The 71,477-nt window shown below is 44.5% G+C and overlaps 2 protein-coding genes across 7 annotated transcripts; one reads left to right on the forward strand and one right to left on the reverse strand.

The window, feature by feature from the left end:
• Positions 1-891: 891 nt before the first annotated feature.
• Positions 892-31,556, forward strand: Fam170b (family with sequence similarity 170 member B). 5 transcript variants are annotated; one of them, XM_070020794.1, is made up of 4 exons: positions 892-969; positions 4,211-4,307; positions 6,898-7,773; positions 7,981-8,220. In XM_070020794.1, exon 3 carries the CDS (start codon positions 6,903-6,905, stop codon positions 7,770-7,772), a length of 870 nt encoding a protein of 289 aa, XP_069876895.1. In that variant the 5' UTR covers positions 892-969; positions 4,211-4,307; positions 6,898-6,902; the 3' UTR covers position 7,773; positions 7,981-8,220. The 5 variants fall into 5 exon arrangements, with proteins under 5 accessions (XP_069876895.1, XP_069876894.1, XP_069876893.1 ...); XM_070020793.1 differs by having other exon boundaries at positions 919-999; XM_070020792.1 differs by lacking the exon at positions 7,981-8,220 and adding an exon at positions 31,477-31,556 and having other exon boundaries at positions 945-1,029.
• Positions 20,305-57,467, reverse strand: Tmem273 (transmembrane protein 273). 2 transcript variants are annotated; one of them, XM_070020799.1, is made up of 6 exons: positions 57,366-57,467; positions 32,360-32,413; positions 31,406-31,546; positions 28,832-28,862; positions 21,783-21,842; positions 20,305-20,747 (listed from the first exon to the last, which is right to left on the reverse strand). In XM_070020799.1, the coding sequence occupies exons 1-5, from the start codon at positions 57,409-57,411 to the stop codon at positions 21,818-21,820; spliced, it is 297 nt and encodes a 98-aa protein (XP_069876900.1). In that variant the 5' UTR covers positions 57,412-57,467; the 3' UTR covers positions 20,305-20,747; positions 21,783-21,817. The 2 variants fall into 2 exon arrangements, with proteins under 2 accessions (XP_069876900.1, XP_069876898.1); XM_070020797.1 differs by having other exon boundaries at positions 20,305-21,842.
• Positions 57,468-71,477: the final 14,010 nt, after the last annotated feature.

A 71,477-nucleotide genomic window follows, 5' to 3' on the forward strand; every position in this document is an offset into this window, starting at 1 on the left:
TTGCAGGGGAAACCAACTTCCACTGAAATACTATGGCTGGGTAACAAATATTCCCCAAACTTTAGTACATAAAGATACTTTTTAGCCGGGTGCCACTGGCTCATGCCTGTAATCCTACCTACTCAGGAGGCTGAGATCTGAGGATTGTGTTCAAATCCTAGCAGAAAAGTCTCCAGGAGACTTTTATCTCCAATAAACTACTCAAAAACCGGAAGTGGAGCTGTAACTCAAAGTGGGAGAGTGCTAGCCTTGAGCACAAAGAGGCTCAGGGACAGCATGCAGGACCAAAGTTCAAGCCCCAGGATCAGAAAAAATAAAATAACCTTTTAGTATGCTTGTAGTTTCTTTGGGTGGGGGATCAGATAGAACACAAGATGTGGCTTGTCTCTGTAAGGTCCAGTGTCCCAGCTGGAAGATTCTAAGGCAGGGAAGCAGAATGACCTGCTCAAACATTGCTGGTTCAGAAATGATCAAAGGGTGAACAAATGCAGCAGTGGAACTCATTAGACACTATGTGGAAAATGAACTGTACAACTTGTGGGTAGGGAGGGGGGGAAACACTGGGAGAGAGTGAGGGAAAGATCCTCAAAGAAATGTACTCATGACTTGACTTATGTAACTGTGACCCCTCTGTATATCACCTCTATAATGAGAATTAAAAAATAAAAATGCTACTTGTCACAAACCTTTAGAACCACTCATAGAGAGCCAAAATAAAGAATGTTGGTGTCAAAAACAAAACAAAAATCTGGTGTTTGACTGAGCTCACCAGAGCTTTTTATCTAGAATCCCTCTTTTCTGTCTCTCCTGTGGTCTCACCTCCTCTCAACATGACCTCAGAGGAGAATGGGAAGAGAAACAGGAGGAAGACGCATCATCTTTTATGATGTAGCATTCCTAGTCACAAAGCCATCCTTCTCTGTATTCTATTCTTGAGGCAGTTCCAAAATTCCAGCTTCACAATGAGAGGTCAGTCCCACAACACTGGGAGAAGGGAAGGTAGGATGGATTCGGTGTGGCCATTTTTAGGTAATTCAATCTCCCACAGCACTCCCTACCCCCTGATCTTTCTCTTCTTCTGAGACCAATGCTCTTCTCACTTAGGTCTGATGATTCTATGTACCTGTGTGTGTGTGTGCGCACGCGTGTGCGCAGGCTGGTCTGTGGGTTTGAGCTCAAGGCCTGGGCACTGTCGCTGAGCCTTTTCCACTCAAGGCTACTGCTCCACTTGAACTATAGCTCCACTTCTGGCTTTCTGGTGGTTAATTGGAGATGAGTCTCGTGAACTCTCCTACCTAGATGACTTTGAACTGTGATCCTCAAATCAGCCTCCTGAGTAGTCAGGAGTACAGGCATGAACCAACATTGACCGGATTCTATGTGCCTTTTCATACAGTTAGTATAGAACTTGATTTGGGGTCTTATGGAGAAGGCCAGTCCATTTAATAATTATTTTTTACACAAGTATGATTGTAATAGCTGTATTTTGTATTTTCAGAAAACATGAATTTGTCTATCAGTATGTGTTGCTCTCTTCCATTATGGAATGATATTCCATAGCTGTCATTTATGTTAACATTTCTTGCTTTCCTTCCTTCTTTCTTCCTTCCTTCCTCTCATTTTTTCTTTTTTCTTTCTTCCTTCCTTCCTTTCTTTCCTTTCTTCCTTTCTTTTCTTTCCTTCTTTTCCTTGCTTGCTCACTCACTCATTCTCTCTTTGTATCAATACTGGGGCTTGAACGCAGGGCCTTGGGATCTACCTTGGCTTTTTTGCTCAAGGTGCATTGTCACTTAAGCCATACTTCTACTTGTAGCTTTTGTCTGGTTAATTGGAGACAAGTCTCACATTTCTTCCTGACTTGACTTCAAACCACAGTCCTCTGATCTCAGCCTCCTGATAGAGCTAGTATTAAAGGCATGAGCCACTATCACCTAGTAGATGTCTCTCTTTGGGTGGTACTTTGTAATATGTCCTATTTTTCCTGTCATGACAAATGCTGCAGTACTGGGCATGCCTATAATCACAGCTACTAGAAAGCAGAGATTATTAGCAGGTTTGTGGTTCAAGTCCAACCCAGGCAACAAGTTAGCAAGACATCACCTCAACAAATAAGTTAAGCATGGTGGTTCACAGCTGTAGATCTAGGTAGGATTGAGGTTAGAGGTCATGCCTGTAAAAGACTCTACCTGAAAAATAACTAGAGCAAAATAAGACCCCAAAGGCAACAGGTTTAATTCAAGTGGTAAAGTACTTGCCTAGCAACCAGAAGGCCCTGAGTTCAAACTCCAGTACTGAAAAAAAAAGTACGATAAATATTTCTTTACATAAAATTTTATGTACATTTATAGTATAAATAAGAGTTTCCCAGGAAAGAGCTGGAAGAAAACTGCTTAGTGGAAAACCACCAAACTCCTGTTGAGAAAGGTAAGTTACATTGTTAACAATAGATACAAACCTGATTTATGTTACTGTAACCCCTCTGTATATCACCTTTATAAATAACAATTTAAAATTCAATAAAAAAATAAGAGTACAAAGCGTGATGCCAGTGGCTTATCTGTATATCTAGCTACTCTAGGCTGAGATTTGAAGGTTGAAGTTCAAAGCTAGCCAAGGCAGACAAATATGAGAGTGTTATCTCCAATGAACAAATAAAAAGCCAGAAGTGAGTGTGTGGCTCAAGTGGTAGAACTCCAACTTTGAGTGAAAGAGTCAAGCAAGAGCATGAGACACCCCCAGTACCAGGGGAAAAATAGTTACTGAAAAATTAATTTCCTAATGTTCTCAATAGCTTTGGGTGTTGTTATTGTTAAAATTTTAAACTCTTGCCTAACTTATAAATGGAAATAGGCAGTGTATATAATGTATTTTTAGGTTGTAATTCCTTTATAATTCCAGGGGATAACAGCCATCTGGGTTTCTTCTGCTCCTTCCCTTTGTTTTTCTGATTAGTTCTATAAAAACTGGATCACAGTCAGGTGCCAGTGGCTCACATCTATCATCCTAGTTGTTCAGGAGGCTGAGATCTGAAGACTGAGGTTCAAAGCCAGTCTGGGCAGGAAAGTCAATAGACTGCTGTCTCCAGTTAACCACGAAAAAAAACCCCAAAAGTGGAGCCATGGCTCAAGAGGTCAAGCACTAGCCCTGAGCACAAAAGCTTAGCGGCAGTGCTCAGGTTCTAAGTTCAAGTCCCACAACCAGCATAAAAAGAAAAATAATCTGAAACAAACAAACAAAAATAACTGGATCACACAACAAATAATTTGAAACAATCAAATTGAAAAAGCCCCTAAATGGTTGATATCACTGAGGGGAAAACTACCCTCTAATTTAAAACATTAACGTATTTTCTTTCAATACTCTTTTAATTATAAAAGAACCTCTGAGATACATGAAAATAGTATTCTCATTTCACATGAGGTGAGACCAATCTTAATTTTCTGGTAATAGTAAATTAAAATGTTCATTATCTATTGAGTCTTTGTACCTCTCAGTCATTATTAGTGTTAGTGATTCTGAAAACCTGTAACACCTGAATCAGAGCCTTTGTCTCCATGGTCTCCAATAAATGAGTTCAGGGACACAGAGGGAAAAATAAAACATCAAAGATTATTGAAGAAAAAGATAAGCAGAGCTTCTGCTAGGCAGGAGGGTCCCACGGGAGGGCACTGCTCAGGGTGTGTAAAGCAGGGATTCATAAGGTGTCTCTAGGAGAGAGCTATGTGACTCTCACAATCATTGGACAGCCTGTGGGCCTTACCAATCTCTAGAGCCAATCAGAGGCTCCATGCACCCTGCATAAGCTCTCCATGTGTCCTTTACCCCCTCTGATTGGATGTCCGTACCGGCTCACCCCTCTGAGTGCACAACCCACTGTTGACATGCAGGTCTTCTGGTGCGATGGGCCAGGATGTGATGTCCAGCGGGGAACTGCTCGAGGCCACGGGGATGTAATGTCTAAGGGCCTGCATACATGGCCACTCGAAGCCATAATGAAGGATGCAGAATCTTTGGGATTGGAGGAGGCGGGGTGCTGATCGTCTAGCATCCTCTTCTCTCTCTCATTAGCACTTAAATGTTTTAACATATCATATCATGTCTATTAGTAGACTAATTTTTCTATTCCATTAGCTTCACTATTGTCCTGGTACCCCCTTGTTTTTTTAAAGGGGGGTCTCTGTAATTACACATGTTCACTCTCTTCTTGCAGGTAAGGGCACGACTTTGAATTGCTCACTGGAGCCCCCTGGTGTTTTCCTGTGTGCAGTTACGAGGCTTTGGGGGAAGAAGTAGGTGCCTACCAAGAGGTGGGTGATGTCAGTGCTGCCTTTGAATTAATGGGTATTTTTCAATCGCTTTAGAACTATTAGAATTTGGAATTCAAAAGAGTAGAAGGGGCCAGGTGTTGGTGGCTCATGACTATCATCCTAGCTACTCAGAAGACTGACATCTGAGCATCAAGGTTCAAAGCCAGCCCAGGCAGATAAGACTCATCTGCAATAACACAAATGTTACCATGAATCACAGGAGAAAAAAAATCCTCTGTCACTGATGACGTCATAAAATAAAGCCAGTATCCTAGTGATGCTGAAGAGTCCAGGGCCACTCGGGCAAGGCCACCTGGAGGGCTTCAGCACAGCCACATCAACTTTCATAGAAATGCTGGAGCATGGCAACTCTGGGCTCTGGTTTCAAATCATGGTGTTTCATGATTTGAATCACAGGAGAGAACAGTCATCAATTGATGGGAGCACACTCAGTGTGACCACCCCAGACTCCATGGATAACAGCGTAGGAGTATGCTGGCCATGTGGGTCAAAGGACAGGGATAGAGGTGAGCCAGTGATGCTCCCCAGGGAGGAATTCCACATGCTGTTACTAAGAACTGCCCATCAAAGTGGATGGTGGCTTGAGGCAGTGAGGAGCAGTGGCCATTGCCTAGGCTGCTGTGTATGATATTTCAGCATGTGCATGGATGGACATGTAAAACATTCACTGTGGTGTATTTAATGCACATTTGAAAAAAACAACAACAGCATGGCAGTCCAGTGACAGGAAAACTGCTTTATAAACAAATAGATGAGCTAGGCACCGGTAGCTCATCTCTATAATGCTAGCTGCTTGGAAGGCTAGGATCTGAGGATTGCAATACAAAGCCATCCCAGGCAGAAAAGTCCAAGAGACTGTTACCTGCAATTAATCAGCAAAAATCTAGAGAAATGAAGGTGTGACTCAAGTGACAGAATGCCAGCCTTGAGTAGAGAAAGGTAAGCAAAACATGAGGCCTCTAGTTCAAGCCCCTAACAAAGTAACTTACTAACTTACCAAATTAATTGATGAGTTAACCTAGGACATCAGGTTGAAGCACCCCAGATGTGCTCATGAGCACCACCAGATGTTTTCATGAGCAGCCATCTCACCTTCATACCGGCCATTTAATGTCTTCACACCTCGGTTTCCTCATCTGTTCAATGAGAATCATAATGAAATTTCTCAAGGTTTCTTTGAATATAAAAGGAGTCAAATGAAACACAGCAACTTACACGCTGACAGGGACACAATGGGAGTTCGAGGGGACACGTCACAAATGGTGGAAGTGTGATGGGTTGGGTTGGCCATACTGTTTCCAGGTCCTGCTTTACAGACAGACTGCAGTGAGATATTATTTACATCCACAGACGCCACCAATCTTACCTATATATTCTGAATATTTGTGACAGGTGTATACACCTGTGTAAGCATTGCCACAATTGAGATACAAAACTTATATGCATCAGCCACTTTTCGGCTATCACCCAGTTCTTGGTCACCACTCTATCTTTCTTTTCAGAATGTTGTCTCAGTGGAATCATTACATTTTCTGGCTCCTGGTCTTGAACTCAGGACCATTGCTCTTGCTTGGCGTGATCACTCACAGGCTGGTGTACTCATACTTTCAGCTGAGTTCTTTTTGTGCTGGTACTGGAGCTTGAACTCAGGGCTGGCCACTGCCTCTGTAAGCTTTACTTCCAGATTTTTAGTGGTTAATTGGAGATGAGTCTCACAGACTTTACTGCCTGATCTGGTTTCAAGCTACAGTTGTCAGATCTCAACCTCCTGAATAACTACGATTATAATAGACATGAGCCACCAGTACCCACCCAGCCTGGCCTTTGTTGGTTGATCAAAGATGACAACTTACAGATTGTTTGCCCTGGGCTACTTTGAAATGTAATCTTCTAGATCAAATGTCATCCTCCAGAATAGCTAGGATTATAAGAATAAGCCACTGGCACCAGGCCTATTATGCAAACTTTTTTTTTTTGCCAGTCCTTGGTACTTTGTTACTTTGCCAGGGCCTAGGTATTGTCCCTGAGCTTCTTTTGCTTAATCCTAGTGCTCTACCACTTGAGCCACAGCTCTACTTCTCATTTTGTTTGTTTGTTTTTCTTGAGTGGTTAATTGGAAATAATAGTCTATGGACATTCCTACCCAGGCTGGCTTTGAATCATGATCCTCAGATCTCAGCCTCCTGAGTAGCTAGGATTATAGGCACGAGCCACCAACACCTGGCTTGTGTGACTTTTTAAATCTGGCTTTTATTTAGCAAATGCTTTACAGATCTGCCTCCATCATCCATTTTATCCATGAAGGCAATTGCGTTATATGGTTGGACCACTGTCTAGTCAGTCACCAACTGACATCCTTTGTTTATGGTGACAAGTCACACACTACTGGACCTCCACTGGGACCCGATGAGAGGGTATGATCATCCTCATGTTAGGAAGGACCGGGCAAAGCAGGCTGTACACCCTCCTGAGAGTACTCCTTTTCCGATTTGCCCCCCACCCCCAGTCCCCCAAGGTAAGCTGTACACAGATCCCTTGGGAGAGGTCACTGATGGGCTGTCCTCCTCAGGGACCATGAAGAGAGATGAGTCATCTCCACGCCCGGGGCCGGCCCTCCCACAGGAGGACATCTTCTTCACCGCCCGGCCTCGGGGGCTCCTGGGCTGGAGCAGCTCCCTATCGTCGTCAGAGTCCTCGGCCGAGTATCAATCCTACTCCCAGTACCAGTCCTGCTGCTCCTGCCTGCACGACCCGAAGGACGCGCCCCCCCAGAGCGTGTGCGCGCTCTACACCCATGTGCAGACGGTGCGCGGCGTGGCCGTGGCCTGGGAGACCGAGGAGGGCTTCGAACCCGTCAGCAGGACGCCCCGCATCCACGAGGCCCAGTTCATCAAGCGCCAGCGACGCAAAGGCTCCTCCTTCGAGATGGCCTCCAACACCGACCTGCACTGGGAGCTGGAGGCCTGCAAGAACGCCTCGTACCAGGAGCCCGACGAGGACGAGGACACGGACACCACGGAGCTGCTGAGCCCCCTGGAGAGCTGTCTGCAGGAGCTGCGGGCGCCCCCGGACTGGCTGATCACCACCAACTACGGGCTGCGCTGCGTGGCCTGCTGCCGGGTTTTCCCCACGCTGGAGGCCCTGCTGGAGCACGCGCAGCACGGCATCCACGAGGGCTTCAGCTGCCAGATCTTCTTTGAAGAGATGCTGGAGAGGAAGAGGGCCCGGAATCTAGAAGAGCTGGGAGAGGAGGAGGTGGAGGAGGAGGAGGAGGAAAACAGCCCTTCGGAAGGTAGCCGGTGTTCCAGTCCTCATGTCAAGATCCAGATGCCTGAACTACAGCCAGAGACACCACAGCCGGAACAACCGCCACCGCAGCAGCAGCAGCAAGCCCCGCAACAACAGTCACCATCCAAGTCGAAGCAGAAACCCCAGCAGGCCTGAGGTGAGCTGCCCACCCTGCCCTTGCCTTCCAGCACCTTGGGTTGCTGCTCCTTTGTCAAAGCTACCAGGGGCAGAGGGAGAGGAGGGGGTGGGGGGGGGAAGCAGGGGAATAAAGCCATCCATGGGTGTGGAGCAGCCATGCTGGGAGAGGAAGATGTCTTCCTCCCTACCTGGAGGGATAGGTGGGGCAAAGCATTTTTTTCACCAGCGTCCAAAGAAGAGGGCTTCAAGTGTTCCCGATAGTGGACACAGGATCGGAAACTCACAAGCACGTGGCCGCAGGGATTTCTATTTTTTGGCTGGAGGATCAGCAGGTCCACCTGTACTGAACAGGCAGATTGTGATTCCCAGGAGAGCTAACGGCAAAGGATGCTTCGGCCCTATTTTTGTTAGGAATCTGTCATAGGCCCTAATTCTATGTCTAATGTTACTGGGATTAAACTTGAAATAGCTCAAAAAGTGGAAGGCAGTGTTTTTAATTCACCCAACCATGCTGTCCTGTGTTACTCAAGGCATGTGACAGGTGACAAGCTAGCACAGCATAAACCTCATCGTGTGTGGAGTTTTGTTTGTTTGGGTGTTAGTGCCAATCCTGGGGCTTGAACTCAGGGGTTAGGCATTGTCCTGGAGCTTTTTTGCTCAAGATTAATGCTCTACCACTTGAGTGACACCTCCAGTTTGGGTTTTTTTTTTTTTTTTGCTGGTTAATTAGAGGGAAGAGTCTCATGATTTTTCTGTCCAGGCTGGCTTTGAACCATGATCCCCATACCTCTGCCTCTTGAGTAGCTAGTATTACAGGCCACTGGCAGCCAGCAGTATCAATTCCATTTTAGTCTGTTTCTGTTTGCTGCTGAGTACCAGGAACCTAATCCTGAACAATTGCCTCTTATAATTTTTATTTAAATGCTATAAGAAAAATGAGCAATGCATGAATTCTAATTTTATTGAAATACTAATGAGGCTGAGGTTAAGATCCTCCCCCACCCCATGCCCCCACTTCTGGCCACGTGGTCCCTAGAGGGCAAGCTCTTTTCTTGGCCAGGGGCCCCCACATTAACACTAGCAGCACTTGGATTGTCGGATATAGAAAATGAGGCTGAGGGTGAGGAGCGGGAGCCTGCCCCTGCTCACATAGGGTTAAAACTTAACAGTTGAGAAACAAGCCTCGTGGGAAAGACATAACATTTGTTTTCTGGGCAACATAAACAAGGACACAAGAAGATGGTAATGTGGCTGAGGATGAGGCTGATCAAAGCCAGCTGGGCTGAGGGAGAGCCACACCCAGGGCCTGGGCAGCCAGAGCAGGCCCCTCCAGCTCTGGGGACTGCTGGGGGCGTGGCCTAGCACTCAGTAGTTCCGCAGAGCCTGGTCTGCAGAGCCTGGTTTGCAGAGCTCAAACACCCCAGTAGTGGGCTGGCTCTTCCCATACTTGGGAGGGAGGTGAGCCCACCCCCCATGGCTGAGAGGGAAGCCCATCTCCCACTCCCACCCAGGTTTGTCCTCTGAGGCTATGACAGCAGACCAAGGAAGTGTCAGCATTGGTCACCCACCGGCCACCAGCCACGCATGGAGAGGGGGCCATCATCACACCATGGTGGTACTGTCTAGGGACCTTGAGTTCTTTTTGTCTCCATCAAGTAAGGAATGGTCAGGCAGGACAAGTGGGAGGAGAGGCAAAGTTTAGAGGAAAATGAGTGAGGTGCCAAGGCAACTGAGGAAGGCCTCTTAGCTACTGGTGGGCTGGTACAAACCCCAACTAAGAATTGCAGCTGGGACACCTTATGATGATGAGGTCCTGTCCACCTGCTTACTGGGCAAGGAGGAGGGGGAGGAGGAGGAGAAGAAAAAGGAAGGGGAGGAGGGGAAGATGGGGGAGGAGGCGGAAAGAGGAAGAGAAGGGGAGAGAAGGGAGAGGAAGAGGGGGGAGGGAGAAGATGAGAAGGAGGGAAGAGGAGGGGGGAGGAATGGGAAGAGGATTGGGAAAAGGAGAGGAGAGAAGGAAGGGAAAGGGAAGAGGAGGGGGAGGGAGAGGAGGAGAAGTACAGACTTCTCAGTCTGAGAGAGAGAGAGAGAGAGAGAGAGAGAGAGAGAAGAGGGAGGCCCAGAAATCAGCATCTCATGTAAGATCTTGGGACTCCTTTGGGGCCAGTTTCAGTTGTTCTGGCATCTGGCTGGGACACTGCTGGCCCCACCCCAAGGAGACGGTGGCCTGTCCCCTGTGTGGGTCTGCCCCAGGGTCATCAAATGTGGTTCTTCAGAGCGTATCTAAGTTTCCCCTGGGTCTCCAGGAAGAGGGAAAGGGTGTGCCTTGTCTCCACCAGGCCACTGGCAATGCTTGCCTGTCTGCCTCATCTTTTTGTTTCTCTCTCGATGGCATCCTCAAGAGAGTGTGGGACCCCCCCCACACACACACCTATCCTCCTCCCCATTCACGTTACTCAGGATGCACAGTTGCAGGACTATGGCTCAGGCATCAGAGCCTCGAACTGGAATCCATGGAGCCAGATTGCCCAGGACCCATCAGAGCCTCCCAGAGGCTCCTCTGTGTCTTTTCCTTCTCGGGAGCCCCACCCCAGCCCTTGTTTCACTTCCCACCATTTCTCTCTCCTAAGCAGGAGAGCAAAGTGGGAAGGCCAGCCTGACAGTACAGCAGATGCCCAATGTAGGATGGTCTGAAGCACACTTTTTGAAGCCGTTCAGGAGGAACAATTTGAATGTTGTGTTTCTGTGTGCATGTGCATGTGCATGTACGTGTGTGTGTGTGTGTGTGTGTGTGTGTGTGTGTGTGTGCTGGGTGCTAGGTGCTCGGGGCCTGGCATTGTCCCTGAGCTTTTTCACTCAAGGCTGGTGCTCTACCACTTGGGCCACAGCTCTACTCCAGCTTTTGGGTGGTTAATTGGGGATAAGAGCCTCCCAGACTTTCTACTCAGGCTGGCTTCAAACCAGATCCTCAGATCTCAACTTCCTGTGTAGCTATGATTTCAGGTGTGAGACACTGGCACTCGGCACTGATTTTGATATTTATTTTTCTCTGCAGTGCTGGGCATTGAACACAGGGCCTTGCACATGCTGAGAACGTGTTCTATTGCTAAGCTACAGCACCAGACTTTAAAAGCCAGACTTTAAAAGTAAGGAGTTCTTCCTTCCATGATGCTAAGGAGGTAGCAAGCTACGGGTCCCAGGCAGCCAAAGTCACAGGAAGGGACCAAACTCCTCAGCACACTGTATCACTGAGCTGTGGCAGCCAGTATGTGAGGTGTATTGAATGTGTTCGACTTTGTGACATTTTCAACTTAAGATGTGTTGATTGGAAGATATCTCATGGAGGCCAAGAATCCATATTTCCATTCTGTAAAGCCTAGAACAGCTTTGCAAAGTTTATTTAAAATAGTGTCAGCCAAAGCCAAGTTAGGGAAATAGCCCAGAAGGCCCTACAGTGGATGAATAGATCAAGAAGATGTGAAATATATGAAATTGACTCATGCATCAGGAAGATTAATGTATATCATTTACAGGGAAATGGATGGACCTGAAAAAATATGCTAAGTGAAGTAAGTCAGGCCCAAGAGACAAAGGACACATGTTTTCTCTCCCATGTGGAAGTTAGATCTAAAATTATAAACAGATATGATAACTTATATAGAATGCATATATGCACGAACAAATTGACTAAAGTAGGGTATACACAAGGGAGAATTGCAATGGTGTAACTCTTTTGAGCAACTGATTTACAGTTCAAAAAAAACAAACACCAGGAAGCTGAAATAATGTGTTGTCACTGGGGTTGGCAGGAAGGCAATCAAGAAAAGGGGGACAGAGGAATAGAGAAAGAGTGGACGAAAACTGTCCAAGTCTTCAATGTACATGTGTGAAAATGGAACCAAGAAACCTGAAGGGATGGGTGGGGTCGAGAGAAATCTGGGAGATTGATGGAAAGGGTGACAGCGATCAAGATGCTTTGTACTCATAAACGGACGTGTTGAATTGAAATGTTTGTGTACAACTACTTAAGTATATAAATAATTTTTTTAAAAAACTATATAAAATAAAAAATAAAAGTGAATGGGTGGTTACAAAAAATAAAAATGAAATGGTGCCAGGCACATGCAAAGCATACTGTAAATGAGAACTAATTAGAGAGATGAAATGCTTCCCTAATTCAATGCATAAAAGCTGAGGCTTAGGCCAGGGGCAGGTGGCTCACGCTTGTAATCCTAGTTACTCAGGAGAATGGGATCTGAGGATCGAGATTCAAAGCCAGCCCTGGCAGAAAATTTCCTGTGGGACTCATCTCCAATTAGCCACCCAAAAAGCTGACAATAGAGCTGTGGCTCAAGTGATAGAGTGCTAGCCTTGAGCATAATTGCTCAAGGATAATGCCCAGGTCCTGAGTTCAAATCCCAGCGCACACACACACACACAGCGCTGAAGCTAGTAGTCACAACGCACAACCCCCCTCTCAATATGGGGGCTGCTCTCACTCATAGCTGATGGAAGACAGACCCAGGCCTCCACATGGGGCCAGGAGGTGATTGTGGGGGTCTGAGGATATGAGAGTCCCTGCCTGCAGGCTGTCACATTGTTGTGCCCTTCCTTCCTCCCTTCCTCCCTTTCTTCCTTCCTCCCTTCCTCCCTTTCTTCCTTCTTTCCTTCCTTCCTTCCTTCCTTCCTTCCCTCCCTCTCTCCCTCCCTCCCTCCCTTCCTTCCTTCCCTCCCCTTCAGTGGTCTGTGTATGTGTGTGTGTGTGTGTGTGTGTGTGTGTGTGTGTGTGTGTGTGTGCGCGCTGGTTACTGGGACTTGAACTCAGGCCCTTGTACTCTTTCTTGCTTTTTGCTCAAGGCTGGCACTCTACCACTTGAGCCAAAGTCTCCACTTCCAGCTTTGTGGTGGTTAATTGAAGGTGAGTCTCACCAACTTTTCTATCTGAGCTGACTTTGAACCTTGATCCTTAGATGTCAGCCTCCCAAGTAGCTAGTATTATAGATGTGAGCCACCCCCTTCCCTGCTCTTTCCTTATGTTCAATGTGGTGTTATGAAGCATTCAGATAACTTTACCATCCCATTTAGAAAGTCACTGAAAATGGAATGATTTTAGTCTGACCAGGGCTATATCTTGTTATCCTGACCAATATTTATCTTTCCTACATGGAGGATTTGACTTTGGAAAACTTCCAAAGGAATCCTCTGTAGAGGATTATTTCCACACTAGAAAGCTTCATTCCCAACCCAATACTGGTGGCTCATTTACATAATCCTAGCTACTCAGGAGGCTGAGACTTGGAGGAGTAAAGTTTGAGGCCAATGCTGACAGAAAAGTCTGCAAAACTCCATCACCAATTAACCAGCAAAATATCAGACTGAGGGCATGGCTCAAGTGGTAGAACACTAGCCACAAAGAGGCAAGTAGTACTGGCACATGAAAAGAAAAAGGAAGAAAGAATGGAAAAGAGAAAGAAAAAAGGAAGGAAGGAAGGAAGGCAGGTAAGTTTCAGTCCTTTGGAAGTTGTGAGAACTCTGATTCTTTGAGGGTGATGCCCTTCCTACCATCTGATGCTCTGCCTGTCACCTTCTCTGTGCAAGTAGAGTAGGGCCTCATAGCCTGAAGTTGATGTTTGGGACCATGAAATGCCCCCTCACAATTTCGGGCATATAGGCTTCCTTGTATTGTTTTCTCTAGAACTGTGCTCCATAAAGGCTGAGCTGTAAATCCACAGCCAGCAGGAAGAAAGGACAGTTTCTGGACTCCATGTCTGGCCATGTGTCCAGAGATTTTTGTACCAATGGAGACATTATCCAACCTTTTTTTTTTCTTCAGTTGTGGAGCCCAATCTCAGCCTGGGTGTTGTTTCTGACCTCTTTTTGCTCAAGGCTAGCACTCTATCCCTTTGAACCACAGTGCCACTTCCAGTTTTTGAGTAATTACTAGGAGATTAGAATCTCACAGGGACTTTTCTGCCTGAGCTGGCCTCAAACCACCATCCTCAGATCTCAGCCTCCTGAGTAGCTAGGATTACAGGTCACTTGCACTCGGCAATCTTCTAACCAATGCGTATGAAAAAGGCATCAAGTTAGCTGCTCCTAAAGGGAAGGAGAGAAAGGGCATGATGGGGTTAGAGACAAACCTGAGATGAAAACTCAGGCAAAGAGGCAAGGGTGGGGCAGGCTTTGTTCCAATGTTGGACAGAGACCAGGTACCCCTTGAATACTGGCCTACAGGCCTTTCCACACCAGCCAGGCCATGTGTCAATGGTGGCTTTTTAGAAGTAAAAATTCCTCCCAGAGAAATTCTCATGTCGGCCAAAAGAATGCACACAAGGATTTCCATTACATGTGGTTTTTAGTAACACAAATGAGAAATGCTACACATTTTAAAAGCAAGTTAAACATTGGCAGTAATTTCGGTTCATAAAAATTGGCAAACTATGTAAAAGACAAGAACCATGTGTGTGCACATGAGAATGGATTCCACATGAATGCTGTAGAGATGGAGTTGGTAAAGAGTTAGTATTGAAGCCTGGAGCTGTAACTAATACTGTCTTTTCTTTTTTTCTCTTTTTTCTTTCCTCCTCCTCCTCCCCTCCCATTCCCCCCTCTCCTCTCCTCTCCTCTTTTCCTCCCATCCCTTCTCCTCCTCTCCTCTCTCCTCTTCTCTTCTCCTCTCCTCTCCTCCCTCCCCATTTCCTGTCTCCTTCCCCTCTCTCCCCTTTCCTCCCCTCTCCTTTCTCCTTTCTTCCCCTCCCTTCCCCTTTCCTCCCTTTCCCCATCTCCCTCCTCCTCTCCTCTCGCTGGAAATGTGTGTGTGGCCGGGATTAAACCCAGGGCCTTGCACACGCCACACAGATGCCACACAGCTCTCCCTCCCCCAGCCCACATTTTAAAATAGCTTAGAACATTTATTTCACTGTGGTCAGTCAATGTAGAGAGCACAATTTCAATTCTTCACCTTTTCCTTTTTTTAAAAAAAAAAACACATGAGGGCTGGGAAGGTGGTTCAGTGGTAGAACGCTTGCCTTGCATGCCTGACTCCCTGGGTTTAATTCCTCAGCACCACATAAGCAAAAAGAAAAAAGCCGGAAGTGGCACTGTGGCTCAAGTGGTAGAGCGCTAGCCTTGAGCTGAAGAGCTGAGGGACAGCCCCCAGGCCCAGAGTTCAGGCCCCACAACCGGACCCCCCCCCCAAAAAAACAAAAAAAAAACATGATTTTTTTGTGGGTTGCTGTGGCTTCATACAAATTCCAAACTCTTAAATGGTCCCAATGGTTTATAGCCTGGCGTGCATTCTCCTGTGCGTGTGGCACGTTGTTGTTAGAGCAGTGTGGTCAGGTGCAGGGAGCTTCGTGGCAGCTGTCTGTTTGACATCTAATATCAGGGACACATATCTTTCTTTGTGCCTTTCTTTGTATCAAGCTTTAAAAAACGGAATCCAATGTCTTTTGATAGACGACTTACCCAGTTTTCCTTGTTTGTTTCAAGAGGATCACCATGTAATCCATACGAGGTGGCAGCTTGTCACCCTCTTCTATGGATACACTCTGCAGACTGCAGGCATGCGCACCACAGCCAGCTGCTTTGCTTTGCTTTCATTACCATTCACTTGGTAACATTTTTTTATCTCCTTATTTTCATATGTTGTTTGATTTTGCTTTGTTTTTGCTGGATTTTGAACTCAGGGTCTTACACTTACTAGCTAAGTCCTTTACCACTAAGCCTTACCTTCAGCCCTAATCCTATCTTCCTCCTCCTCCTCCTCTTCTTCTTCTTCCTCCTCTTCTTCCTCCTCCTCCTCCTCCTCCTCCTCCTCCTCCTCCTCCTCCTCCTCCTCCTCCTCTTCTTCTTCTTCTTCTTCTTCTTCTTCTTCTTCTTCTTCTTCTTCTTCTTCTTCTTCTTCTTCTTCTTCTTCTTCTTCTTCTTCTTTTCCTCCTCTTCTTCTTCTTTTCCTCCTCTTCTTCTCTTCTGCTCCTCTTCCTCTTCCTCCTCCTCTTCCTCCTCTTTTCTTTCCTTTTCTTATTCACCCTCTTCCTCCTCTACTTCTATTTTTCTTCTTCTTCACCTTCTTCCTTACCACCTTCTTCTCTTTCTCATTTCTCCCTTCCTTTCTTTTTATAATGGTACTGGGCCTGGACTCACAGTCTCACACTCTTGCTTAGCTTTTTCATTCAAGGCTGACACTCTACCATTTGAGTCACAACTCCAATTCCTGGTTTTTGCTGCTTAATTAGAAATAAAAAGTCTATCAGATTTATTTGCCCAGCCTGACTCTTAACCACACCCCTCAGCTGTCCCTGAGTAGCTAAGATGACATGTATGAGACACTAGTGCTTGGCTATTTGTGTGTGCACATGCATGCACACACATGCGTGCAAATACACGCACACACACACACACAGGTGTGCTAGGATGGCTCTTTGTGTGTGTGTGCATGCACATGCATGCACACACATGCGTGCGCATGCACGTGCATGCACACACATGCGTGCAGATACACACACACATACACAGGCGTGCTAGTACTGGATCTTGCACTCAGGGCTCCATACTCTTGCTCAGCTTTCTTGGTTGTTCATAGTTCATGTTCTATCACTTGAGCCACACCTCCACTCTCAGTATTGCTGGTTAAATTGGATGACTCTACAGAACTCAGTCTCAAAGCCCTTTTGTTATAACACTGCTCTGTCCTGCACAGACACAAATGAGAAAAACATTGGTCAGCTGAAATTCAGGGCCATGGATACTTTAGACTGGAAATAGGCCAGGAAGTGAGGTTTGAGGGTCAGTCTCTCACTCTATATCCTCAGCCTGGGAGATAGGCCCCTCATTTGTCATCTGATGGTAACATATTTGTGGGGGGAAATCACCTCCTTTGAAGGATGATTAATGAATCTGATGAGGACAAATGACAGAAGGAAAAGTGTCAGTCAGCGGCGGTGCCCTGAGCATAGCCCAAATCCACCTCATGTAGGTCGTCTGCCTCAGGCTATCTCTCCACCTAACTTTGGGCTCTTCTGGGCTCAGCCTCTTCTCATCTAAGCAGGCCTTCCTATAGACTTTGCTTTCTTGCTTTCTTTCTTTTTTGTTATTCATGGGATTTGAACTCAGGGCCTGGGCACTGCCCCCAAGTTTTTTTTTTAATATATATTTTTATTGTAAAGATACTGTACAGAGGGGTTAAAGTTACATGAGCAAGGTAATGAGTACATTTCCTATCAGGCATTGTTACCCCCTCCTTTGTTTTTCCCCTACCATGCCTTCCCTCCCCACCTCCCCATTCCCAAGCTTTTTTTGTTCAAGGCTAGCACTCTACCTCTTTAACCACAACACCACTTCTGGTTTTCCAGTGGTTAATTAGAGATAAGAGGCTGCATTTACTCAAATGATCACAAACAAGACCATACTAAAGCTACCAGCACAACTATGTTTATTGCAGCATTATTTCCCATAGCTAAGATATGGAAACAACCCAGATGCCCCTCAGTAGATGAATGGAATTCTATGCCTCCATCAGAAAGAATGGCATTGCCCCATTTGTTAAGAAATGGAAAGACTTGGAAAAATTATATTAAGTGAAGTAAGCCAGGCCCAAAGAAACGTAGGTCCCATGGTTTCCCTTATTTGCAATAACTAGTATACGTCTGAGATAAGCAGAAATGGTCAGATAAGTTGACGTTAGGTAAAATGAACCCCAAGATAAGAACTCAAATGGTTTTTCTTTCTTGCGATTGTTTCTAACATATTTATAAGATGATTTCTTTGTTACTTTGTATGTCCCTCCCCCATGGTATAACCCCTATTTTCACTGTGTTTGATGTTGGTATAATTTGTGGAGGGGAAGGGAAAAAATAACTTTTTAAAATAGGGATACAGGTGGACCCATTTCAACAATGAGATATACAAGATGTTATGTTGAAAAATGAACTTTACAACTTTGGGGGGGTGTGGAGAGGTGGGAAGGGATGGGAAGGGGAAACAAAGGAGGAGGAGGGAACAATGCTTGATAAGAAATGTACTCATTACCTTGCTCATGTATTGTAACCCCTCTGTACGGCGTTTTCACAATAAAAAATGAAAAAAAATCATTTATATATATATATATATTTAAAAAGTCTCAGACTTTCCTGGGCAGGCAGTCCTCAGATCTCAGATCCTCAGATCTCAGCCTCCTGAATAGCTATGATTACAGGTGTGAGCCTTCTGTAGACTTTCCTTGTGGAGGACAGAGCCTTCTTCTCATATCATGGGTCCCCAAGAATGTGCTGATTGTCCACATAAGCCTTTATAACCCCAATATTTGGATATGAATCCTACAGAAACATGAAGTTTGTTCTTTCAAATACAGCCTGTCTTGGTTTCTTCCTAAGAGTTGAAGTTAGAGACCCAGGACCTGGTTGCAGACTGTGAGAAAAGCAATCTTTGCGTCAAACCAAAGTATCTCCATCTTGTAGCCAGTCACAATTCTGTGCTGATATTTCCAGGGATTATTTGCTTCCTGATTTCAACTGTAGCTATCATCTGTGTTGTTTGTAACCAGTCAGCCACATCAAAGGTATGAATTAAAGAATAGACTCCCTTTCCTGGAGTGGGAACTTTCCACTGATTTTACCAACCATCTCCAACTGTAACCATCAGCCACCTCATCCCCAGCCCCGTTGCTAGTCAGCCACAATGAGACAGACCCCCTTTGAGTGGGAACTTGCTTGGGAACTTGAGTGGGATAGTTGGAGTATTTCTAACTTCCTTGTACTACCCCATTACCCTGGTAACCAATTTAAACAGAACAAGAGCTTAACTCTTTGACAAGGAGGAAGGACAGTACGGGTTGAGATTTAAAAAAAATAGCAGGGCTGGGAAGTTGGCTCAGTGGTAGAGCGTTTGCCTTGCATGCCTGAGGCCCTGGGTTCGATTCCTCAGCACCACATAAGCAAAAAGAAAAAAGCCGGAAGTGGTGCTGTGGCTCAAGTGGTAGAGCGCTAGCCTTGAGCTGAAGAGCTGAGGGACAGCGCCCTGGCCCAGAGTTCAGGCCCCACGACTGGACCCTCCCCCCCAAAAAAATAGCAGGCTACCTCATCAGGGTGCCTGCCTGGCTCTGGGGAGCTTGGCAGTGTACCCTTCTGCGCAAAGATTAATTGCCTTGAAAAAATCCATCTCTCGTCTGTGTCATTTTCTGACACCAGAGCATCGTGTGTCTACAATCTGACCCTTCCCCAAGCCAGTGATTCTTGGGTGGCCCACATCCAAGTCAAAGACTCACAACTTTGGGAGCAGAGTTGAGGCTCCCTCTCCTGTTCCTTCCTCGCGAAGGCCTCCCTAGGCCAGCACAGGTATTTCTTCCTCTAACGCCCATCCCACAACCCTTCCACTATTTGCATTGTGTGTGTATATGTATGTGTGTGTGTGTGTGTGTGTGTGTGTGTGTGTGTGTGTGTGTGTGTGTGTACATGCACACCAGTTCTGGGACTTGATCTCAGGCCTTGGGTGCTATCTCTATCTCTGAGATTTTTTTTTTTTTGCTCAAAGCTAGTGCTCTACCACTTGAGTCACAGCTTTCCACTTCTGGCTTTGTGGTGGCTAGTTTTGAGATAAGAGTCTCATAACCTTTCCTATCTGGCCTGGCTCCAAACCATGATCCTCAGATCCCAGCCTCCTGAGTAGCCAGGATTACAACTGTGAAACACTAGTACCTAGCCTGATTCTTCATTTCTTGACTTTGTCCAGTAATTCTCCTAAATCACCCCCTCCTCCAGGTACTCAGTCCTGGAAACTCCGAGCTCCAGCTGTGCTGTCGGGTCCTGAGGCCTACTGCACCAAACACCCTGTGGCTGGTTGTACTCTTCCTTCCTGGAGGTGGTGAATCACTATCTCTTCTCTTGAAGCATGGCATTCCCCAAACCATGGCAGGCTAGTATCTTGTCAAAGCAGTGCATGTGTTTGGGGGGCTCAGAGGCACACTGGACAAGAGAGCAAGGCCATCCTTGGTGTCCAGTGCATATTTCTTAACCACAGAATGAGATAATCATGTTGGAATAGCCTTGACTCACAATCAAGTTCATCAGGAAACTCCAAATTCTTCTAAGAGCTACTGGCCACTGGACCCTCATCCACAAGGAGCTGTCACTAGTGGGTGGAGAGGATTTCTGGTAGAGAAAGAAGCTTAGGGCTAGAGAGCCACATTCTAAGGACCCCAGTCCATGTGGCTTCCTGATGAGGGAACTCTTCACTGGCATACAGCTTAAATGACATTTCAGCCAATAATGGGCTGCATAAATAACAGCCCTGTAAGATTCAATTGCTTAGTGAGTTGGTCTAAAAACACTATGGTGTTTCCACCATCATGAAAGCACTCAGTGAGCCTTGAATTTCTCAGGACGTAACTCTGTCATATCCTACTGTCTCTACTGCACTTGGAGCTAAAATAAAACCAGAGTCCCGACAGCAAATGATGTGTATGGGGCATAAAACAATGGATGGGGAACCCAGAGCCCTTCACCTTTAGCTCACAAGTGATTTCACCATTCACCAACTAGATGTCTTAATTAAAATGCTGCTAAAAGAAACAAATCAATTAGCAGATCTCTTCCAAGATGGTTTATTCTATCTTACACACAGAAAATTGCTTATGAGTAGCGTATTGCCGCTTTAGGTGATCAGTTAACAAAGGCTGCTAATGAAAAACATTGTTATCAAGTTAGACAAAAGACACCCTGGGAATTGAGGCAAATTATCATAACTCAGCACTTCATTTTGAAACAGAGCTTAGCTGCCATCATATGTGAGGAGGGGAACCCAACCCAAAGAGTCATTCTTCAGGGCCACCTGGATTTGTACAGAATTTCTTCTAGAAAAAGGTTAGAAATCAAGGTGAGGGCCAGGTGCTGGCGATTCATTCTTCTTATCCTCACTACTCAGAAGGCTGAGATATGACGATCAAGGTTAGAGGCCAGCCCAGGAAGACAAATCCAAGAAACTCTGATCTCCAATTAACTAGCAAAAAGAAGTGGAGGTGGTTCATGTGGTAGATCACTTGAGCAAAACAAGCTAAGTGATAGTTTAGGGCCTTGAGTTCAAGCCCACGTACCGGTACACATGTGCGTGCATCCCCGCCCCCCCCCCATAGACACATACACATCGAAGTGAGGGGAACATTTGTGCCTTAGAACCTTTGACTGAATAATAATAGAATGTTGTGTTTCCCTGCCAGTCCTGTCTACCTTGCATATGTCATGCAGATTGCAATTATCACCATAAAGTAATGAGATGAGAACAATAGCTTACATTTGTGTAGCTCTCTATGAGACACATACATTTTTCCCTTAGTTCTTTGCTATTGCTTTTTTTTTTGCCAGTCCTGGGGCTTGAACTCAGGGCCTGGGCACTGTCCCTGAGCTTCTTTTGCTCAAGGTTACCACTCTACAGCACCACTTCTGGCCTTTTGTGTTTATGTGGTGCTGGAGAACCGAACCCAGGCCTTCATGCATGTTAGGCAAGCACTCTACCACTAAGCCACATTCCCAGCCCCTGCTGCCCCTTTTATTTGAAGATCCACACAGCTGCCAGTCTCAGCCACAGCTGCCCAGTACCTTCCTCTTTCTAGTAAGTCAGTCTTCCATTGATGGCCCTTATCACTGACTTACCATTATCTCAACATTTTTCTGGATGTTCACAGAGGATGGCTTTAATGTGGCAGCTAAAATGATGAGGCCGAGTTCTAGAAAATTTGCCTTAACTGTTGAAATGGTGGGGCTGAGGAAACTGGGCCCTGAGCTCTCTGTACAAGGCCTGCAGACAACACCACCATAGGAAGCATGAAGAGCTCCCTTTTTGGGAGGGGGCCTGCGTTGGATAATAGGAATTGACTGGCTTCCATCTTTGCCTGTTAGCTCTAAGCAGTTAGCCTTGCTGAAGAGGAAAAGGCACTGTTGATTCTAGTCCTTTCACAATTTGTTTCTCACACTGAGTCCACCGAAGGTCCATTGTCTACCTCAGGCATCCAGATTCAAAGAATTGCTGAGGTTGTACCTGTGGGCAAATTGTCCAGACAGCCAATGCTCTGCTCACAGCTCAATCACCTGGACATCTCTGGAAAGGAAGAGAAAGATCTGAAAGACTTACCCAGTCTTACTTACAAGACTTACTTACAAGTCACTATGCTCTAAATACTGTATTGTGCTTAGGTGCAACAAACCCGGCAGGTAGAGGGAATCATGGACAAGAGGTAGCAGGATTGGGTGTCTCCTGAGCTACCCAGAAACAGGCCTGTGGCCAGGAGCTTCCAGGGAAAGGAAGTCAGTTTTTCAGATCAATTGGAACTCCGTGATTATTTTCTGGCCAGACAAAATCCCAAGCAGTTTGAGGAATGAGAGGAAAGCAGTGCTTCCCATGTCAGTAGGGCGTATTTGGGGGAAGTGCCCAGTCTGTAGTTGAAGAGTGTGTACAGATCTGAACCAATGCTATGAGGAAAAAGGTAGAGAGATCTGTTAGAGTTGCCTGGACACCCATTCTAGTCACCTGATACAGATCCCACCACCTCTCCTCTTCCTCATTACCTTCACAGCCCAGGCCACCCATTATGTACCAAAACCACACACAATTCCCTAACCTGCCAGGGCCTCTCACTACTTTTCCACTGATCACCCATAAAAGCCCCCCAGTCTCCAAGAAGCATTGGATCCAAGCTTCTGCTTGAGACCCTCAATGGGCTTTCTCTCCTGAATGAAACCTGTGCCACTCCTGCCTACCTACCTCTTCATTACCTCTTTCAGTCTAACAAGAGCTATAGGAAAGTATCTGGAAAATGATGTCCTCTTGTTCTTTCTCTTGTGTGTGTGTGTGTATGCCAGGACTGGGGCTTGAACTCAGGGTACTTGTGCTTGGATTCAGGGCTTTGTACTCTCACTTGGCTTTTTCATTCAAGGCTGGAGCTCTACCACTTGAACCACAGCACTACTCCCAGGTTTTGGAAATACATTTGAGAGAAGAGTTTCACAGACTTTCCTACCTGGGCTGGCTTTGAACCACAGTCCTCAGATCTCAGCCTCCTGAGTAGCTAGGATTACAGAAGTCTGCCACCAGCTGCCAGCTCTGAAACCCATTATTAGTACAAGTAATAGAAACTAATATTTTTAAAATTAATAGACTAATATTTTTTCTCAAGACAAAGGCATAGTGAGAGAAGTGGAAAGAAATGGAGGAAAGACTCAAGTGAGAATTACCAGCACTATCAGGAGTTTGTACATCTCCCTTGAAGGAAAATGAGCTCATAAGCACCCAAGTTGACAGATTGCCCAGTCTAGACACTGAGGCTGAGCAATGAGTTCATCCTGCTGATTGTCCTCATCAAACCCCGAGTTAAAAGGGTCTTCATCTTGAGTGGCTGGACCTTTGTCAGAATCTGCACTTGAGGTTCTGATGCCCCGGGGGATGGGTAGCCAGGAAGTGGCCTCCTCCCATGGCTGGCTGCAGTTCGGAGCTTGGAATTGGCTGTGGCAGGATGGCTTGGTGGATGAGGCTGATCTTTGACACACAGTACTGGCTCTGAACCAGTGGGTCTGCCAGCCACCAGGAAGCTAGGCAAGGTCTTGGGGAAGCATCTTTTACTTTCAGTAAAAGGCAAGCTAGGCAGGGTCTTGGGGAAGCATCTGATGACTGGAGAAAGAGACAAGTTATGACTGCTGGGTACCCTGGGGTGTATCAGGAGAGTGGGTGAGCCAGGCACAGGTGGCTCCTGACTGTAATCCTAGCTACTCAAGAGGCTGAGATCTAGGATCACGGTTCAAAGCCAACCAGGGCAGGAAAGTTGGTGAGACTTTTAACACCAGAAAACCAGGAGCAGAACTTTGGCTAAAAGTGATAGAACACTAACCTTGAACAAAAGAGCTCGGGGATGGTGCCAAAAAAAAAAGAAAGAAAGAAGAAAGAAAGAAAGAAAGAAAGAAAGAAAGAAAGAAAGAAAGAAAGAAAGAAAGAAAGAAAGAAAGAAAGAAAGAAAGGAAGGAAGGAAGGAAGGAAGGAGGAAGGAAGGAGGAAGAAGGAAAGGAGGAAAGAAGGAAGGGAGAGAGAGAGGGGGGAAGGAAAGAAGGAAGGAAGGAAGGAAGAAAGAAAGAAAGAAAGAAAGAAAGAAAGAAAGAAAGAAAGAAAGAAAGAAAGAAAGAAAGTAGAAGGAAGGAAGGAAGGAGGAAAGAATGACTGATTTGTAGCTCTAGAATCCTAGCTACCCGAGTGGCTGAGATCTGACAATCCAGGTTCAATGTCAGCTAAGGCAGACAAAACTGTGAGACATTTATCTCCAATCAGCCAAATAAAACAACAACAACAATACCATTGAAATGGGGAGACTGGATCTAGCCAGCGCTATCTTGGCCACATGGTGGATAGGAAATTGGCTTTAACTGGGTCATCTTGTCTTCATGGTGGAGGAGGGTGAAGTCCTACCTCCCAGGTTATGGGCATGTCTGAATTCCTAGAGGCAGGGGTGGGAACTTGGACTATAGGTTTCTGGACTGTCAGTGCTATGCCTTGAACGTGGAAGATGGTTGAGTTTCCCATGCCCCTGTCCCATGCCCCAACACTATTTAGGACTGGATGAGCTCAGGCACCATTATGCCAGGCCTTGTGTGCCTGTGTCTTCTTCTCCACTCTAGTCACCATGGCATCCCACTTCATTTCTCCATTGGAATTGATACGGTTTGTTGGTATTGTTTTTCTGCTCTTTCTTTCCCCTCCTGCTCTCATGGCTCAGTTTTTTTTGACAGTGTTGAGTGTATTTGAGGGGCTGCAGGTCTTTGAGACAGGAGTCTACTTGCAGCCACCAGCTGTACAATAAAGATTCCCAACTCAACCTCTCAAAATGGGGCTTCTCTGTTCTCGTGACTGAGTTACCTTACATATCTTAAAACACTGCAGGAGCATCTTCGGATCTATTGAGCAGGGGCAGCTGTCCAGTGTAATTCTGGAAGTGTTTGGTGTATATAATTAGGATAGGGAAAATGTATGAACATATTTTGTAGCGTTGAGAGCCAGAGTTTTTACTTGGAAGGAGGAGAGTTCAAATCATGAATAGGGGAAGCTCAGGAAGAACTTGGTGGGATTGACTTTGTGATTAAACACATACTTCTTGCTCCCCATTGGGCTGGTAGTCGGGCTTGAACTCAGGGCCTGGGTGCTGTCTCTTAGCTTTTTCACTCAAGGCTGGCCCTCTACACTTGAACCACACCTCTGTTTCTTACGTCTTTTCTTTTTGGTGGTCACTTGGAGTTAAGAGTCTTATGGACTCTTCTTCTCAGGCTGCTTTCAACCATGATCCTCAGATCTCAGCTTCCTGTATAGCTAGGCATACAGGTGTGAGCCACCTGGCTCACCTGGCTGAAATACCCTCTTGTGCAACTAATGTATGGTATAATTTTAAAACCCTACATCTATCAGATGTAGAAGAAGTGCTAGAATTGGAAACGTAGTAATTTTGTAACCACCAAGAGCCAAAGCTCATTCAAGCACAGATCCTGAACAGATTCAAAGTCAGTACTGAGGAATTGGTAGTGGCCAGATAGTCACATGAATCTCAAAGTACCAGTCCTTCCTAACTACAAAGGGGAATGTTTTTTGTTTTTTTGTTTTTGTTTTCCAATTGTGGGGCCTGAACTCTGGGCCTGGGCGCTGTCCCTCAGCTCTTCAGCTCAAGGCTAGTGCTCTACCACTTGAGCCACAGCACCTCTTCCGGCTTTTTCTGCTTATGTGGTGCTAAGGAATCAAACCAGGGCCTCAGGCATGCAAGGCAAGCGCTCTACCACTGAGCCACCTTCCCAGCCCCAAAGGGGAATGTTTTAATCTTTATATTGCAGAAGCCAGAGTCATTTCCTATCAAGCCATCAAATGAAGCATCACCTGCAGTGTAGCTGGCTGCAGCCATGTGCCTGCTGACTCCTACCAGAAAAGAAGCACAAAATTGTCTCGAAGCTCCCCTCTCTTCCCTCTTCTCCCCTCCCTTCTCTTCCCCTTTCCTTCCCTATGTAGTATTCTTGACCAAAACCAACATAATACAATAACAACAAATTCAGTCTGGACCTCTTTATGTGGAAACAGGAAACAAACAAATCTACAAAATGAGAAATCATATGAGAGAAATTAAATAAGGCTTGGTTCCTTCCAAATTGATGTGAAATGGTAAGAAAAAGGCAGAAATTGTCCACCACTGACTAAAGAGAGATAAAATCAAATCCAGTGATATTTTCTGCACTGAATAAGTAGAGCAATAAAAGCTTACTCTGCAAACAATTGGAGAAATGTGACTACAGAAGGGGAAATTGGTGACATTACAGAATTAGGGTTCATCTCAGGAATGGCCTCTGTGCTGGGACTATGGGAGGCACAATCATGATGGATTCAGGGGTGAAATACCATGATGCTGCACGGATTTTCACATGGGCCAACCAAGAAAAAAATTCTATGAGTACAGAGAAAATGCAAAAGAAGCAAAACATACTTGGAAGCCTGGAAAGGGGAGGATCAGTCAGAACAGTTCTTCAGAATCCTTCTCAACCCATGGCTGGGTACAGTGGTACCTTCCTGTCGTCCCAAGCTATGTAAGAGGCTGAGAATAGGAGGACTGAGGTTCCAAGTCAGGCCTGGGAGAAAAATCCTCAAGGCTCCATCTCCATGAACAGTGGCCAGATATCATAGGCACACAACTATGATCCCAGAGACTATAGGAAGCTTCAAGTGGGCAGATCATAGCTCAAGCATGTGCTGGAGGAAGATGTGAGATTATCTCAAAAACAACCAGCAAAAATCCTCCAGCATGAAGGCTTGGCTTAGGTGGTAGAGCATCAGCTTAGCAAGTGTAAAGTTCTGAGTTCAAACCACTAGGAAAAAAGCAACAGTGCAATGCCCTGTGGCCCTGCACTGTGACCCTGCCTTCTGGCTCCAGTCCATAGCCACACACACAGAGGCTTCATCCATCAGTCTCCAAAGCAGTGCTGAGCAGACAACAGGTATTTTGGATTTTCTGTTCATCTTTGCCTGTGTGTGTGCACAGAAGAGCCACGAACCACTAGGGACAGTAACAACCCTCCCTGCATTTAACACAAACATTTCTGATTTTCATTCAACTCAAGTCCTCTAAGCTTGCTAATGAACACTTCACCATCGGAGCCATGTGACAAACCTTTATATTACTATTATTATTATTATTATTATTATTATTTCAGATAAGTTGTCTCATTAACTTTTCCCTGGCTGACTTTGAACCAGGATCCTCCTATCTCTGCCTCCTGAGTAGCTGGTATTACAATGTGCACCACTATACTGGGCCATCCAACCATTTGGAGAAACTCAGTGTTAGGTTCTAAAACAAGGCAATAGGCCCTTTGGGAACTAAGTCCTAGGTGGTAGAAAGCACACACAAAGCTGGGCCCACGCGGACTCTGGCTTGTTCTTAATGCTTCTTTGGGATCTTAAATCTTCCGGACTCTCACTGACTCCCTCTAGTGTTAGTTTTGGAAAGTGTGCCTACTTCTTTCCAAAGTCTCAATTCCTTCCCTTCCTGCCTGCCTTTCTCCAGTTCTTCTTTCTTTAGCACTTGGCTTTCATTTTTAAAAATTCTGGTCCTAGGGCTTGAACTTAGGGCCTAAGCACTGTCTCTGAGTATTTTTTTCCTCAAGTCTAATGCTCTACCACTTGAGCAACAGCTCCCCTTCTGGCTTTTTTGGTGGTTCATTAGAGATAAGAGTCTCATGCATGTTCCTTCCTTGGCTGGCTTTGAAACTCAATCTAAAAATCTCAGTCCCCTGAGCAGCTAGAATTACAGGCACGAGCCACCAACATCCAGCTTCAAATATTTGTTTTGAATAACTATGGCAGCCACCCCGGTCCACCCCGTCTGCCTGGATTATGAAAAATACCTTCCTTTAGCCTACACGTCAAAAAAAAATCCTTCCAGAGAAGGTCCACTTCTCTGCTGTCTCTACTGAGCTTTGCAGCCAGTCCAAATCTCTTATAGGACCATCTAACCAGGGCTCCTCCTCTGGCACCTAGGAGAAAGAATATTCCATCCACTCCCTGCCTGGAATCACCTGGTTGATGAAGTATCAGGAGAACCTTCAGATTCCTTCACTTAGCCACTTCACTGTTGGATCCTCCCTGAGGAGGAACTACACATCTTTGCAGCCTTTTCTTTCTACAATAAGCCAAACATCCCTATGTATGCCCATGTGAGCTTATCTTCCCGCTTCTGCAACAGACCAAGCCCCACCACCCTACTCTACGCACTGCTTCCGAATGGGCTCTGCACCCCCAGCACCCCCAACACCCAAGGCACACGGGCTTAATCCTGTCCTGGCACTCTGTGGCTCTCTATTCGGCAGCTTAGAATCCCCTGTAGCTTCCTCTTTTCTCAGCCCAGTACCTGGCCCAGAGCTGTGCCTGTTCATTCATTCAACACTTCTATGGGTACTGGGATCTAGGTACTTGTGCCAAGTGCTAGGGATACAGAGATGAAAAGGAAGACCTCCCCTCGAGGAGCTGATATTTAAGGGAGCAGACTATAAAAATGAAGATATATGAATGTCATCTAATGTCATCTAGCAGAAAGAGCCTTTCAGAAAATCTAACCCAAGACGTGTGCTGGAAAGCCTAAGCCCTTGGCTATTGTGCGCACGCAATGTGTGTGAGTGTGTGTGCTGGTCCTGGTGCATGAACTCAGGTCCTGGGCACTGTCCCTGAGCATCTTTTGCTCCAGGCTAGCACTCTACCACTTGCCTCACAGCTCCACTTCTTGATTTGTTTTTTGGTGGTTAGCTGGAGATGAATTGCACAGACTTTCCTGCCTGGGCTGGCTTCAAACTGCAATGCTCAGATCTCAGCCTCCTGAGTAGCTAAGACTACAATGTGAGCCACCAGTGCCCAGCGGTGGCTATCACTCTTTGTGGTCCCCACTCTCATGATACCCTCCCATTAGTACAAAGAAGGAGAGAGGGAGAAAGGGAGGACATGTCTCTCTGCCCTGAGAGAAAGCCAGGATGCAGCAAGACAGGAGATCCATGAGCCCCCTCTGACTTCATCTGTGGCCATCTTACCTGGAGGTTCTCTTCTTGCACATGATGGTGTCTAGACAGAGAAAACACAGCATTAGAAAGGGGACCTGTGACACCGGCTCATTCTCACAGGGCCACTGATGGCTGGGGTCAGGAGGGCCATGCTGAGAGGCTCTGGGCCAGTCACTTGCCGGAAGGTGAACGCAGCTTGGCCTTGGTCACAGTTAATGCATCTCTGTTCAGATCCCATCAGTAGGCCCCCTAAACTGGCACATAGCTGAGACTAAGTGATCCCTAGAGCTTTCTCATCACCCTAAATCTTCCTTCCACTTGTAGCTCTGGGGCTCCCTTCTTTGCTAATGTCCCGAAGAGGCCTGTGGTGGTGATTCAGGGCTGTTTCCTTCCCCTTCATAATAGACATACAAAAGCAAGGAGACATCAGTGTCTGAGATGAATGGAGCCACTCGTGTCCTGGACAAATAGCAAGAAATTAGTATCTTGGGAATCCCCCCATGCCGCATCTAGCCTCTGGACTGAATCCCTCTTTCATACATCATGTGTGTGTGTGTGTGTGTGTGTGTGTGTGTGTGTGTGTGTGTGTGTATGTGTATGCACACGTGCACACATGCATGCACCCATGAGCATGTGCACCAATACTGAGGCTTGAACTCACACTCGGCTCACACTCTTGCTTGGCTTTTTCCACTCAATGCTTACATTCTACCACTTGAGCCACACCTGCCTCTTCTGGCTTTTTGCTGGTTAATTAGCAATAAGGGTCTCATGGACTTTTCTGCCCAAGCTGGCTTCAAGCATCAATCCTCAGATCTCAGCCTCCTGAGCAGCTAGGATTACAGGTGTGACCCAACAACACTGGGTTCTATGTCTTTATAGTCAAAATTTCCAGTCAAAATTCTCCAAGGGTACAAAAACATCTTGGAGAACATTTAGTCATTTCATTGAGTCTACTTCAGGAAGGGGGAAACACATCTCAGGGAAAGAGCTCTTGGCTGTTGTGCTCAGGCCCTGGCATCCACCCCAGAACAGCAAAAGAAAAAAAGAAAAGTAATACAACAGCAGATGCATTGTGGGAGATATTTGGGGACAGACAAACATAAATCAGTACTGCCTTCTGCTAGGTCACAGTCACGCTTACTGCTCAGCTTCTGCTCAAGGAGGCCCATTTCCTGCACAGGTCCTCGGGACATGGACCACACCATGGCTCTCCCACACACAGCAGTGATTTGTCTGACATCACAGCACTGATATCCACCATGCTTGGGCCCACCTCATGGCTGCATCCTTGAATTAAGAAACAAAGTCCTGCATGAAGCCAACTTCAGATCTTCTTCCCAACATTCTCTAGGGGACTTGGGGCTCAGAAACATCAAGAACAGTGGAACAGAGAAGCATAAAACAGAGAGACACAGAGCACAGCTACAAGAGACAGAGAGACAGACACAGAGGGAGGATGGGACAAAAAGACAGACAGAAGCCAGGTGCTGGTGATCACACCTGTAATCCTAGCGACTCAGGCGGCTGAGATCTGAGGGTCAATGTTCGAAGCCAGTTTGGGCAGAAAAGCTCATGAGACTCTAATCTCCAATTAACCACAAAAAAACTGGAAGTGGAGCCATGGCTCAAGTGGTAGAGCACTAGTGTTGAGCACAAAAGCTCAGGGACAGAGTCCAGGCCCAGAATTCAAGCTCCAGGGCTAGCAAAAGAAAAAAAAAGACACAGAGGCAGGGAGTGGGAAGTGGGAGGAGGGGGGAGAGGAGGTGGAAGAAAGAGATAGAGAAAGAGGGCCACTTTCTCCTCCCTGGAGTATGCTGGGCTCTATGCTCTGGTTTTCATTCTTCTTCTGATAATTGTCACGGAGCTGTCCTCAGTACCTCAAGCTGGGTGGCAATGCAAGACACCATTCAAAGTTTTATGTCAAAGACTTGGTCCCCAAGTGGGGCATGATGGGACATTTGAGGTCTAGTGGGAAGTCTGAGGGGTCAGAGATGAGTCCTCAAGGGAATTATGAATCTCTCTCTCTCTCTCTCTGTCTCTGTCTCTCTCTGTCTCTGTCTGTCTCTGTCTCTGTCTGTCTCTCTCTCTCTGTCTCTCTCTCTCTCAGTATGGCCATGAGCTAAACCAGCTTCCTCCACCATACATAGCTTCTACAATATTTTGTGCCACTAGAAGTCCCAAAGCCACAGAGTTAATGAGTCCTGGACCGAAACTTTCAATCTGTGAGCCAAGCTGAGCACTGAGATCTGAGGGTCAGAGTTCAAAGCCAGCCAGGGCAGAAAAGTCCACAAGAGCACAATCTTAGCTCCAATGAACTAGCAAAAAGGAAAAAAAAACAAGTGGAAGTAGTGGAGGTATGGCTCAAGTGGTAGAGCACCAGCCTTTGGGGGGAAAAAAAGTGAGAGCATGAAACCTTGAGTTCAAGCCCTACAGGGGGGCATAAACACACACAACAAAAACTGTGGGACAGTATAAAACCATCTTTTATAAGTTGACTACCTCAGGTCTTTTGTTATAGCTGACACAAGCTGACGAACACACTTTCCTTCGTGGGGCCAGGCAGCATGGGGTATGTGGTGCTGGGTATCACAGGGCCCTTACCACTGGTGCACAGCGGGGTGCTCTTGAGCTCTGAAGAGTTGTTATCAGACAGGTGCTTTCTGATCATGCAGATCTTCAACACCAGGAAGCCAGCTGATATGACAACACCCAAGGCAGTTCCAATGACAGCGTATTTGAAATCTGCAGCCCGGAGAGGAGACACAACGGAGTCACCACTCTGCCAATGGCTCTGGATAGCGTCTAGGGTTCTGCACTGGTCCCTGCTTCTCCATACTCCACCCTGCCGTGTCCAGCCTCATTCTCCTCCCTTCCCCTTCCCACTCTTGGTCTCTATCTGTGCAAATGTGTTCCCAGCTCTTCATGGTTGTCTCGGTTTAGCCCTGGGGATGGGCGGCTTACTACTCTGGTCTCTTGTAGCTCTGCCTTCATTCTCCTTTCATTAATTCTTTAATTCATTTGGGTCACAAATGCACTATGTGTTTGCTGCTGGTATATGGTGACTCTGAGAGCACACTAGGAAGGCTCAAGTTTGGGGGACTGGAGTTAGCAAGGGAAGACAAAGAAGTCACTAGAGTCATGTGACAGAATAGGCTATGGTGTGTGGGTTGGGGAGTCAAGAGGCTTCTCAGAGGAAGAGATTTGCCAATCACACCTTGCCAGTGAAGCCAGCCTGAAGTGGGGAGGGGGCAGGCACCGTGCCAGCAGTGTGAGAATGTGCTGAGGCCTGGGAGCAAGCACAGCCCACCAATGAGGGACACTGTGTACAGTGCAGGGCATTGTGGGTACTGGAGCCATCTATCATCCATACAGAGCAGACATGATGCCTGTGCTCTCTGAGTTAAGGGCAGGCTCTACCACAGACCTGCCCCCCAGGATAAAGCCCTGCTAAACACTTAGGTGGGCCTCCAGGTGACCATGACCTTGGTTCTATATGCTGACCAGCAGGAGACCAACCCCAGCACCCACCCATGGACAAAATGGTAGACCACCTACCAATCTCAGGCCCTGCAGACTTGCCTGTGGCCAAAACTTGAACTACTCCAACATCTGCAAGAAAGAAAACCCAGAGTTTGGTTAGACACCAGTGCTGGATTGGGAAAGAATGGGAGATCTTGCTTGCTCCTGGGTATCACAGAGTCCTGGGGCATGAATGGAGTCTCTGTGGCTTCCTTAAAACCCACACCAGGCCAGGATCTGATGGCTTACACCCGTAATCCTTGATACTCAGGAGGCTGAGATCTAAGGATCATGGGTGAAAGCCAGCTTAGGCAGGAAAGTGTGTGAGACTCTTATCTCCAATTTACCACCTCTGAAAAGCTGGAAGTGGAGCTGTGGTTCTAGTGGTAGAGGGATTACTTTGAGTGAAAAAGCTCAAGGACAGCACCTAGGCCCTGAGTTCAAGCCACAGTACTGGTGTGTGCATGTGTGTGTGTGGGAGGGGGTGGTGGGTGTGCATGCACACATGCACACACCCACACCCACACTGATTTTCCATGACCCCTGAATTCTGCAGTTACTGTCATCACACTGCCTCTTGTTGCTTCTTTACCTTAATCTGGGTCTCTCTGTGTGTTATGTGGATGAGAGCAGGGTTCGGGGACTGACACCCCAGCTTGGAAGCCCCATGTGCTACCTCCTCACCTCAAACCCCTCCTGGGCCCACATTGCTGCCTCTCTCTGCAAGAAGGGACAGACATCCTCCTGTGACCCAGGTCCCAGCATGGACAACTGCCCTTGCCCCTCACCCATGGCCACCCCTCCTGGATCCCATACTGGACCACCAGTGTAGAGTATACGCCACTCCCACTGCATACCAGCTAGAGATGCAGCAGGGCCAGAGAAAGAAATAAGGACATGATAAGGAAGTGATGCTCATGGAAAAGCCAAGTTCACACCTGACAGGCCCACGCTGAGGGTATGGGAGACCTGGGTGGCTCAGATCAACAAAGATGGGGGACCCCTGCCCTGCCCTGCCCTGGACTCCCTGAACACCTCCAGGCCCGACTCTGTCCTGCCTTCCTCCTCCAGGTCACAGCCAACTGTGTGGTCCTGAACACACAGCTCTTTCCGTTCTATCCTGGGAGAAGAAGCCACAGCTAGGGGGAGTCTCAGCTCAACCCCTCTGAAACCCTCCTTCTGCTCCATCCCATGTCCCTAGTTTGGAGACTCTTCCCTTGGCAGACCCAGGGAGTTGGATCAGGCTGTGCACCCAGCAGGCAACAGCCTATAACTCCTGCTAGCCAGCAGATGGCCACTCGGGGGCAGCCGTTCCCCTCCTCACCCCTCCCTGAAGCCCTTGTCTGTCTCTCTGAAGCCCAGAGCTCTGGCTTAGGCTTTAGTGAACCCCTGGGGTAGGGGATGGTATCTATCCATGTGCCTCTTCCAGGCTCAGGAGCTAGGGGGTGGAGGATAGCCCTGCAAACCAGTGGGCTTTTATCTCCAAGCTCCACAAAGCAGCTGGGGGATGGATGGCCCTGGGCAGGGGAGTTGGGGTGAGGGGCCTGGGTTCTCCTGCCCGGGACTCCAGACTCTGTTGTAGTAAGAGCTCAGGAAGAAGGCCTGCAGAACCAGCAAGAATGCAGAACATGCAGGAATTCTTAGGGTACTTCAACTAAAGAGCAAAACTCAGCCCCCAGAGGGACCACTGGCCCTCCGACCCAGGGGATCAAGCAGAGGCTGGATGTCCCAGGGCTGGTGTTCCTGGTAGGGGTAGTGTGGGATAAAAGGATCTTTGTCTTTTGTCTTTCTTCTTGTTTACCCTGTGTGTGTAGTGCTTGGACTTGAACTCAGGGCCTCACTCTCTTACTTGACTTCTATGTTCAAGGCTAGCATTCTACCACATCTCTACTTGTGGGTTTTTGGTGGTTACTTAAAGAGTCTACAAACCCTGATCCTCAGACTTCAGCCTCCTGAGTAGCTAGGATTACGGTTGTGAGCCACCAGCGTTCTCATACAGGGACCTGTCTGACTAGAGAACTCATAGAGGCAATGGGGATGGCTTGACCCCAGCCACCTGCTACTGCCAACCCCACCATGGCACATTTGGCCTGGTACCAAGCTAGAGGTGATTGCATTGCTGCCTCACTGAGATAGAAGAGCTTCTGTAGCCCCTCCAACCTTGAGCCTGCTCTGCAAGTGGCTTCCATAAGCCAAGGAACTTCCTGTAAGAGGAAATGGGCCTTTTCTGGGGCATAGCTTATTGGCAGAGCACTTACATAGAATGTGGGAGGTCCTAGGTTTGAATACTAGCACCAGAGGATGGGGGAGGGGTGAAAGAAGAACAAAGCGTGATGCTGGGGGCTCACACCTGTAATCCTAGCATACATAGGAAGCTGAGACCTGAGGCTCGTGGCTCCAAACCCGCCCAGACAGGGAAAGTTTGTAAGACTCTTCTTTCCGATGGACTACCAAAATGCTGGAAGTGGAGCAATGACTCCAAGTGGTAGAGTCCTAGCCTTGAGCAAAAAAAGCTCAGGGACTTGAGTTCAAGCCCCAAGAATAGCACAAAAAGGAAAAAAAAAAAAAGAGGGTAAACCATCTTGAGATCTTGTAGCTCCAGGGATGAGAGAGGCAGCCACACTGTTGTTGGGGACAGAAGAAGAGGTCAGGGCTACTTGGAGAGCTGGGAGGCCTAAGAAACACTACAGGGCGTAGCATGGACTGGACTGGTATCTGACCCACTTACACCCTATCCCTGGCATTCAAGCCTTTCTGCACCATCCATCCACCTGTTGGGCTCACCCTTGCCTCTTGGGGGGACTGACAGGCTGCCACCCTTATTTGGGCAGAATCAGGCTGTGTGACTCCCAGTGGTGGGGAGCAGGCGTGCAAGCACTCAGATGTCATTCCATAAGTATCTGAACTAAAAATAGGGTGAGGATGCTGGGCCATGTTCCTCTCAGGACTTCAGTGTTGTGGGACGGCTCCTAACTTTAGATCTCATGAATTCCCCACATCCGCAGCTAACGAGGTGTCACATATCAGTATCTTCCACCACATCCACACATAAGCAAGACACCTTCAAGATGTTTCAGCGGAGCCCTGGTGCCTGGAGGAGGCCCAAGAACAATCACAGACCCCTGCTCCCTGCGGAAGAGCTCACCGGGGCATGGAAGAGCCAAGGATTGCACTCAGAAAAAGCTCAGGGTGTCACAGGTCCTATCAGCACCTCCCTAAAGAAGGGAACGCCCTGATAAGTTGGAGGGAGTCTGAATGAGGTACTTGGGGGTGAATATTTGCTATGTAGCTGATTCTTGACCCCTTATCTGCTTAGAGGCACCCCGATTTTCCTCCAGGGAATTACTTCCAGTGATCATCAGGGTTCTAGCCTCAGGATAGTGGGTGAAATCATCCTGATTAATTAGCATATTTCTTCTTTCTGTCAAGTGATTGGTCAAGGGTGGGACAAGTAACCCATTTTAGGCCAGTAGGACTTATATCTAGGGTAGGGGATGATGCCACACAGGGGTGTCTATAGGGCTGAGGGAAGCCTGAAGCTGCCCAGGAGTTGGCAAGAACTGAGATGGAAGTTCCCACTGGAAAGAGTAGAGATAAGACTAAGTTCCAATGACAACTTTTGGGGTCCCTGGATCAAGCTGTACATGAAGCCGAATTGTGCCACCATCTTCCTGGACTTGTCAGGAGGGGAAAAAAAGCCTTCTTTTCTTGAATTAGCTCAGTTACCATTGTAGGCAATCTGGAGAGTCGTGGAGACTTTCCTGAGACAGAGCTATTGAAAATCATTCTGGTAAGGCTGCAATGGGAATGGAAAATGCTGGCTATAAAGAACTACACAACACAGTCTGCAATAAACTGGTGAGGGTGGGCAAGCAAAGCAACTCTGGGCCCCTCTGGGCCTTTGCACATGCTGCTGTCTTTGATGCAGTACCTTTCTCTCGGCCCTGTGGAAACATTGTACTCATTCTTCAAGACTTAGCACAAAACCTGCCACCTCTAGAAGTCCCCTCTTAGCTCTGCAGGTCCTAGATCATTCCTGCCACATTGTCACACTTCCTTTCTTCACACCACTGGCTGGCCATAGGGTTGCTACGCTGCTTCTCCCCAGGGTTGGGTGACACATGAAGAGTCCTGAGTACAGAGTCATCCCTAAGCTGCTGGGCATTCAGCCAGAAGTGGCTTGAAGTGATAAGATCAAGTCAGCAATGCTGAGTGACCCTGGGGCTTCAAGGCCAACTCAAGGGCACCTACAGAGACAAATGGAGTGACAGCACTGTACTTGCAACTACTTGGTGAGACTTCATCTTCTCCATCTCCCCCAGGGGCACTGGGCCTAGATACACAGCTGGTCCTTGCAATAGACAAAAAAAGGCTCAGAAAGGGACTCACATGTGCAAAGCCAAAGTGAGTTCCTCACTACTGTTTGGTTCTAGACCTCCCTTTCCTCCCAGGGAATTAGAGACACCAGATCCTGAAATACAAATAGGGTTTGCAAAGCAGCTCCTTCATCTCTTTTTTATTTTATTTTATAATGTTGGTTCTGGGGCTTGAGTCTAGGGCCTGGGTGCTGTCCCTGAGCTTTTGTGCTCAAGGCTAGTGGTCTACCACTTCTGCCACAATGCCACTTTTGGCTTTACGGTGGTTAATTGGAAGAAAGTCTCACAGACTTTCCTTCCCCTGGCTGGCTTCAAGCCTCGATCTTCAGATCTCAGCCTCCTGGGTGGCTAAGATTATAGGTGTGAGCCATCAGCACCTGGCCTCTTTCCATCTTTTTATCCTGAGACTCTTGGAAATGGCAGCTGGCCTAGGAGGTAAGAGCAGAGCACAAGGCTCACATTTCTCATTCTGGGCTGGTTGGGCGTGGGAGCTGGCAGCCCTACCCCTTCTTGATGTCTGTGAGTGGGTACATATAACTGCATAGCCTGGCCCCTGCAGCTCTCCCTGACCTGCTCAATGCTGGCAGTGACACATCTGCCCCATGTAGCACGCTTTAGTCCCAGCCCAGCCTTGGTTACATGCCCCCACCATGGGGGGGCGGGCTTTAGAGCTTTATGTGATACCATTACGATCTTCAAGACCTCAGATGCCCCATCGCAAGCCTGGAAACCACCTGAAATTGCTCTTCCTGTGTTATTAGAGTGCAGTTCTAACTGTCAAACTTCAAGTAAACAGGGCACCTCCCTCTCCCCCCCCCCACTCCCCGCCACCACTTTGTGGCTTTTTCTGCTTCATTTTTTTCTCTGAAAGGAGTTAGACTTGATGGCAGAACCCAGACCTTCCAGACAGTGCTATGAGGGTCACAGAACAAAACAAAGGAACAAAACAAAACAAAACAAAAACAGAAGGCAGAGAGGCCAAATAGATGGCTTCAGGGCAGCAGTCAGAGACCTGTGGACACTCTATTGGTTCCTATAGTCCTCCCTAATGCAGAAGGAGCACTTAAAGGAGTCAGAGCACTCACTAGCTCCACAAACCCAGCTGAAGATTCCCAACAGCCATGGGGTAGGGAATGCAACTTATGGAGGAGTCTCGCTTAACACAGGAAGTCCACCGTGATTGGCCAGCCAGGAGGACCAACGGTGTCAGAGAAGCTCTCTGCAGTTTATTATTTAAGGATTTATGGGAGTCAATGAAGAAAGGTAGTGGGCAAGGCTTGAGGGGGCAGGTGGGGAAGGTGTCCAGGTAGAAGGGGAAGCAGGAACAAAGGAATGAAGCTGTCACAGATGCTGAAGGCTTGGGAACTAGAGAAGGTAGCTCGGGGCACTGACATACAGTGCTGCTGACACTGTGGGCAAATGAGGGATCTTAGACAAGCTCAGGAGAACATCCCATGGTTGGCCTAAAGGACTGTAACCACACAAAAGATGGCGGCACACTCCTTGGGTCTGAAAAACTTAGCCTATTAAGCTGCCTCTGTGTCTTTCCCCTCAGCCCATGCCACACTGAGCACTAAAAGCTGGGGCTGTCAGAGTTCCCAGGGTCAGTGATTTTATAGGCAACAGGGCCATGACTGCCCTGGGTAGGAACAGGAAGCAGGGGCCACTGAAGGTCACTGAGCAGACAGAAAGGCCAAGGGAAGCTATAAAGTGTGAGTGAGTGTCTCTAGCTTCCAGAAATAGCACTATAATTAAGAGGAGAATGATAATGGTGGATGACCAGACAGTCAAAAACTTGTACCCACTTTTTTTTTTCCCTGAGCAATCTTTGCTAATTAATTCTTAAAGATTCACACACTGGGATTCAAATACTCAGCTCACAGAAGCCAAACTGATCAATACCTTTCTGGGCTAATGGAGGGTCTGGAGGCGGGTGCTGACTTAGGTCCAAGGCACATGCAATGGGCTACAGGGTTTGCAAAGAAAGGCAGTAGGTAGAAGTGCTAAGGAGGTCCTGGGTACACTCTGACCAGGACAAAGACACTTGGTGTGGTCACATCCAGCCATATCTGGCTAGGGAGCTGCTGAAATCTCCAGAGTGCCAAACTAAAAACGAATGATGTGGGCAGTGCTTGTCCAAGGAGGGCCACACAGAAGGACCCATGGCTGGAACGCCTACCCATCCTCCATGCAATGAGGAATGGTTTTTCACCATCTTTATAAACTTTGTAACAATCACACCATCTATTTGACCAGCCATGTCCCCTACTTTCCTGGGGGCTGTAGAAGTGGGGAGCAAGAGGCAGCCCTCAACCTCAGATGAGGAAGGGATATACACATGTGCTCACTGAAGAAGAGGAAGCTAAGGCCTCGGTCTGTTAGGATGCAAAAGCCACAAACCAGAGCAGGTCTGTTTGCGCTCATGAAGCTCTGGGTCCGCCTTTGCAGAGAGCAGGGAGGCTGGGAACATTGCAGAATAACTAATTAATGATGGTAAAGTATTGTGGAAGAGGAAAGCGTTGTATAACCGCTAAGTGGTAGGGTCATTATTATTCATGCAATATTCATACTGTGCTCTTCAGCCTCTAGGAAGCTTCACGTGGCATCCTCTGGGACCTGGTTGAGGGAGCACATGCTCAGGGAGTGGCACTGCGGGCTGACAGCTGGCCTGGCTGCTGGACAGAGCTGTGACAGTGCAGAGGAAGCAGACGCAGGCAGCCCACACCAGAGCCCCTCAGCAAACCCAGGGAAGTAGTCCCAGCCATCTGTTTCTGTTTTCCAAGGATGGCTGTGTAGTAAGTCCCACTGTAAGCTGGACATCTTACTCCAGTTATGGTTTTTGTTGTTGTTGTTTTGATTTTGGTTGTGTGTGTATATGTGTGTCTGTCTTTCTGTCTGTCTGTATTGGTCCTGGAACTTGAACTCAGGGCCTGGGTGCTGTCCATGAGATTTTTTTTTCTTTTGGGTCCAGTTGTGGGGCGTGAACTCTGGGCCTGGGCGCTGTCCCTCAGCTCTTCAGCTCAAGGCTAGCTCTCTACCACTTGAGCCACAGCACCACTTCTGGCTTTTTTCTTTTTGCTTATGTGGTGCTGAGGAATCGAACCCAGGGCCTCATGCATGCAAGGCAAGCACTCTACCACTGAGCCACCTTCCCAGCCCTGTCCATGAGATTTTGTGCATAAGGCTAGCATTCTTGAACCACTATTCTACTTCTGTCTTTTTTTATTGCTAATTGGAAATAAGAGTTTCATGGACTTTTCAAAGCCCAGGCTGGCTTTGAGCTGTGATCTTGAGATCTCAGCCTTCTGAGTAGTGAGGATGACAGGCATGAACTACCAGCACCCAGCCCAATTATGTTTTTATAAGGCAGCTCTGACATTTTCAGAGGCCAGAACTCGCTACATATGTATATAGTTCATATGTAAATCAAGTTTGTTCACTTGAGCACACCTAGCTACTTGTGAGGCAGAGATAAGAATGATTGTGTTTTAAGGCCAGCCTAGACAAAAAGTACAAGATCCTATCTAAAAAATAACTATGAGCAAATAAAGGCTTGGTGGGGGGGTAGAGTACTTAACCAGCAAATGTTAAGTTAGCTCTGATTTCAAACCCCAGTACTGCCAAATAAATTAATAAACAAATGAACAAATGAATGAATGATGCCAGTTGTTCAAAACGGCCACACTGTCTCATTCTTCAGGGCCCTTCTCCAAGGTTACCTACTAAAGGGAGAAGTATCGTTCTGCAAATTCCCCCAAGAGTGGCCAGTCCGGTGAGTAGAACAGGATGATAACAAGTTTGGCCTCAGTTTCCTGAGTCCTACAGATACTCCATGACTGAGGATGGGCCTGCTGCTGCCAGATCTCCCACCAGGTGGTCTACCCAACCCCTGGTTTTCTCCCAGACTGATCTGTGGTTCTAAGTAGCACCCCTTCCAGCCTAAGTGAAGGTAGGAAGTGAACTCAAAGCATCCCCTCCCTTCCTGTCTGTCACCAGGGTGGCCACCAAGCTGGGGAACCCCCTCCCCGACACACAGCCTTCACTTTCTGCTATGGGGCCCAGGGACTCAGGTTCCTTTTTTTTCCCCGCTTCTTCTTTGTTTTTATGGCAGTCCTGGGGCTTGAACTCGGGGCCTGGGTGCTGTCCCTGGCCACTTTTTACTCAAGGCTGGCACTCTTCCACTTGAACCACAATTTGTTCAACTCCTAGCTTTTTGTGGATGCTTAATTGGGTATAAGAGGCTCATGGACTTTCCTGGTCAGGCTGGCTTTGAATCGTGATCCTCAGATCTCAGCCTTTCCAGCAGCTAGGATCACAACTCATGTTTCTTTCTTTCCTTCCTTCCTTCTTTCTTTCATTCTTTCCTTCCTTCCTTCCTTCCTTCCTTCCTTCCTTCCTTCCTTCCTTCCTTCCTTCCTTCCTTCCTTCCTTCCTTCCCTCCTCCGTTCTTTCCTACCTCCCTCCTTCCCCCCTCCCTCCTTTCTTCCTTCCTTCTTTCCTTCCTTCCTTCCTTTCTTTTTTCTTTCTTTCTTTCTTTCTTCCTTCCTTTCTTCCTTTCTTTCCCTCTCTCTTTCCCCTCTCTCTGTCTTTCTTTTTCTCTCTCCCTCCCTCTCTCTGTCTCTCTGCTCTTTGTCTCTGTTTCTGTCTCCCTGTCTCTGTCTCTCTGTCTCTGTCTCTGTCTCTGTCTCTCTCTGTGTGTGTCTCTCTCTCCTTCCTTCCTTCCTTCTTACTTTCTACCTTTTTTTGTGCCAGCCCTAGGACTTGAACTCAGGGCCTAAGTTCTGTCTTTGAGCTTTTGTGCTCAAGGCTAGTGTTCTACCACTTGAGACACTTCACTTCCTGCTCTATGGTGACTGACTACAGATAAGAATCCTATAGTGTAGTTGAGGAGGTGGAGGGGAAATGATGGCAGGGAAAAAACAAAGGAGGAGGCAACAATGCTGGATAGGAAATGTACTCATTACCTTGCTCATGTAACTGTAACCCCTCTGTATAGTATTTTCACAATAAAAAAACTTATTTTTTAAAAAAAGAAACCTGTGGACTTTCATTCTATGCTGGCTTCAAATGCGATCTTCAGATCTCAACCTCTTGAGTAGCTAGGATTACGGAAGTCAGCCACCAGCACATGGCTCATGTTCTTCTTTTAAAAAAAAAATTAGGTATTTATTTCATTTATGTGGTCCTGAGAAATTGAACCCAGGGCCTCATGCATGCTAGACAAGCACTCTACCAGTAAGCCACATACCAGCCCTGTGTTCTTTACCTGGATGCTGATGTAGTTTGTGAACTTGCCAAATATTCCCTGGCAAGACCCAAAAGATATCTTTGAGTGTGTGTGTGTGTGTGTGTGTGTGTGTGTGTGTGTGTGTGTGTGTGTGTGTGTGTGTGTGTGTGTGTGTGTGTGTGTGTGTGTGTGTGTGTATTAGGGATCCTAACTTCCAAGGAATCAGGGTGGCAGGTTGTGGCCTAAGACTGACATGAATTCTTCAGACTCACAGGTCTGAGTATGAATTATCTGGGACTTGAACCCAGATTGGCCTGGCTTTAAGAAAGCCTCCCACCCCACTGGCATTAACAGTTGACTAATGTACCTTTGGGATTGTGCATGGCTCAACAACCAGGACCTACTGCAGCAGCTGGGGGGCCTCTGTGCTTCTTTGCCACAGAGACAGCCCAGGGCTCCTGTCTCAGTATTTCTAGAACTCTCTCTGGATCTATTTAGCTTCCAATAGCTGAACTTACTCTGTGAGGTTTTACCTTCCAGCAGGGCTGGACCTGGACTGTCCACCAGCTGTGACAGAAGTCATGACTCAGCCCCATGGTCAACCACAGGCTCCACACTGCTACCAGTGGGGAATTGGGTGAGGGTAAGGGGGTGTAACGGGGTGTCAGAAGCTAGCCAGCATCGACCCTGCTGGTATGGTCCCAAACAAATCAAGAAGAAATTCCCAGCTGCTCTGATGCAGATGAGGTCAGAGCAAACCCAATTTGTCTTGCTGAGACCCATTAACCAGTTATTTAATGGAATCAAATTTAATAAAAGGAACAGTTCAAATAACTCTGGTGGCCACAGGAGGCCACAGGAGGGTCTGCATGGGGCCCAGATGCACAGTGGATGTAAGGGGGAAGCTCAGATGGTTTAATTTGGGAGCTAGAGAGCAGGTCAGCTGGCCTGTGTGTAGCTGGCTGGTCAGCCAGCGCCACTTCCTGTCAGCCATGGCTCTGAGATCCAGGGCATCCCTGGTGGCATGCTGCCAAGACGGGCCCTCCTTCCTTTCCCTTACAGGACATCCCTTTTCCTTCAGGAGCCTCCAGGATCAGGGATGTGTGTCTGAGGCATGTTGGGTAATTCAGCCCTGTTCTCTAAAGAAAAAACTCCAAATCATCTACTCTGCAAATGGGCTTCGAAACTCATTGCTAGGGAGATGGAATATGCTTACTTTTCTCTCCTCTCCCCACTAAATATAGCTAAAACCTCTAGACACTCCACTTACACTTTATCTTAGCCAAAAGCCAAGAAGTGATAGGTACTATATTTAAAAACAAGTATAAGCAGAACCTGAATGGAGGAGAACAGACAGACAGGCGAGGGATTGAGGGACACCATTAATAACAGAAAATTGGATTTCTATGGGTTTCTTTTCTCTTGTTTTCTTTCCCTTTCTTTTCTTTTCTTTTTGTGCTGGTACTAGGGCTTGAACTCAGGGCCCTGAGCCCTCACTTTTTATTTCTCAAGGCTAGCATGCTACCACTTGAGCCATAGCTCCGCTTATGGCATTTTAGTGGTGAATTTGAGATAAGACTTTCATGAACTTTGGTGCCCGAGCTGGCTTCAAACTGCAATTCTCACATCTCAGCCTTATGGATAGCTAGGATTTACATGTGTGAGCAACCGGAATCTGGCTCCTTGGGTTTCTTTTTGCATCCTAAGTCCCGGACTGGGTAGTGAAGAAGACTAGCATCCTAAGACTCCAAGAAGCATAGAAAGATAATTGCCAAGAGAAGCCAGCTCTTGACAAAGTAAGGGGCAGCCTAGAGGACAAGATTATTAGCCAGTTTGCTATGACTAACCAGCATAGAAAAAGTTGTGGCCACAGCCCCTCTCCATTCATCAATAAAGCCAAATAAAGACCTGAACCTCTGTCATACAATTACAGTTGGAGATTTCAACACCTTCCCCTCGACAACTGATAGAACAGGTAGATAGGAAACCATCAATGATATAGAAAAATTAGCCACATTTACAAAGCAGTTCACACAACATTAGCATGGTACATATTCTTCCGAGCACCTATAGAAGCAAAAACAACAAAAACTGCTCAATGGGCCAAAAACCTCAATAAATTTAAAATGAGTTAAGCCATACAAATTTCATTCTCTGATCACAATGGAATCAACAACAAATCGATAATAAAAAGGATATTTTCAAATTTGGAAACTAGCAATACTTCTAAATAATCCATGGATTAAAAGAATTCCCAAGGAAATAAAACATTCATTAGCTGAATGAAAATAACACACATCAAGTATGTAGGTCATAACTAAAGCAGTCCTGAGAGGAAAATTTGAAGCACTAAATGCTTACATTGGAAAGGACTTAAGCCCATAGTCCAAGATGCCACTTAAAGAAACTAGAAAAAAGTCAAATAAACCCAGACCAAGCAGATTAAAGTAAATAATAAGGGCAGGAACAGAAAATAATAAAACAGAATAGAAAAATAATGGTTAAAAAATTAGAGTAACAAAGACTTGGTCATTTGGAAAGTTAAGTTGAAACACTTCTGGCAAGACTAACAAAGGAAGACACCATTTACCAATATGAGAAATAAAAGAATATTGTGGGCAGGTGTCAGTGGTTCACACCTGTAATACTAGCTACTCAAGAAGCTGAGATCTGAGGACTGTGATTCACAGCCAACCCAGGCAAAAAAGTTTGCTAGGAGGCTTTTATATCCAATTAACTATCAAAACACTAGAAATGGTGCTGTGGCTCAAAGTGGAACCTTGAGCCCAAAATCTCAGGAATAGTGCATAGAACCTGAGTTCAAGCCCCAAGGCCAGCACATACAAAATATATTTTTCTAAACCTACAGACACCAAAATAATAATAACAATAACCAGCATAACAATAATAATGGAATACTATGAACAACTTTATGCTCCAAAATTTGCCAGTTTAGAAGAACTGTAATAATTTCTCAAAAAGTACAAACTACAAAATGGACCCAATATAAAAGAGTTTAAGTAGCCCTATGATTTCATGAGGAAGTTGGTTTTATAATTTATAAACTACTCAAAAGAAATCTGTATGCAGATTGTTTCATGGAAGAATTGTAGCAAGAGTTTGAAAAAGACTTAATAGAGTTCTACACAATCCTTGCCCGAAAATGTAAAGTTTGCTAAATGACAAAATCTTTGTCATCCATTTTTGAAACTAGCATTATCCCAATTTTCAATCCAAATAAAAGTGATGCAAAAGAATCCCCCAACCAAGACAGTATACTTGATGAATATAGATGCACCCTCCCTTAATGAAATATCTGCAAGAGGATTTAACAATATATAAAAGTAGTTGAATATCATATTAATGAATGGAGTTTCCAGAATACAAAGCTGGTTCAATATTTGGAAGTCAGTCAATGTCATAATAATAGTCACATGTTATATAAGTGATGCAGGAAACACACAGTCAAGATAACATGCTCATTCATGATAAAAATTTATAAATAAAACCTCTCAGAAACTATGAATCAAAGGAAATTGCCTCACCTTGACAATGACCATCTATGAAAATACCTGTAGCGAACACTAATTAATGGTGAGAAACAAGATACGTTCCTGCTATGACCACAATGGGCCAAAATATCTGCCATCAGGTCCTCTAGCACTGAAGTTCTTGCAGCCCACAAAACAAGGCAAGGAAACAGCAGCTGTATTCCTGAGCAATGAAAGAGAAAACTTTCCAGGCACTAGTGGCTCACACTTATCAACCTAACTACTCTACTCAAAAGGCTGAGATCTGAGGATCACAGATTGAAGCCATCCCAGGACAGATAAATCTGAAAGACTATTATTTCCACTAAACCAGCAAAAACTGAAAGTGGAAGTGTGGTTCAAGTGGCAGAGCACCAGCTGTGAGTGAAAATAGCCAAACAAGAGCTCAAGATCCTGAGATTAAGACCCAGTACCAGCACCAAAACCCCAAACAAACAAACAAAAAGCCAAATAAAAACTGTGACTCATTTGCACACAATAAGAAGAAAATCTGGATTATCTGAAAGGACTTAAAACATGATTCTGAGAATAGTAAAGTCAGCACTGGGGTGGGCCATATGAGCAGCATATACAAACCACGTATACTTCTATATACTAACAAGTGCACCCAGAAGGAAAAACATAAGCACAATACAATTTACAATTATTAAAAATAGGCAGGCATGAGTCTAGTCTAATAGAACATACATATGTTTCATAGATTCAAAACAGCACAACACTGAAGAGAAAAAAAATGAAAAGCTCAGTAATAAAAGGAGACACAGAGTTCACAAAAAGTACAATGTGTCCAAGGCTGCAACTAGTACCAGATCTATCTATACCTTTATTTACTTCTATCAGAAAACCTAGAAAGAATTTTTATTTTGTAGATACTCAAAAGGTGATTCCCAGATTTACATGGAGAAGTAAAGGAATCAGAATTACTGGAAATATTTTGAAGCTAGGCATTGGTGGCTCATGTCTTGTAATCTTTGCTAGGATTAAGGAAGGTTAAGACTTGGAGGATTGTGGTTCCAAGCCATTCTGGAGAGAAAAGTCTTCAAGACTTGATTTCTAATTCACCAGCAAAAAGCTAGGCTGGAGGTGTGACTCCAATCGTAACATGCCTGCCACAGGCAAGAAAGCCACAAGACCCTAAGTTCAAGCCCCAGAACTGGCACAAAAAAAACTTTGGGGGGTAGAAGGAATGAATAGGAGGACCATTATGTGATCTTGAGGCTTTCTACGCCTACAGGAATGGAGATAGTACAATAAGCAAGGAGCATCAATCTCACACATAGCATCAACTGATCTTGGATTAGGAAGTACAGTCAGATTCATAGAGTTTAATCAATTGATATTGTGGAACATTTGACTAACCATCTGACAAAGAAAAGTTGCTTGACCTAAAACTTGTAACTAATGCAGAAACAACCTCAAAACAGATCAAACATTTAGCTGCACAGCACAAAACTATATAAAATTTAGGAGAAAATCTTGGGGACGTAGACTTGGTAAAAATTTTCAGACCTGATACCAAAAGCAAGGCCCACTAAAAAAAATCAATAAATTAGCCTTCATTAAAATTAAACACTTTTTTTCAAGATAGTGCTGGTGGCTCATACCTCCAATTTTAGCTACTCAGGAAGCTGAGATCTGAGAAATGAGATTCAGAGCCAGCCCAGAAAGACTAATCCATAAGACTCTAAATAACCAAAACTCCAGAACCAGAGGTACGCCTCCAGTGGCAAGTATCATCTGTTAGCAAAAATACCCGCCAAATCACAAAACAACAACAATAACAACAAATAAGCAAGAGCACGAGGCCCTGAGTTCAACCTCCAGTAGTAGCAAATAATCAAAGAAAGAAAGAAATATTTTTGTTCCATGAAAGTCTTGTTAAGATAATGAAAAAACAAATTAGAACTAAGATTTGCAGGTTACAGATTTGATAAAGGAGTCATATAGAAGTTATCAAGAACAACATCTGACAATTGAAATCAAATAGCAAGCAATGCAATTAGAGAAAGGACAAAAATCACAGACAGAAATTCTTGCTCTTTGATGAAACACATCTAGTCTCCTTGGGGTCCAGGGCCCCTCCCTTCCCTTCTGATGACTAGGCATGAGACGCCACCATTTTCTTTTGTGTCATTTGAGATGATGTATGATGGCAACAAATGCACCAAGAATTTTTTTCCTCAGTAACAAATCCACACACCACACAATTCTAAACCATTGTCTTGGCAGAAAACTGGAACAGGGGAAAAGCTGTCAGGAAAGATTTTTACAAAGATCTCAGGGACTAAGAGCCAAGGAATAAAGTGATGACTTTGACTTGTAAGATAAAAACGAATTTAATTCTCCTTACCCCAGCCTCTGCCATCTTTTCATTATAAATTAAGACAGTGGGGGAAAAAAAAAGAAAAGAGAAAAACCTCTCTCTCTTCAATAACGCTGGCTCTTTCCGTGAAGGATGTTTTAGGTACTGGAACATAATTAAAGTGATATTGTATTTCTTTTATTCTCTTGATTACAATAATACATAGATTTCAGTGGAAGTCTTCCAACAGCATTAAAAGGAAGACAGATGACTGATATTTCGGTTGGAATTAGAGTCCACAGGGATATTTTCTTTTTTGTTTTGTTTGGTTTTTTGTTGGTCATGGGGCTTGAACTCTGGGCCTGGGTGCTGTCCCTCAGCTCTTCAGCTCAAGGTGAGTGTGAGTGCTCTACGCTTGAGCCACAGCACCAGTTCTAGTTTTCTAGTGGTGTATTGGAGATAAGAGTCTCACAGTCTTTCCTTCCCAGGATAGCTTTGAACCATGATCCTCAGATCTCAGCTTCCTGAGTAGCTAGGATTACAGGCGTGAGCCACCCGGCACCCAGCCCTCAGGAATATTTTCTATGACAGCTTTTTTTTTTTCCTGGAATAAAGATGCCTACAATAAAGGCCTACAATAAAATGCGTAGAAAAGTTATCATATATTTTCAATAGCTCTTCTTACACTGGCATTGTAGCAAAACTTAAAAACTATGGATCAGTTGGTATTTAGAGAACAAACTAGTTATTAAGAATTGTGATGACTGTAATCCAAAACTTCCTTTAAGAATTTTTGTGGTTTTTTAAACTTTATTTATCTGTGCCAGTACTGGGCTTGAACTCAAGGCATAGGTGCTATTCCTGAGCTTCTTTATTCAAAGCTAGCACTGTACCACTTGAACCACAGCTCTACTTCCAGCTTTTTAGTCTTACAGACTTTCCTGCCCACACTGGCTTTGAACCATGACCCTCAGATCTCATCCTTCTGAGTAGCTAGGGTGGCAGGTATGACCACTGGTGCCTGAATAGTTTTGTTTTGTTTTGTTTTTAAGTCATAGTATGAAGAGTACTTCAGCATTTCCTCATCATGCAGCCTCCAGATGAGTAGTGCTGAGAAGTGTGGCAGCCTTCTGTAGCCTGTGGGTAACCTGCATTAGTCATTTAGGGAAATCAGGCAAACCCTAAAATGAGGACTTGAAGAAACAGGGAGACAGGAAGCCATGTGCTTCAAAACCTATCGTTATGAGAAAGGCTGTGGAAGAAGTCAAGCAGGGGGAGCAGACAAATGGAGCAGGGAAGGGTGGGCGAACATTCATGAAGTCCTAATATTCAATGTGCACACATGAAAATGGAGCCAGGAAACTTGAGGGGATGGGTGGGGTTCGGAGACAGGGGCGACACTGATCAAGATGCACTGTGCTTTTAAACTGACGCATTGAATTGAAAGCCACCTGTACAACTACTTAAAGATAATAAAAATTACATAAAAATTATTTTTAGTCCTTTTGTTAAGCTTTGTTTTTGCCAGTCCTGGGGCTTGAACTCAGGGCCTGGGCACTGTCCCTGAGCTTCTTTTGCTCAAGGCTAGCACTCTACCACTTAAGCTACATTCCAAGCCCACCCCCCACCTTTTTTAAACTTTTTATCAACACAGTATTTTCACTTACTTAGAGGGTATGGCACAATAATTTGATATATATTCCTAATGTTTAATGATCGAACTAGGATAACCAACTCCATCTCCTCAGTTGCCATTTCTATGTGCTGGAAAGCTTGGGACTCTTCTAGAAATAAAGCATAAGCTGTCAGAGACTACAGTTATCCCACTGTGCTACCGGAATCCCTCCCATTAAAACTACTATGTCTCCACCTTCCCTCTGTTGCTCTCAGGCCCCTCCCTCTTCTCAGCCTCCGGTGACCACTGCCCTGTTCTCTCTTCCCATGAGACTGACCTGTTTGGTTCCCACCAGAGAGTGAGAACATGCAGTGGTTTTGTCTTTCTGGTCCCAGCTTACTTCACTTCAGATGCTCCTCCACTTCCATCGCCATTTCTGAAGATTTCTATTCTTAAGAAGTGCATGCTGCTGGGCACCAGTGGCTCACATTTGTAATCCTTCCTGCTCAGGAGGCTGAGATCTGAGGATCATAGTTCAAATCCAGCTTGGGCAGGAGTCCATGAGACTCTTATCTCCAATTAACTACCAGAAAACCAGAAGTGGAGCTATGGCTCAAAATGGTAGAGTATTAGCTTTGAGCAAAAGAGCTCAGGGACAGTGCCCAGGCCCTGAGTTCAAGCATAGGATGGGAGAAAAAAAAAAGCTCAGAGACAGAGCCCAATCCCTGATTTCAAGCCTCAGGACTGGCAGTACTTAGCATATTACAAGTCAGGACACAGTAAAGACCCTTACACATCATGTCCATTGCTGCACTATTCACAATGTTCAAGTTATGGAAACAGTCCAGATGTTCTACAATAGATGAGTGGATCAAGAAAATGTGATACTTATGCACAATGGAATTCTGCTCATCCATTAGAAAGAACAATATTATGTCATTTGCAGGGAAATGGATGGACTATAGCACATCATGTTAAGTGAGGTAAGCCAGGCACGTGCACACATGTGCACACACACACACACACACACACACACACACACACACACACACACACACACACACAAGCAAGCTAGTCAACACCTTTTCCCAAAAATACCACATGAAAGAACTTATCCTAATGAAATAATAGGGTCAGAGCTTCCAAATATATTTTATAAGAAGCTATTCAGGGGCTGGAAAGATAGCTCAGTGATACAGTGCTTGCCTTGCATGCATGAGGCCCTGGGTGCGATTCCTTAGCACCACATAAGCAGAAAAGCCGGACATGGTGCTATGGCTCAAGTGGTAGAGCACTAGCCTTGAGCTGAAGAGCTGAGGGACAGCGTCCAGGCCCAGAGTTCAAGCCCCATGACCGACCAAAAAAGGAAAAAAAAAGAAGCTATTCAGCACTGCCGAAGCCATAGTGAAATATAGAAACAAGTGGCTATCAGTAGGAATCTGGCTAAAATGGTAAACCTCTAATGTCTCTTTCCATAGTTGTTAGGTTTAAATGAAAGTCATGACTTCTATGGACTGAAATAAAGCAATGGTGACAACACGACAGTTATAGAACTAGGGTTATGTAGGTGCAGTTGGATTTTACATGTTTGCTACCTACCCAAGAAATGACTGGAAAGACATACAGTAAAAGATTATTAGTACCCTTTCCTTTTAGTTTCTCTGTACTGGAATTTTATCATATATATTCTTATTTCTAATACATTTCTGTAGATTAAAAAATAATATTCTAGCCTGTTGAAAGCAAGACTTTAAAAAATTAGAGTTATCTAATTTCTTCCTTCCTTCCTTCCTTTCTTTCTTCCTTCCTTCCTTCTTTCCATCTTTCCTCTCTTTTTTCCTCTCTCTCTCTCTCTCTCTCTCTCTCTCTCTCTCTCTCTCTCTCTCTCTCTCTCTCTCTCTCTCTTCCTTCCTTGCTTGCTTTCCTTATGTATTTTTTCCTTCCTTTTTTCTTTTCTGTTTTTTGACAATCGTGGGGCCTGAACTCTGGGCCTGGGCTCTGTCCCTCAGCTCTTCAGCTCAAGGCTAACCCTTTATCACTTGAACCACAGTGTCACTTCCAACTTTTTCTGCTTATGTGGTGCTGAGGAATCGAACCTAGGACCTCATGCATGCAAGGCAAGCACTCTACCACTGAGCCACCTTCCCAGCCCCCTTCCTTCCTTTTTTTGTGCTAGTCCTGGGGCTTGAACTCTGGGCCTGGGTGCTGTCCCTGAGCGTCTTTTGCTCAAGGCTAGCACTCTACCACTTAAACCACAGCTCCACTTCCAACTTTTACAGTAGTTTATTGGAGACGAGAGTCTCGCAAACTTCCTGCCCAGGCTGACTTTGAACTGCAGTCCTTAAATCTCAGCCTCCTGAGTAGCTAGGATCACAGGTGTGAGCCTCCAGTGCCTGGCAGTTTGAACATTTTTAAAAATAGCTTATTATAATTCTTCAAGGAATTGCCTGCTTGTATAATTTGCACACTTTTTCAGTGGGATTTCTTAAATTTGACTTCCTTTTTTCATGGGGTGGGGATGGAGGAAGAACTGTCTTATCTTTTGCCACTTTCCTGGGCAGGCAGACTTTGACTTCAGCTTCCCTGCACCTCCATAATGGTTGTTCAGTGGTCCTTGCCATGCCATCATCATCATGACAGTCAGGGACCCATGACTGTGTGGTAAAGTTGGTCAGTGCCTGCCGGGCTTGGTGTTGGTCACTGCTCTCCCTGCTTGGCTTGGGCTCACTTAGGACCCCATTTTGGGGAATCATTTGTGCTGTTGTTCAGGAGACAGATCTGCTGTCCATACAGGGGAGTCTACCCCAAAATAGGCTCTGGCCTTTGAGTGCTGCCCTGAGCAGCCTAATGAAGGGCCTGAACAGACCTGCTGTCCTTTTAAAGAAATAACCGTGTTTAAGGAAACAATGCAAAGCAGCAGTCTTTCTCCATGCCTGACTCTCTCTAATTTGCATAAATCTCCACCTGCCTCTTCTCTCTAGATTTCTTTCTCTGTCTGCTTGTCTTTTGTGCTGGTCCAGGGGTTTGATACCAAGGCCTGCATGTTGTCCCTTGAGCTTTTTTGCTCAAGGCTAGCACTCTAAGATATTTATAACTTTCTCTTTCTACCTGGTCCTACTTTGCTATTTGTTTCAACCTCTTTTCCTCTTTCCTTCTTTCAGTACACAGCATTAAAGGTGATTTAAAGAATATATCTGGGTAATGAATAGCAGTATTGCTCTACTTACACCTTCTATTTTTATGTAAGCCTCTTGATTCTAGTTCGTTAGATTCAACTTAGTTCTCTCATAATCCTATAAAATAAACATTATTGCTTCCCATGTCATCACTTGAGAAACTGACATCCAGAGTATTCTAGAAATTTATGTTAGTTTGTCAACAATGGAACGACAATGGGAAATGATTTTCTAGGTCTCAAGCCTGATCACATGACCTCTCCTATCTTCCCTTCACTTAGTTGCTCTTAGAAGTTCAAACCAAGGAGTATTGTTGTCTGCAATACTATATGCTCAGATGGTTGAGATCTGAGGCTCATGATTGAAAGTCAGCCTAAATAGGAAAGTCTGTGAGACACATATCTAAAATAAACTAGCAAAAAGGCAGAAGTAGAGCTGGGGCTCACATAGTAGAAAGCTAGCCTTGAGAAAAAAAAAAAAAAGCTCAGCAAAGCAAGATGAATAGAAAGCCTATGGATTGGGAGAAGATCTTCACTAGCCATACAACAGATAAGGGCCTCATATCTAAAATATACTTAAAACTCAAAAAATTAAATCCTCCAACAACAAATCCTCAAAGAAACAACCACCCAATTAATAAAGACTTAATGAGAGACTTCTCTGAAGATGAAATAAGAATGGACACTAGACACACGAAGAAAGGCTCAACTTCTATAGCCATAAAAGAAATGCAAATCAGACGACATGATACTATACCTTCATGATCCCAAAAACTCCATCCCCAAACTCTTAGAAATCATAAATCACTTCGGCAAAATAGCAGGATACAAAATAAACCCACAAAAATCAGTTGCCTTCCTGTACACTGACAATGTACAAGACGAGAGGGAAATAAAGGGAGCAACCCCATTCACAATAACCTCCCCAAAAATAAAATATTTAGGAATTAACCTAACCAAAGATGTAAAAGAACTACTTAATGAGAACTATAAAAAGTTAAAGAAAGAAATTGCAGAAGACACTAGGAAATGGAAAGACCTCCCATGCTCCTGGATAGGCCGACTTAATATAGTAAAGATGGTAATACTTCCAAAACTAATATACAAATTCAATGCAATTCCTATTAAAATCCCAATGACGTACATCACTGAAATACAGAAAACAGTCCAAAAAAACAACAAAAGACCTAGAATAGCCAAAACAATTCTAGGGGATAAAGACAATATGGGAGGGCTATCCATGCCGAACTTCAAACTCTACTACAGAGCTATAATAACAAAGACAGCATGGTACTGGCACAAAAACAGACCCGAAGACCAATGGAACAGAATAGAAGATCCAGAAATAAATCCACAGGCCTACAGCCAGCTGATATTCGACAAAGGAGCCAAAGACATACAATGGAAGAAACATAGCCTCTTCAACCGCTGGTGCTGGGAAAACTGGGCGGCCACATGCAGAAAACTAAAAGTGGACCCCAGCCTATCACCATGCACCAACATCAAGTCAAAATGGATTAAAGACCTTAACATTAAACCTGAATCTCTGAAACTACTGCAGGACAGAGTAGGAGAGACACTTGAACTAATAGGCACAGGAAGGAACTTCCTGAACAGAGTCCCAGGGTCACAACAAGTTGGAGAGAGACTCGACAAATGGGACTACCTTAAAATAAAAGGCTTCTGCACAGCTAAATCTATCACAACTAAGCTAGAAAGACAACCAACTAATTGGGAAAAAATATTTACCAGCAATATATCAGACAAGGGGTTAACATTCTGTATATACAGGGAACTCAAGAAACTAATCCCTCCCAAACCTAACAAACCAATTACTAAATGGGCAAGGGAACTAAAGAGGGACTTCTCAAATGAAGAAATAAAAAAGGCAAAGAAACACATAAGGAAATGTTCATCATCCCTGGTGGTGAAGGGAATGCAAATAAAGACAACCCTGAGATACCTACCACCTTACCCCAGTCAGAATGTCCCACATCCACAAATCAGCCAACGACAAATGCTGGAGGGGATGTGGAGAAAGAGGAACCCTATTACACTGCTGGTGGGAATGTACACTTTTTTTTATATTATTTTATTTTATTTGAGAACATACTGTACAGAGGGGCTACAATTACATGGGCAGGATAATGCATACATTTCTTACCAAGCATTGCAGCCTCCTCCTTTGTTTACCCTTCACCTCCCTTCCCAGCCTCCCCCCTCCCCCCACCCAGTTATACCCCCCTCCCCCCCCACCGACATTGTAAAGCTGGTTTTGACATGACATTTTGTACTTCTCATTGTTGCAACAGGTCCACCTGAATCCTTAAACGACTTGTTTGCCCCCATCTCCTCCACATGTTATACTGACATCAAATATAGTGAAAGCGGGGGTTACACTGTGGGGGAGGGACATACAAAGCAACAAAGAAATAATCTTATAAATGCATTAGAAACATATCCATGAAAGAAACGAAAACATTAAAATACATATTTAAGGGTTCATTTTCCTAACATCACATTATCTGACCTTTTCTGCTTGACTCATACACTTATACAACCACTTTGGAAAGCAGTCTGGAGGGTCCTTAGAAAGCTAAAGATTGACCTCCCTTACGACCCAGTCATACCACTTCTAGGCATCTACCCTGAACAACAGGAACCAATGTACAAGGACACGTGCACCTCCATGTTTATTGCGGCACTGTTCACAATAGCTAGGATATGGAAACAACCCAGATGCCCCACTACAGATGAATGGATCCAAAAATTGTGGTATCTATACACAATGGAATATTGTGCAGCCATTAGAAATGACAAAATAATGGCATTTGCAGGGAAATGGATGGAGCTAGAAGGAATCATGTTGAGCGAGGTAAGCCAAGAACGAAGAGACAAACGGTACATGGTCTCCCTGATAAGTGGCTGCTAAATCCAAAATGTTAGGTGATGACAAAACTAACAGGACTTAAGAAACAAAGAACTCCCAATCATCTGGTTGAACCACTACTAAATATCCCCATGCTGCTGATCACATGGTATATAACATGTGAACACCATTATATGTTACAGACTGTGATAGACAATTTGCTCCAGGAAAGTTAGAATGAACTTGTGACTTTAAATGAGCATCATTATTCCACCATACTGTGAAATTCCGGAAATTATGTAATTACTTAATCACAAAAAAAAAAAAGAACCTCGGGGAAGGGAGGGAGGGAGGGGATGGTAGGGGGAAAACAATGGAGGGGGTAACAATGTTCAAGAGGAAGTGTACTCATTACCTCACTCATGTAACTGTAACCCTCTGTATAGTATCTTTACAATAAAAAAATATGTGGGAAATAAAATAAAATAACTCTTCAAAAAAAAAGAAGAAATGCAAATCAAAACATTGAGATTCCACCTTACTCCATTTAGAATGGCTATAATCAAGAACTCTAATAACAACAGATGCTGGAGGGGATGTGGACAGAAGGGAACCTTACTGCATTGTTGGTGGGAGTGTAAACTTGTTCAACCACTTTGGAAAGTAGTATGGAGGTTCCTCAAAAGACTTCACATAGAGCTCCCCTATGACCCAGGAATCCCACTTTTGGGCATTTACCCAAATGATCACAAACAAGGCCACACTAAAGCTACCAGCACAACTATGTTTATCGCAGCATTATTCTCCATAGCTAAGATATATATATATATTATGTATGTATATATATACACACACACACACACACACACACACACACACACACACACACACACAGAGGAATTCTATGCCTCCATCAGGAAAAATGACAGCGCCCCATTTGTTAGGAAATGGAAAGACTTGGAAAAAAAAATCATATTAGTTGAAGTAAGCCAGGCCCAAAGAAACATAGGTCCCATGGTTTCCCTTATTTGCAATAACTAGTATATGTCTAGGATAAGCTGAAGGGTAAAAACCTATGTACATATGACCATATTAGATTTTATCTTTGTTGCTGTTGTTTTTAATGTACTTATAATGTATTGGGTGATTTTTTGTTTCATTTGTATGTTCTTCCCCCATGGTATAATCCATGTTTTCACTGGATTTGATTCCAGCACCATGCATCTAGTATATATTTTTTTTTCCTAATTTGAGGAAGGGAAGGGAAATAACAAAATGCTGAAATAAGGATACAGGTTGACCCATTGTAACAATGAGATGTACAAGACTTTGTTGAAAATAAATTTACAGTTTTGGGGATTGGAGGGGAGGGAGAAGTTAGGAAGGTGGGAAGGGGAGGGATGGTAGGGGGAAAACAAAGGAGGGGGTAACAATGCTCAATAGGAAGTGTACTCATTTCCTTACTCATGTAACTATAACCCCTTTGTACAGTATCTTTACAATAAAAAAAATATATACTTAAAAAGAAAAAAGCTCAACAACAGTGTCCAGGCCCTGAGGTCAAGCCTCTGGATCAGCACACACACACACACACACACACACACACACGTGTGTGTGTGTATGTGTGATATATATGTGTGTGTCTGTATATATAGTATATCTAGTATATATGTATATATTATATATACTTGTATATATATTGTATATATACATACACATATACATATATAGAAGAGAGAGAGAAAGAGAGAGAAAGACCATTGTTCAATGTAGGGTCAAAGACCAAAAAGCCATCTGTCAAAGGAACATATTCCTTTATTAAGAATGGATCTCCATATGCTGATGGTCCCCATTTTCCTGTTCACAAACTTTTCTAAGACACTCCCTTAGCCCAGTTAGTATCAAGCCAATAATACCCTTCACTTACCCAAAAGGAAGAGGAGAGCTTTCAGTATGTGTCCCCCTGAGCACATGCTGGCTCCACGCTCACTACAGTCAGGCAGGCACCCTGAGCTGTGTAACTTGAGGCTCCTGGGACCAGAAGCCGGACCCACGTGACTGGTGAGGAAGGAAGTCACCACCACAACCAGGAGGTTGCTCCATCCCTCTCAGCCTTCTCTATGGCCAGGGGTGACTTCTGTCAGGGGGTAGAAGGAAGCTGGCATATGCTGGGTACTGCAGCCCCTCCTACTGCATGGAGATTCAAGCATGGTGTGTGTAGGGGGGTGTCAATCAGCTGGCTGAGGTCCTCTTGCTCTACCTGGCTAGGAAGCATGGGTAAGGAGAAACTCTTCCATGCTGACAATCCTGGTTCCTGAGTGCCAAGGCCTAGTGGCTCACAGCTTCAAACCCGGAAAGCTAGAGGCCTATTGCCTGGGCTTTAGAAGAAGCCTGAGCTTAGGGCTCCAGTTACTCAGCTTGGAAGCCTTTGCACTGGGTTGAATCACCAACATCCCCAGCACTTGACAGCTTTTGTGATTATTGGCTTCTGGCAGCAATGGGTCCAGCCAGTAGCAGCAGGCCACACTTGCTATATAAATCTTGAGTAGTAAGACCCTTTAGTCTCCTGTGACAAGTGCTATAGCCCTCAGCCTAGAGCTTAAGGGTTTTGACAAGTAAAGTTTGGCAGCTCTCTGCAATTCTTGCACTAGCAAGGTTTATGGTTTCTTGTGTTCATCTCTTCTCAACCCTCTGTCTCTGTTGTCTCTGCTTCCAGCCACTCTCTGGAGCTCTACATGACTCTCTCGTTACTGCTGCTGCCATCACTGAGATTCCGGCCATTGCCACCTTTGCACAGCTGTTCCCTCAAGCCACTACTACTGTTCTGTTTCTCCTACTAGCCTCTTTCTGGGTTTCCAGCTTGGAAAAAGATCAAAAGTCAGCAAGAAAAGATCACAAAGGGCACTCACTATAAGTGACTCCAGGCTGGTTCACAAAGAAAGCCAAACAGCCTGCTTATATGGCCAGAAAGGGGGTGTGGCAAGTTGGCTTTATCTACCAATCACAGAATGAAGGATTCTGTTTGCAAAGAATGTCCCAGCCATCATGTAAATGAGAAATCATGCTTGCACCAAACAGAGCAATCAACCATGCGAATGAAGACATAATCATGGCACAATCCCTCATATAAGTAAGAAATTACACTTTCATTTGCATGAGTGACTGCTGTGATTGGTGCAAGCATGATTTTTCATATACTATATAGTACATACTATATATTATACTATATAAAATATAGTATAATATAAAAGTATAGTATAAAAGATAGTATAAAACATTATATACTTAACTATATTACATACATTATATTATATAAATATATGCTACATATTTTATATTATTTATAATATATACTTCATTACATTTATACTATACAGGATATATTATATATTACATATAAGATATATATTATATAACATATACTATATATATTCATTATTTATTTTATATACTACATAGCATATATCATCTGTAGTATATATTATATATTATATATTATATGAATAATATAATATTCTTATATCTATTCATCTGTTGTGGGGCATCTGGGCTGTTTCCATGATTGGCTATTGTGAGCCGTGCTGTAGTAAATATGGGCATACGGGTGCCTTTGCTGTAACCTGACCTGCAGATAAATGCCCAAGAGTGGTAGTGCTGGATCATAGGGTAACTCCACGTTTAGTATTTTAAAACTATCCTTTAAGAAAGGTTGGACAAATGGGATTGCACGAAACTGCAGAGCTTCTGTATGGCAAAGGACATAGCTAGCAAGATTAATAGAAAGCCCACGGATTGGGAGAAGATCTTCACTAGCCTTACAACAGACAAGGGTCCCATATCTAAAATATACCTGGAACTCAAAAAATTAAATCCCTCAACAAGAAATCTTCAAAGAAACAACTGTCCCATAAATAAGTGGGCTAAAGACTTAAAGAGAAACTTCTCTGAAGAGGAAAGGATGGCCAATAGACACATGAAGAAATGCTCAACCTCTCTAGCCATAAAAGAAATGAAAATCAAAACAACATTGAGATACCACGTCACCCCAGTTAGAATGGCAAAAATCAAGAACTCTAATAACAACAGATGCTGGAGGGGATGTGGACAGAAGGGAACCTTACTGCATTGGTGGGAGTGTAAACTTGTTCAACCACTTTGGAAAGCAGTATGGAGGTTCCTCAAAAGACTCCACATAGAGCTCCCCTATGATCCAGCAATCCCACTTTTGGGCATTTACCCAAATGCTCACAAACAAGGCCACACTAAAGCTACCAGCACGACTATGTTTATTGCAGCATTATTTACCATAGCTAAGCTATGGAACCAACCCAGATGCCCCTCAGTAGATGAATGGATCAAGAAAATGTGGTATATATACACAATGGAATTCTATGCCTCCATCAGAAAGAATGACAGAGCCCTATTTGTTAGGAAATGGAAAGACTTGGAAAAAATTATATTAAGTGAAGTAAGCCAGTCCCAAAGAAACATAGGTCCCATGGTTTCCCTTATTTGCAATAACTAGTATACGTCTGAGTCAAGCAGAAAAGATCAGGTAAGTTGATGTTAGGGAAATGAACCCTAAGATATGTATTCAAATGTTTTTTTTTCCTTTCAGGTGATTGTTTTAACACATTTATAAGATTATTTCTTTGTTGCTTTGTATGTCTCTCCCCCACGGTATAACCCCTGCTTTCACTGTATTTGAGGTTGGTATAATTTGTGGAGGGGAAGGGGAAAAACAAATCGTTTAAATAGGGATATGGGTGGACCCATTGCAACAATGAGATGTACAAGTCCTTATGTGGAAAAACGAATTTTACCACTTTGGTGGTGGGGAGGAGGATTGGGTAGAGGGGGGAGGAGGATGGGAAGGGATGGGAAGGGGAAACAAAGGAGGAGGCTACAATGCTTGATAAGAAATGTACTCATTATCTTGCCCTTGTAATTGTAACCCCTCTGTACAGTATTTTCACAATTAAAAAATAGAAATAAAAATAAAAAAATCAAATCCTGTTAGATCAGCACAATCAAAAACAAAAACAAAAACAAAAAAACAACAACTATCCTTTAAAAACAAATTGTGATATAAAAATACATGTGCTTCTCCGGGACAGACAGAAAGCGGCCACCGTAACACAGTGACAGATGGGGGTTCTCTGAATATGGCGGGAAGGCCCTGTGACTCCTGCTGTCCTCCCCATCCATGCGCCCTCCTCCCCAGTGGTCTGTGTGAGGCTGGCCGCACTGCTCGGTGGGAAGGGAATGCCAGGCTTCCAGTTGAGGAGAGGAACCCAAGTCCTTTATTTTCCCATGCAAGTTCTCAGACCCCAGCCCCAGTCAGCTCCCCACCCTGGAGGAGCTGGCATGGTTTGGTGGCTATCAACAGGCTCAGCCAACTTGAGGCCCCAAGTCAAAAGGGCAAGAAATGTCATTTATAAAGTATAAATACACTTATTGACGGCTCTTGAGCCTCCATTCAAGGGAGCTGGCAGCAGCTGAGCTCTTCCATGCCTAGCCTCCCTCATGGAGTCTCCCAGAGGGAGGAGCCAGTTCCCAGAGCATTTCCTGCCATGCACACTGGACATTCATCCAACCCCATCATGTCTTCAGGAATTAGTTCATCCTAGGGCTTCCTGAATGCTGCTCAGCCTTTGACAGAGAAAGAACAAAAACCACAGGTTGCATGAGGCAGGCTTCTTCTGGGTCACACTGAAATATTGTCACGAGAAGAGTAATTGAACCAGGTGCTGGGGCCCGCAGCTGTCATTCAAGCTCCTGAGGGAGCTGAGACCTGAGTGCTGAGGTTCAGAGCCATCTGGGGCAGAAAATTTTGTGAGACTCTTGTCTCCAATTAATTACCAAGAAAGCTGGCAGTGGACTGGTGGTTCAAGTAGTAGAGTGCTAGCCTTGAGCAAAAAAAGCCAAAAAGAGCCACAGGCCCTAAGTTTAAACCTCAAACTGAAGGGTTAAAGTTTTGAGGCAGTGACCACTTGTTCCTTGTTTAAACTAAACCTAAGATCAGCAAATTTTGTCTAGCAGAGCAACACGTGGTGGTAATCCAAACACCTGGTTGGTTGTGTACCTTTGTAAGCCCTGCAAATCTTTAACTCGGGGCTCTCCTCTTAGGCTCCGCTGTGTCGGAGTGTAGGACGAGGCCCAAGCTGCAGCCCGTCTAAATAAAACCTTAAAACAGCTGTAAAGTCTGACTCTTGGTGGTCTTCTTGGTGGGGGTCCTGCAACAAAACCAGCACAAAACCAAAACTGAAAATAGACAACAATGAAAAAAGAGCACCTCTAGAAACCACCAGGGATTCAACTAACCCATACATTTTGGCTTTTTACCCCACAGTGGGTTTTGGGGGGTTTTGGAGCTTAAACTCAAGGGCTGGGCATTGTCTCTTAACTTTTTCACTCAAGGTTGCTACTCTGCCTCTTTGGCCATACCTCCACTTCTGGCTTTTTGGTAGTTAATTGGAGAGAAGCATCTCACAGGTTTTCCTGCATAGACTGGTTTTGAATTATGATCCTCAGATCCCAACCTCCTGAGGAGTTAAGATTACAGGTGGGAGCCACTAGCATTGGCTTGCAGTGGTCCTCAGTCTATACCTGCTAGAGGAAGAAAGTGAGCACTGCCCAAGATAACCCAATGCTTGGAGTAGTGACTTTATCATACTTTCTGGGGGTGCATCATGGCCCCAGTGTGAGCATGTGGCCTAGCCCATTCTCTTGTCAAGGCTCCTGCTACAGGTTTTCTATGGCTTTCACTAGGTTGAGAGCCTATGAGGAAAGGGACAGGGCATCCTGTCCAGCTCCTGCCATAGTACAAGCTCCCAGTCATGTTGACATAAGGAAGAAGTGGTTCATTTCCCTCCTCAGACCCAGTCATAGAGCACCCAAGCCTTTCACTCAGAAACAATGAAAAACAAACTATTCTTCTCAAGTGCACATGCAACACGTACCTCCACTTTCCAAAATGGCCACAGTCTGAGCCATGATATAAATCTCAAAAATATCGATGATATATAATCCAAATTTTTTTGGGGGGGGAGGGTCCGGTCGTGGGAACTGAACTCTGGGCCTGGGCGCTGTCCCTCAGCTCTTTAGCTCAAGGATAGTGCTCTACCACTTGAGCCACAGCGCCACTTCCGGCTTTTTTCTTTTTGTTTATGTGGTGCTGAGGATTTGAACCTAGGGCCTCAGGCATGCAAGGCAAGCGCTCTACCACTGAGCCACCTTCCCAGCCCACAATCCAAATTTTGTTTTTACCACAATGCAACTGAAATCAGATGACTGTGATAATAATACACAGTTGAACTTAAAAAGAGTGGGGATTCAACAATAGTACTTAATAATTCATAGGTCAAAGAAAAAATACAGGGAGTTAAAATAGCTTTAACTGAATAATAATGATAATGGAACACATCAAATTTATAGAATCTGTGAGTCTCAATACTTTGAAAAGGAAAACTAAGAAAGAGATAAGCTAAGAAACTAATTCAGCAAACAAAAAGAATAACCATGCACATGCTAAGAAAAGAAGGGAAGGGAAGAGAAGAGGAGGGGAGGGGAAGAGAAAGGAGGGGAGGGAGGGAAATGGAAGGGAAGGGAGGGAGGGAGGGAAGAAGGAAGCAAGGGAGGGAGGGAGGAAGCGAGGAAGGGAGAGAGGGAGGAAGGAAGGAAGGAAGGAAGGAAGGAAGGAAGGAAGGAAGGAAGGAAGGAAGGAAGGAAGGAAAGAAGGAAGGAAGGAAGGAGAGATATGAAAACAAAATAATAAACTAAAATATCTTAAGTTCTCTTTGTTAAAAAAACACACATGTATACATTCATCTCCTTTGAATGCTGAACTTGATTGCTTTGAGTATAAACTCAGTTGTGGCATGGAAGGATCAAACAGTCTTTCAATGTTTAGCTTTTTCAGTGTGAGAAAAACTGTCTTTTGTATTACAGCGTATTGCTTTGGTCTGGTGGCTTGACTCTTGTTAAGCAAAAGAGGAACTACTTTGGGATAAGGAAGGAGTTTTGAATACATTTCAGAATGTCTTAGCCAGGCACCAGTGGCTCACGCCTTTAATCCTAGCTACTCAGGAGTCTGAGATCTGAGGATCACGGTTCAAAGTCAGCCTGGGCAGGAAAGTCTGTGAGACTGTTATCTCCAATAAATCACTAGAAAACGGGAAGTGGCACTGTGGCTCAAGCAGTAGAGTGCTCACCTTGAGCTGAAGAGCGCAGGGACAGCAGCGCCCAAGCTGAGTTTAAGCCCCATGACAAAAAAAAAAAAAAAAAAAAGTTTGTCTTGCACTGGTTTCTGTTCAAGATGGAATTTATGACAAAACTCACCCCAGACTGTTCAAGAAACAGCAGAAGGTGTGGGTATATTTTGAGATTACTTGTGTAGTGTTAATCTTATTTCTTATAACTTATTACTTCTTATTACTTTCCATAAATACATTTACCCTATTCAAACCAGCCAATTATGAGCGGATTGTGACCCTGAACTCAATCAATCTGAGCCTAGAGGTGGGACCTGCTTATTAGGAATAAACAGAGGAACAGCCTGATTTTTGGCTGGTGGTATACCCTTCTGCAGAAGTAAATTTTGCCTAGCTGAGACAATTCTCCATGTTCATGTCTATTGTTGTGACTCCAGTTGTTCTTGGAGAGCATAATTATTACATCAGGAACTTCCATACTGATTTCCATAGTGGGTGGAGTAGTTTACATTCCCACCAACAAAGTATCAGGCTTCCTCTCCTTCCACCAGTGTTTGCCAGTATTTGTTGTTTGTTTTCTGGATGATAGTCATTCCCACTAGGGTGAGAGTTTATTGATTTGCATTTTCCTGATGGCTAAGGATGTTGAACACTTTTCAGGTGCTCATTGGTCTTTTGTATTTTTACTTTTGAAAACTGCTCAATTTATTTGGTACTTAAAGGAGGTGCATGTACTCTCGTGTTTACTGCAGCACTATTTACAATACCTGAGTTGTGGGATTGGCCTCGGTGGCCATCCACAGAAGAATGAATAAGAAAAATGTGTTGTATATATACAATGGAATAACATTCTGTCATTTGCAGGAAAAATGAATCTAACTAGATATCATGTTATGAAATAAGGCTCAAGAACATGGTTTTTTTGTGGAATATAGACTTGGAATTTTTTTTTATGATAGAAAAGTAGAAAGAGGAACTGATTTGGGGAGAAAGGAGACCAGGAGGAAGATAACTGAGGGGAATAAGGAGTGAGTACGATTGAAATAAATTGTATACACATATGAATATGTCATGATAACCCTCATTATTTTGTACAATTAATGTACATTTTTTTCTTATTGTTAAATAAAGAATGCTGAGACCTTAGGTCATGATTAGTATACATTTAAGAGTAATTTGGAAGGACTCTCATACATAACTGATTCAATGTTGCCATAAATACGTGTGTATGTGTTATTTTTAATATTACTTCCTGTTTATAAAACTATTATCTATGCCTTTGCATACTTATGGTTTAATTTCTTTTCCTATCCCTGTTCACTTCTGTTGCTGGCCCAAGAATAATATTGTGATTTTAAATTTTCTCAAACATGACCAGGTCATGATGAAAAACTAGATGAAGTCCACTAAGGTGCTAATGCAAATTTCATTATTAAAACCATCAGTCTTGAAATAATGAAATCACCAGAACCCAAAGGCAAGTTTTACCTTCTTTTTTCCCCCCACAACCTCTTGAGCATCCAGGAACTAATCATCCATGGGCTAATCATCTACTGATGCATCTTTGCGGGAGCCAAGGACCAAATCCACAGTTGACAGCACATAAGGCTCCATCCCAGGAAATGTGATCAGGCTCCCCGACAAAGGAGCCCAGGCAGGACTTGTGAGCCCAGGGCAAAGGGACCTGAGGTCAGAGTTGCTTTCTAGGACTGTGCATCTAACTTCACCCATGGAGACTGCTCATAGAAGGTTCTAACACAGAGTCCCTGGTAGACTGCGCAGAATTGACCACTAGATGAGAGGTGAGTAGATCTATGAGTCTCTAGAATTGATATGGAAAAATCAACAATTAGAACATGGCTGATCAGAATACAATTCTAAGTGTGTAGTCTTATTTGTGAAATAAGAATTTACAAGTGGTCAAAAAAAGTATGTAAAGATGCTCCCTTGTTCCAAAGTTTGTTCACAGGGAAATACAAATTAAAATCATCATGTGATTTTTACATGGCCAACAGAATAACTGAAAGATGAAACAGAAAACTCTAATTCATGGTAACACTATAACCCTCGCAGGAAATTGTTATTGGCCTCACCACTAAAAAACAAAAAAGGCTTGTAACATCTACAAAGGCTATACACCATCATCCTTTTGGTATCTCCAGGGGGCTGGACCCAGAACCTTCGGTGCTCTAGTCCCTTATTTTAAAATAGTGTATTCATTATTAGCTGGGCACCAGTGGTTCCTACCTGTAATCCTACTCAGAAGGCTGAGAGGCCGATATAAAATATTAACAAATAAAATTTTGTTACTTATTTTGAAAACTAATAAACTACATATAATAATGTTTAGTTTAGAAATGTTAAGAATGGTTTAAAATCAGAAAAAAGTGAACTATCAGCGTAATGCATTGAATTTACTGATCAGAGGAGAAAATGATATCAACAGAACAAGTGCAGAAAATGTACTTTATAAAGCTCAACAACTGCATATAGTTTTATTTTCTTATTTATTTTTGTACCAATACTGGGGTTAGAATTCAGGGATTCATGCCTTCACTTGGCTTTTTCCATTCAAGGCTGGTAGTCCACCACTTGAGCCCTACCTCAATTTCCTGTTTTGAAAAGCAACCACAAAAAATCTTGATATTAGAAAGAAGCAGCAAAACTGTCATTCTTTCAAGATGAATTGATTATCTTTATAGAAACTTCCACAGAATTAATACACACAAAAAAGTTTAATAGGGGAGCTTAGCAGATATTTGAGTAGAAAGCAATTGGCAAAATGAAAGCTTTCTTTTAGCATGCTAAAAATAAATTTAAAACTACATTGACATATGAAGATGCCATTCATAATATAAATCTATTACTGAGATAGAATAGAAGCTAATTTCTTAGTGAAAATAGTCCAAATCATCTATGGGGACAAATAAATCTCATGACATTCAAGAAGTTCTAAATAGGCCAGACATGGTAGCACACACTTGTAATCACCCCAACTAACATAGAGAAAAAAGATGGAGTGGGGAAAAGGCGATCTTCACCTGTGACAGTTAAATATCTCAGTACCCTGTCTCATTAAAAGCTATGACCTAAACAGATGCTTCACTCCGAAGGGCCCCAGCCTGAAGTTTAAGTTTCACTGGCATAATGAAAATCTGTCTCTAGCTGGGCACCAAGGACTCAGATCTGTAATCCTAGTGACTCAGAAGGCTAAGATCTGAGGATCACAGTTCAAATCCAGCTTGGGTAAGAAAGTCTGTGAGACTCATCTCCAATTAACTAAATAGCCAGAAGTGGAGCTGTGTCTCAAGTGGTAGAGCACCAGCCTTGAGCACAAAATTCAGGAATAGCGCTCAGTCAGTCCTGGGGCTGAGTTCAGCCTTATGCTCAGCCCCAGGACTGGCATGCACACCACACACGCACACACACACACACACACACACACACACACACACACATACACACTCACCTCTGAAAGTCTATCCTAATGTTACTCTTTTGAGATTTTTTTTCTGATTTTTTTTCTCACCAGGTCTATTTTTTTCTTTGTCTTTTATTTTCATGGTTTCCTCTGATGCGTCTGATTTTTCTTTTAATTAATCCTCAGAGATGTTTGTAGGAGTTCTTGAATATGTGGCTTGAATGTGTTTTTCATTTGCTTTTAGAAAATTCTCAGCCATTTTCTTTTTTTTTTTTTTTTTTTTTTTTTTGGTCCAGTCGTGGGGCCTGAACCTTGGGCCTGGGCGCTGTCCCTGAGCTCTTCAGCTCAAGGCTAGCACTCTACCACTTGAGCCACAGCGCCACTTCTGGCTTTTTTCTTTTTGCTTATGTGGTGCTGAGGAATCGAACCCAGGGCCTCAGGCATGCAAGGCAAGCGCTCTACCACTGAGCCACCTTCCCAGCCCTCAGCCATTTTCTTAAAATATTATTTCTGTTTCATTCTCTCTAACCTTTCCCTTCAGAACTCTAATTATACATATGTTAGAATTTCTCTATTCCCTGCCCATTAAGATGATCTTCTCTGTTTTTATCCTCCGTCTTCCCATATTCTGGTCTAGATAATTTCCTCTAAATCATTTTCCAGTTATTCATTTTCTCATCAACTGCATATCTTCTGCTGTTTAACCATCTACAGAGTTCCCAATTCCAGTTATTTTTCTTCTTAGTTCTAGAATTTTCATTTAAATGAAATGAATCAACAGTTATCTCAAGGATCCTTTTCCTTAATCCTTTTACAATCTTGTTTTCTATTTCCTTGATCAGATAAGATAAACAAGTTATTCCAAAGTCTATAGGCTTCTGGCTCCATTTCCAGGATCAAGGATGGATCTGACTGTAGTTTTTACTGCCTTTTTGCCTTCAATGTGTTTTCTCATGTGCCTGCTTACTATTTTTTAATGAGTCCTGTACTCATTAAAGGAAATCGAAAAATTTATAGAAGCAAAGCAATTCTAAGTCCAAATGATATTTACTTCCTCCAAATGGCTTTTCATAATCTTTACTTTTTCCTAGCAAAGACTCTAACATCTAAATGTAAGTTCACAGATTATGATAAATTATACTGGATTGCAGTCTTATTTGTTTGTTTGTTTGTATTTGTGTGTGTGTGTGTGTGTGTGTGTGTGTGTGTGTGTGTGTGTGTGTGTGTGTGTGTGTGTGTGCTGGTAATGGGGCTTGAACTCAGGGCATCATGCTCTTGTTTAGCTTTTCTGCTCCTGGCTGGTACTCTACCACTTGAGTCATATCTCCAGCTTTTTGCTAGTTAATTGGAGATAAGAGTCTCATGTGGGGGGTCTGACCTGGATGGCTTTGAACTTGCCTTCTCAGATCTCAGCTTCAGATCTCTTGACTTCTCAGCCTCCTAAGTAGACAGGCTTACAGGTGTGAGCCACTGGCCCTGGGCTTTCTCTAGTTCTTCTCAATGGAAAGTAAGGTTCAACGGCTGTGTCCATGCTCCTGAAAGGTCAGTTTCCCCAAAAGTCACATGTTGTGCAAGTCACAATGGACTTGCAACTCTGACTATCTTTAAAAGCTCCCTATTCACAGAAAGGAAAGAGCTAAGCAGAAAAACAGTGTCCCATTTGCAGATTTCCCTGCCTCTCAAGATCTCAGCCACATGCTCCTCCCTCTCCTTCCTTTCCCTCCCCACCTATCGATCTCAGCTCAGGATGTATACATTTAATTAATCCCGCTTTACCTCCAACCTGTAAAGACTAAGAAACATGTCAGATTTATACACTGGGTAAATAACATGAGTTTTCCTGGGAGATTCCATCCCAGTGAAAGAAGGGTATCTGTAATTTTCAACCGTGAGTAATTGTCCATAATATAATCCTAAATGATTTTTCTTCTGTAATTTCATTAGAGTTTAGAAATTTAATTAGATTTTGAATCACTCTGAAATAAAGTAGGAAAATACCGAGAGACAGAGAGCAGTGGTTATCTTGTCCTCAGAGGCAACGATCTGGTTCTCAAATTGGCGCGTCTTCATTAGGAGGAAGCTCGCAGAACTTCTTGATATATTATTGTCTTTCAGAATGGACTCTGAATAGGTCTTTGGAGAGCATTAGAAGAGTACACAATTATTATGCACACTCTTCTGGAGGTTTAAGATCATCTGCCTTGCATATACTTAATAAAAATATGTCTCTAAAGTTGTTTAAGAAACTGTGGAGAGAGGAAAAGATGTTCCTTGAACGCCCCAATGCTGTTCCTGGATTATTAGCAGCTACCTGGATGGGTGTTATGATGCAGGACGGGGCTGTTTGCTTAACTTTAATGATTATGTAAGGTTTATGGTGATTTTTTATTGCTGCCACATATGAACTGTCACGGTGGCTGTAATTAGAGGCAAGCTAAAGTGGTGCGCTTACAATGGTCCCCCGAGACCAGGGAGAAGCCACTTCCTTCTTATCAACTTCGCCTCTGTTTGCAAGAGTTGAGAGGATTTTTTTTTAACTAAACAAGAATCAAATGGAAGGAATAATCTCTACCTTAAAACGGGTCATGGCACAGAAATATTGAAAAATGATGTTAAAACTTCAGATTGGCCAACTGTTGGTGGCTACTCAGGAAGTTGAGATCTGAAGATCACAATTTGAAGCCAGCCCAGGCAGAAAACCCTGTAAGACTCTTATGTTCAATTAACCAGCAAAAAACTGAAAGAGGTATAGCTCAAGTGGTAGATCACTAGCCTTGAGCACAAAAGTGCCCAGGCCCAGAGTTCAAGTTCCAGGACTGGCACACAGCACCCCCCCACACACACACAGCACATACACAAAGGTACATCCTGTTACATGTAAACGATATTTCTAAGGCTCTTCCTTAAGGAAACAATCTCAAATATGAAGAATGGCCCCACATAATGTAACTAGGTACACAATATGTACCTAGAAGAGTGAAAAATTAGAAATAACCAGAATATTCCAAGAAAATATATCAATGAAGGGCACATATATATACATATATATATATATATATGAATATTTTTTACAAAGTAGTAAATTGGAGAAGTCCATAACGAGGAAAGAAGCAAGGAGACCAATGAACAAATTTTTTACAAGGCACAATCTCAGTCTGGTGCTGGTGGCTCATGCCTGTAATTCTAGCTACTTAGGGGGCTAAAATCTGAGGATTCAAGTTTGAAGCCAGCTGGGGCAGGAAAGTCTCTGAGACTCTTACCTCCAATTAACCAGCAAAAAGCCAGAAGTAGAGGTGTGGTTCAAGTGGTAGAGCACCAGTCTGGAGCACACTCTTAAGCCATTGTGCAAGGCCTTGAGTTCAAGTCCCAGTACTCACACACACACACACACACACACACACACACACACACACACACACACACACACACACACACACACACATCTCAAAAAATAATGAAGGATTAAAAGACTGTAATAAAATATTGAGTCTGAGCCATAGCTTATAAAGATTATGTCTCCTCAACTTACCTTTATTTTCAAACTTTTACTTATGTCAAAGTCATGATCTTAGGACCAAAAGAGCCTTTCACCCATTGGATCACAGTCCCCACCCAGCACTGTCACCTGCAGCCCCTGTCACCCTGAGGAGCCATCAGGCCTTAGGAAGGTTTGCCCAGAACCTTTTCTTAGGTATAGAACCCTTGGGTGAATTTTGCCCACAGAAACCCAAATCCAACTTGGGGAAGTCATAAAGCTGAACTCAGCTTATGTTCTTGTTCCTTGTTTTCAAGCTTTTCATCCCATTTTATTTTATGCAAATCGGCAAGGCTCCGTTTCTGTCAGACTTCTGCCTTAGGTCCCCACTGGGAGGAATTGTCTTGCGCTGAGCTGCATCCTGCTGTCATTTCCACTGGAATTTGAGACTTTCTATGGCATCCTGCTCTGAGCGCTGCCTGCTCGGAGCAATCGAGAGGAGCTTTCTCAAGGGCCATGCGTCACCTCGCAGCATGGCCTCTGAGGCTGGAGCATGGCGTTCATCATCCTTGGTCTCCCAGGAGATTCCTCTCACTCATTACCTGAGCTCTAAGCCACAGGGCCCTCCTTGGTCATCTTCCATGGACGGGACCATAGAGACACAGCGCTATCTCTGCCAAGGGAGCTGGTAGGAGGAATGAGCTATGAGCTCAGGAGTTGATTAGGAGCACTAATTAAAGCTGGGGGTAGGCGTGTGAAGGGAGGATGCCGAGCCCCGGATCAGAAAATGAGCAGGCAGCCAGCACCATGGCTCATGCTTGTGAGCCTAATTACTCAGGAGGCTGAGATCTAAGGATCGAGGTTTGAAACCAGCCTGGGCAGGAAAGTCTGTGAGACTCTTATCTCCAATTGAACGCCCAAACAGCCAGA

Source organism: Dipodomys merriami, unplaced genomic scaffold (genome assembly GCF_024711535.1).
Source record: "Dipodomys merriami isolate MVZ:Mamm:240054 unplaced genomic scaffold, mDipMer1.0.p SCAF_14, whole genome shotgun sequence".
Lineage (NCBI taxonomy): Eukaryota > Metazoa > Chordata > Mammalia > Rodentia > Heteromyidae > Dipodomys > Dipodomys merriami.

What these genes read in the sequence shown, in the direction of transcription:
- Tmem273 (XM_070020799.1), bottom strand. Translation starts at nt 57,411, where the DNA reads ATGTGCTCAGGGGGACACATACTGAAAGCTCTCCTCTTCCTTTTGG. An exon ending in GTCTGCAGGGCCTGAGATTG is followed by an intron (nt 31,547 to 32,359) that starts GTAGGTGGTCTA and finishes TCCGGGCTGCAG; the next exon opens with ATTTCAAATACGCTGTCATT. An exon ending in CACCCCGCTGTGCACCAGTG is followed by an intron (nt 28,863 to 31,405) that starts GTAAGGGCCCTG and finishes TTCTCTGTCTAG; the next exon opens with ACACCATCATGTGCAAGAAG.
- Fam170b (XM_070020794.1), top strand. Translation starts at nt 6,903, where the DNA reads ATGAAGAGAGATGAGTCATCTCCACGCCCGGGGCCGGCCCTCCCACAG.